This window comes from Magallana gigas, chromosome 5 (genome assembly GCF_963853765.1).
Source record: "Magallana gigas chromosome 5, xbMagGiga1.1, whole genome shotgun sequence".
Classification (NCBI taxonomy): domain Eukaryota; kingdom Metazoa; phylum Mollusca; class Bivalvia; order Ostreida; family Ostreidae; genus Magallana; species Magallana gigas.
Genome location: NC_088857.1, coordinates 32,499,355 through 32,571,443, shown reverse-complemented (window position 1 = coordinate 32,571,443; position 72,089 = coordinate 32,499,355). Strand labels below are relative to the sequence as shown.

At 33.3% G+C, this 72,089-nt stretch overlaps 3 long non-coding RNA genes and 2 other non-coding genes across 5 annotated transcripts in view; 3 read left to right on the top strand and 2 right to left on the bottom strand.

Annotated features, from left to right (window-relative positions):
• The first annotated feature begins 24,719 nt into the window (after positions 1–24,719).
• On the top strand, positions 24,720–26,016 carry LOC109617439 (uncharacterized). Its single transcript, XR_010714341.1, has 4 exons — positions 24,720–24,774; positions 24,951–25,160; positions 25,334–25,477; positions 25,573–26,016. It is a non-coding gene; the product is annotated as an uncharacterized lncRNA (long non-coding RNA).
• Positions 26,017–44,365: 18,349 nt separating this feature from the next.
• On the bottom strand, positions 44,366–46,359 carry LOC105326404 (uncharacterized). Its single transcript, XR_010714083.1, has 4 exons — positions 46,308–46,359; positions 45,923–46,137; positions 45,619–45,762; positions 44,366–44,909 (listed from the first exon to the last, which is right to left on the bottom strand). It is a non-coding gene; the product is annotated as an uncharacterized protein (transcript).
• Positions 46,360–49,290: 2,931 nt separating this feature from the next.
• LOC109618521 (uncharacterized) lies at positions 49,291–50,629 on the top strand. Its single transcript, XR_002199394.3, has 2 exons — positions 49,291–50,379; positions 50,540–50,629. It is a non-coding gene; the product is annotated as an uncharacterized lncRNA (long non-coding RNA).
• Positions 50,630–58,514: 7,885 nt separating this feature from the next.
• On the bottom strand, positions 58,515–59,759 carry LOC105326403 (uncharacterized). Its single transcript, XR_010714290.1, has 4 exons — positions 59,621–59,759; positions 59,200–59,409; positions 58,953–59,096; positions 58,515–58,723 (listed from the first exon to the last, which is right to left on the bottom strand). It is a non-coding gene; the product is annotated as an uncharacterized protein (transcript).
• A 7,196-nt stretch (positions 59,760–66,955) lies between these two features.
• Positions 66,956–72,089, top strand: part of LOC136275505 (uncharacterized) — a 15,926-nt gene continuing 10,792 nt past the window's right edge. The window contains exons 1-2 of the long non-coding RNA XR_010714090.1: positions 66,956–66,979; positions 68,868–68,946. This is a non-coding gene — a long non-coding RNA (uncharacterized lncRNA). The remainder of the gene's footprint in view (positions 66,980–68,867; positions 68,947–72,089) is intronic.

The following is a 72,089-nucleotide window of genomic DNA, read 5'->3' as shown; positions in this document are numbered from 1 at the left end:
GGTAAAATTATTATCATAATTTGCTGGCTGACTTTAATTACTGTATCTATAAACGAACAAGAAGATCGTGATATTGTTTAAGTTAATAAACTGTTTAAATAATCCTGAAATATTCAGGAAATAACGTAAGTATTACTGCTGCCACAGCCGTAATACTTACGTTATTCCCTGAATAAGATTATCAATGAAGAACAAAATTCATTATTTTAGAATAAGGAAATTACAAGTAAATGTAAAATTTCGAAAGATAAAGTTCTGTAAAAAAAACTTACATAATTACCGAACGATGTACTCAGTAATAAAAAAAAAAGAATACTATTGCCAACCACTAAATAGCCTCGTATTTTGTACTAACTCGTAGTTAACTCGTATTTTGTACTAACTTGTAGTTAATTCGCAACGTTCTCGTTTTGCACTCGCCCCTAATCACTTGTTTTCTTATTATATTCGCATCAAATCGAACTTCATTCCCATTCACTCGGAGGAGACATGGGAAAGACTCACGAAACAATCGCATGGACTCGTAGAATGCTCGGGGTTGATCGTAAGATATTTGTAGCATCGAAAGTACAACGAAGTTTCGCAAGTTTCCTACGAATGTCCAAGTGTTATTGCGACTATGTGCTCGAGTGCAGTGCGAAAGTCTACAAATACTTAAAAATTGTACTGTGGACACGATTGTTTTGAACATGATCAAAACAATCGCCGCGTTTGGCGATTTGCTGAGATTAAGGAAGAAAGCCTATGACTATTTCTACGATAAAACCCGAATAAGTGTGATTATTGAATTCGTACAGTATCGTAACTCAAAATCGTGACAGGGGCTTTAGATATATGGTATAAGAGATATCATACACGAAAGCTTTTTATAGACACAACAAACAACAGTTATGTTAGTTAGTCAAAAATATTCACGTTCAATGTCATTTACTTTTGACCGACAAGGAATAACACCGAGAGTAAAATCTAACATTTTTCACCACTTATTAGTTACTTACGAAAATCGTCGAACATTTTGACATCATTATTAGGGAGCAGTTTTGGTCTCTACAAAACGGATGTTAGCAGACTTGTGAACACTGTTTTTTTGCAGGGGAGCTGGCTGTGTTATCGAGCAGAAGAAGTTCTTGAAAAAATGATAAATTTATGCAATTAAAGAAATCAAAATATTTTGGAACATGTGATTTTATATTATTCATGCGAAATCTTAACGTGTGATATTTTTTATCATATATATTGTCAAATGTCCAATAAAGAAACCTATACTTTCTATACTATAAAAACATATTAAATCCAGAATAAACACACAAACATTTTACACAAAGAGATAGTAAAGGTAACTACCACTTTGAGTATATTATCAGATACAGATTCATTCCCATCATTGATGCCATTCAAAATATAGAGTCACACTTCTTGTGAAATATTCTACTGAGAAACATGTTTTGGAAGTCGACCAACATTTTTTTTTACACCAGAAACCCTTCAATAGTTGCGAGGAACTTAAAAAAAATGTTTACTTTCGGACAATGAGGAGGTATTTTAGAAATCAAAAGAATATACATTTTGATAACCTCGTTGAATCTTCTATAAACCGGAAAAGTCTCAAAATTCTTGGTTTTTTTTTCTACTTAAAAAAAGAAATGTCGACTGTGATTTTTAGGTCAGCTTAGTCAAGTGACCTATAACACTAACTTGATTTATATACTGCTATTGGTCTTCGTCTGTCGTCATGCCTCGTCCGTTAACAATTTTACATTTTTAACATCTTGAAATAATACGAATACCTTGGAAATTCTTTCAAAGAATAAATACATTTTGTTTATTGATTGTTGTTTCCTTTATTATATATTACAAACATTTACAACAATTTGTAGCTAATGCATTTAGAAGCAACCTAAATGCGCCGATCGGAAATCAACCGACCGTAACTTTCTCAACCGGAATTTATACCCTAGTGGCAGAAGCTATAGAGAAGCGATCGAAACTAATATGGCGACCAAATGCTTTAATGAATTGATTTACTTATCTGAAGATATTACCCAAATGCACATCAGAAAACTTTAATTAAAGTACTGCGTATTAGATTTTTGTTGTAAATCTGGAAACATACAAAGCAAAAAGAGATACATTACATTATGGATGGTTCATTAATTTTCTAGTTTTGACTGCATTTACACCTATTGTTGCAACGACATCATGTGTCTCGACCGTTAATACGCAGAGATACATGTAATCTTTTGTACCTCCTGCAGAATGTCTGACAAAATTGTACCTTGCACATCTACACGGCTAAAACTGTTATAGGACAACCTATAAATCTTTTTTTTCCAACATCAACATTGCATTAGAGATAATGAAAGAAGTTAATTGTATACATCTTTTTATGTAAAGAGTAGAGGTTCTAAAACACTAAGAATGTAGTGGTGACAGTATGTTCGATTTTGGTTTGAAAGTCTGAGCAAAATATAAAATAATAAAATTTGTTATCTCTTTTACTACAGGAATGTGTGATTTGACAAAGTATAGTTGGCTAACAGGAAATAGTCAAATGAATCCCCTCTTAAAAACGAAGGTTTTAAACCTACTTTACTGATAATCATAAAAAACAAGCCGATACGTAGAACCAGACTCATGGAGTCATAAATGATGAAGTGCATCTAAATGAATCTAACTTGAAATTATAATTTGAAAAGGGCCAATCACTCCATGTTAAAAAAAAGTTAACTCTACGACGTCTAAAGAGAGCATTTTTTGAAAGGGAGAGAGACCACAGAGTGGCAGATAATGAGGAAATCGAAGAAGATAATACATGATTTTTTTTAAACTAATCCACATGTTATTTTACTCAACATAAGTATTGACGAATGTTCATAATGTTGTCGCCGTTATGGAGAATAACATACATCACCCAAGCCTGCGAATGCGTTTGGAATGTTTTTTATACCGTTGCTAATTAAGAGCCATTCTCTGTAAGCATTTAAACACTTGTATTGGAGGTTAGGCACGCATAGTCACCAATTTTTCATAAATTTAAATATAATGCATATTATCAGATACCATTCATAAAACACCAAAAGTTGGTTAGTAGGCATCTCCGTTACATTGGATACACATACCCATCATTCTTAGCACAAAATGGTCTTGATTTTAACTGATGAATACACTTTTTCTGCTTAAATATTTATTTCAACTAGATTTGTTTGTGATAAATTTTTATCAAACTCTCAAAGCATCACATCTTAACTATTGAATGATACATTTAGCAAATCAAAGTACTTATCTTTCTTTATTGTACCAAGGGCTTAAAAGTACTTGGTTAACGACTTTGTAAAAAAACAACCTAGAAATGAGGCATTTTTGGTGATGACCTGTAAATTCTTGCGAACAGGTTGATGCGAACCGACACCAATTCTGAAATGACTGGGCCTTCTGCTATCAGAAACAATCAAAACATGATGGGTAAGTTTCTTCCAAATTGTACTCTTTTCTTCAGTTTGTTAATCTCGCAGCATAATATCAGTGAAGTTTTTTTCATAAGTTGTTTAAATACTCATTTCTATTTTAAACAGACATGCGCAATATACCAGTAAAGCAAGCTAATTAATTTAACTAAATTAATCTAAAACACACTCTTTCGGGATTAGTCGGGCATATCAAAACGGTAAATATGCAATCAGTGTTTCGGAGTAATTTTGCTGGCTTGAAACTGGTGTTTATCAATAATTCCAATTGAATATATCATCAAAACAAAGCAATTATATTGTATAAGCGATTGGAAAAATCGGGCACATGTGTACACCAACGTTGAAATAACACAATAATACGTACATTTATTTGCGTTAGTATTACAAATACACGAGACTTGTTTATTGAAATTGAAACGCGAGGCTATCGTTTCATGAACATTGCTATATTGCTGTATGTACAATAAACCCCTGTCACACTGTTACGATTTATACTACGATTGCCTACGAATTACCAAAAGTTAAAAATCACCATTATTCGCATCGTCAGTCTTGCGATAAATCTACAGACGGTGCTTTTTTAATCTAGTACGACTCGACTACAATGTCTGCTCGAAATTGTACGATGTTTGTGCGAAAACAGGACGAGTTGTGGCGATTCATGTGCGAATTTCGGCGGTTAAGTAAAGAACGCTTTAAGATCTGTCTATTAGCAGGTAAGATGGAAGACGATTTTCATTTATAAAGTGTTTATTAAACAACTTAATGATTTGCATTTTTGCATTAAATACTTACCGGAAAATATTTTTTTTAATTTCAAACATAAGATGCATAATGTAATCAGAGTTATAGTCATATAGATTATAAAAGATTGAAGAAAATACGTACACTTCGAGGTAAATTTATGAGATTACCAACAAAATACATAAAACGACAATGTTTGCAATTGTGGGTAAAATTATTATCATAATTTGCTGGCTGACTTTAATTACTGTATTTATAAACGAACAAGATAATCGTGATATTGTTGAAGTTAATTAACTCTTTAAATAATCATGAAATATTCAGGAAATAACGTAAGGATTACTGCTGCCACAGCCGTAATACTTACGTAATTCCCTGAATAAGATTATCAATGAAGAACAAAATTCATTATTTTAGAATAAGGAAATTACAAGTAAATGTAAAATTTCGAATGATAAAGTTCTGTAATAAACTTACATAATTAACGAACGATGTACTCAGTAATAAAAAAAAAAAAAAGGAGAACTATTGCCAACCACTAAATAGCCTCGTATTTTGTACTAACTCGTAGTTAACTCGTATTTTGTACTAACTCTAGTTAATTCGCAACGTTCTCGTCTTGCACTCGCCCCTAATCACTTGTTTTCTTATTATATTCGCATCAAATCGAACTACATTCCCATTCACTCGGAGGACACATGGGAAAGACTCACGAAACAATCGCATGGACTCGTAGAATGCTCGGGGTTGATCGTAAGATATTTGTAGCATGGAAAGTACTACGAAGTTTCGCAAGTTTCCTACGAATGTCCAAGTGTTATTGCGACTATGTGCACGAGTGCAGTGCAAAAGTCTACGAAAATTAAAAATTGTACTGTGGTCACGATTGTTTTGAACATCATCAAAACAATCGCCGCGTTTGGCGATTTGCTGAGATTAAGGAAGAAAGCCTACGACTATTTCTACGATAAACCCCGAATAAGTGTGATTATTGAATTCGTACAGCATCGTAACTCAAAATCGTGACAGGGGCTTTAGATATAATTGGTATAAGGGATATTATACACGAAAGCTTTTTATAGACACAACAAACAACAGTTATGTTAGTTAGTCAAAAAAATTCACGTTCAATGTCATTTACTTTTGACCGACAAGGAATAACACCGAGAGTAAAATCTAACATTTGCACAATTTATTAGTTACTTACGAAAATCGTCGAACATTTTGACATCATTATTAGGGAGCAGTTTTGGTCTCTACAAAACGGATGTTAGCAGACTTGTGAACACTGTTTTTTTGCAGGGGAGCTGGGTTTTTTTATCGAGCAGAATATTTCTTGAAAAAATGATAAATTTATGCAATTAAAGAAATCAAAATATTTTGGAACATGTGATTTTATATTATTCATGCGAAATCTTAACGTGTGATATTTTTTTATCATATATATTGTCAAATGTCCAATAAAGAAACCTATACTTTCTATACTTTAAAACATATTTAATCAACAGAATAAACACGCAAACATTTTACACAAAAAGATAGTAAAGGTAACTACCACTTTGAGTATATTATCAGATACAGATTCATTACCATCATTGATGCCATTCAAGATATAGAGTCACACTTCTTGTGAATTATTCTACTGAGAAACATGTTTTGGAAGTCGACCAACATTTTTTTTACACCAGAAACCCTTCAATGGTTGCGAGGAACTTAAAAAAAAATGTTTACTTTCTAACAATGAGGAGGTATTTTAGAAATCAAAAGAATATACATTTAGATAACCTCGTTGAATCTTCTATAAACCGGAAAAGAATTGTAATTGTCTTCAAAATTCTTGGGGTTTTTTTTTACTTAAAAAAAGAAATGTCGACTGTGATTTTTAGGTCAGCTTAGTCAGGTGACCTATTACACTAACTAGATTTATATACTGCTATTGATCTTCGTCCGTCGTCATGCCTCGTCCGTTCACAATTTTACATTTTTAAGATCTTGAAATAATACGAATACATTGGAAATTCTTTCAAAGAATAAATACATTTTGTTTATTGATTGTTGTTTCCATGCAACCTAAATGCACCGATCGGAAATCAACCGACCGTAGCTTTCTCAACCGGAATTTATACCCTAGTGGCAGTAGCTATAGAGAAGCGATCGAAACTAATATGGCGACCAAATGCTTTAATGAATTGATTTACTTTTCTGAAGATATTACCCATATGCACATCAGAAAACTTTAATTAAAGTACTGCGTAATAGATTTTTGTTGTAAATCTGGAAACATACAAAGCAAAAAGAGATACATTACATTATGGATGGTTCATTAATTTTCTAGTTTTGACTGCATTTACACCTATTGTTGCAACGACATCATGTGTCTCGACTGTTAATACGCCGAGATACATGTAATCATTTGTACCTCCTGCAGAATGTATGACAAAATTGTACCTTGCACATCTACACGGCTAAAATTGTTATAGGACAACCTATAAATCTTTTTTTTTTCAACATCAACATTGCATTAGAGATAATGAAAGAAGTTAATTGTATACATCTTTTTATGTAAAGAGTAGAGGTTCTAAAACACTAAGAATGTAGCGGTGACAGTATGTTCGATTTTGGTTTGAAAGTCTGAGCAAAATATAAAATAATAAAATTTGTTATCTCTTTTACTACAGGAATGTGTGATTTGACAAAGTATAGTTGGCTAACAGGAAATAGTCAAATGAATCCCCTCTTAAAAACGAAGGTTTTAAACCTACTTTACTGATAATCATAAAAACACGCCGATACGTAGAACCAGACTCATCGAGTCATAAATGATGAAGTGCATCAAAATGAATCTAAATTGAAATTATAATTTGAAAAGGGCCAATCACTCCATGTTAAAAAAAAGTTAACTCTACGACGTCTAAAGAGAGCATTTTTTGAAAGGGAGAGAGACCACAGAGTGGCAGATAATGAGGAAATCGAAGAAGATAATACATGATTTTTTTGTAAACTAATCCACATGTTATTTTACTCAACATAAGTATTGACGAATGTTCATAATGTTGTCGCCGTTATGGAGAATAACATACATCACCCAAGCCTGCAAATGCGTTTGGAATGTTTTTTATACCGTTGCTAATTAAGAGCCATTCTCTGTAAGCATTTAAACACTTGTATTGGAGGTTCGGCACGCATAGTCACCAATTTTTCATAAATTTAAATATAATGCATATTATCAGATACCATTCATAAAACACCAAAAGTTGGTTAGTAGGCATCTCCGTTACATTGGATACACATACCCATCATTCTTAGCACAAAATGGTCTTGATTTTTAACTGAAGAATACACTTTTTCTGCTTAAATATTTATTTCAACTAGATTTGTTTGTGATAAATTTTTATCAAACTCTCAAAGCATCACATCTTAACTATTGAATGATACATTTAGCAAATCAAAGTACTTATCTTTCTTTATTGTACCAAGGGCTTAAATGTACTTGGTTAACGACTTTGTAAAAAAAACCTAGAAATGAGGCATTTTTGGTGATGACCTGTAAATTCTTGCGAACAGGTTGATGCGAACCGATACCAATTCTGAAATGACTGGGCCTTCTGCTATCAGAAACAATCAAAACATGATGGGTAAGTTTCTTCAAAATTGTACTCTTTTCTTCAGTTTGTTAATCTCGCAGCATAATATCAGTGAAGTTTTTTTCATAAGTTGTTTAAATACTCATTTCTATTTTAAACAAACATGCGCACTATACCAGTAAAGCAAGCTAAGTTAATTTTAAAACACACTCTTTCGGGATTAGTCGGGCATATCAAAACGGTAAATATGCAATCAGTGTTTCGGAGTAATTTTGCTGGCTTGAAACTGGTGTTTATCAATAATTCCAATTGAATATATCATCAAAACAAAGCAATTATATTGAATGAGCGATTGGAAAAATCGGGCACATGTGTACACCAACGTTGAAATAACACATACGTACATTAATTGTCCCCCGCCGCATCGCGGAGCGGGGACATAAAAATGCCGGGCGTCCGTCCATTGGTCCGTGCGTCCGTGTTTCCGTCCGTCACACTTTTTTGTAAGCGCTCTCATGCCTACAAATTTTGACGGAATTTTATTAAATTATACCAAATGTTTATACCACTAATACTTTGGTCAAGTTCGAAAATCAGCCTTGGTCGATACTTTTTGTTGCGGTTATGGGACTTTGACCACAATAATGACTCCGTTTTATCCAAAAATTGTCCTTGTAAGCGCTCTCATGCCTACAAATTTGACGGATTTACATGAAATTTATACCAAATGTTTATACCACTAATACCTTGGTTAAGTTCCTAAATCAGCCTTGGTCGATACTAGTATATTGTTTGACCGGCGGGGGACCCAGGAATTCTATTCTTGTTTGCATTACTATTACAAATACACGAGACTTGTTCATTGATATTGAAACGCGAGACTATAGTTTCATGAACATTGTTATATTGCTGTATGTACATTAAACACCTGTCACACTGTCACGATTTATACTAGGATTGCCTACGAATTACTAAAAGTTAAAAATCACCATTATTCGCATCGTCAGTCTTGCGATAATTCTACAGATGGTGCTTTTTGAATCTAGTACGACTCGACTACAATGTCTGCTCGAAATTGTACGATGTTTGTGCGATAACAGGACGAGTTGTGGCGATTCATGTGCGAATTTCGGCGGTTAAGTAACGAACGCTTTTAAATTAAGATCCTCCTACTAGCAGGTAAGATGGAAGACGACTTTAATTTATAAAGTGATTATAAAACAAATTAATGATTGCAATTTTGCATAAAATACTTACCTGGAAATATTTTTTTAAATTCCAAACATAAGATGCATAATGTAATCAGAGTTATATATTCATATAGATTATAAAAGATTGAAGAAAACACGTACATTTCGTGGTAAATTTGTGAGATTACCAACAAAATACATAAAACGACAATGTTTGCAATTCTGAGTAAAATTATTATCATAATTTGCTGACGAACTTTAATTACTGTATCGATAAACCAACAAGAATATCGTGATATTGTTTAATTTTATGAACTGTTTAAATAATCACAAAATATTCAGGAAATAACGTACGTATTACTGCTGCCACATACTGCTGCCACAGCAGTAACTTTTACGTTATTCCCTGAATAAGATTATCAATGAAGAACAAAATTCATTATTTTAGAATAAGGAAATTACAAGTAAATGTACAATTTCGAATGATAAAGTTCTGTAATAAACTTAAGTAATTACCGAACGATGTACTTAGTAATAAAAAAAGAATACTATTGCCAACGACTAACTAGCCTCGTATTTTGTACTAACTCGTAGTTCACTCAAATGTTCTCGTATTGCACTCGCCCCTAATCGCTTGTTTTTGTATTTTTTTCGCATCAAATCGAAAAACATTCATTTGGAGGACACATGGGGAAGACTCGAGAAACAATCGCATGAACTCGTAGAATGCTCGGAGTAGATCGTAGGATATTTGTAGCATCGAAAGTACTACGAAGTTTCGTGAGTTTCCTACGAATGTCCAAGTGTTATTGCGACTATGTGCACGAGTGCAGTGCGAAAGTCTACGAAAATTAAAAATTGTACTGTGGTCACGATTGTCTTGAACATCATCAAAACAATCGCCGCGTTTGGCGATTTGCTGACATTAAGGAAGAAAGCCTACGACTATTTCTACGATAAACCCCGAATAATTGTGATTATTGAATTCGTACAGTATCGTAACTCAAAATCGTGACAGGGGCTTTAGATATATGGTATAAGGGATATTACATGAAAGCTTTTTATAGACACAACAAACAACAGTTATGTTAGTTAGTCAAAAATATTCACGTTCAATGTCATTTACTTTTGACCGACAAGGAATAATACCGAGAGTAAAATCTAACATTTGCACAACTAATATGTTACTTACGAAAATCATCGAACATTTTGACATCATTATTAGGGAGCAGTTTTGGTCTCTACAAAACGGATGTTAGCAGACTTGTGAACACTGTTTTATTGCAGGGGAGCTGATTTTTTAGCGAGCAGAAGATTTTCTTGAAAAATGATAAAAGTTATGCAATTTAAGAAATCAAAATATTTTGGAACATGTGATTTTTTATTATTCATGCGAAATCTTAACGTGTGATATTTGTTTATCATATATATTGTCAAATGTCCAATAAAGAAACCATATACTTCCTATACTATAAAACATATTTAAACAACAGAATAAACACAAACATTTTACACAAAAAGATAGTAAAGGTAACTACCACTTTGAGTATATTATCAGATACAGATTTATTACCATCATTGATGCCATTCAAAATATAGAGTCACACTTCTTGTGAATTATTCTACTGAGAAACATGTTTTGGAAGTCGACCAACATTTTTTTTTACCCCAGAAACCCTTTAATAGTTGCGAGGAACTTTAAAAATATGTTTACTTTCTAACAATGAGGAGGTATTTTAGAAATCAAAAGAATATACATTTAGATAACCTCGTTGAATCTTCTATAAACCGGAAAAGAATTGTAAATGTCTTCAAAATTCTTGGGGTTTTTTTTCTACTTCAAAAAAGAAACGTCGACTGTGATTAGTCAGGTGACCTATTACACTAACTAGATTTATATACTGCTATTGATCTTCGCCCGTCGTCATGCCTCGTCCGTTAACAATTTTACATTTTTTAGATCTTGAAATAATACGAATACCTTGAAAAAATTTTCAAAGAATAAATACATTTTGTTTATTGATTGTTGTTTCCTTTATTATATATTACAAACATTTACAACAATTTGTAGCTAATGCATTTAGAAGCAACCTAAATGCGCCGATCGGAAATCAACTGACCGTAACTTTCTCAACCGGAATATATACCCTAGTGGCAGTAGCTATAGAGAAGCGATCGAAACTAATATGGCGACCAAATGCTTTAATGAATTGATTTACTTTTCTGAAGATATTACCCAAATGCACATCAGAAAACTTTAATTAAAGTACTGCGTAATAGATTTTTGTTGTAAATCTGGAAACATACAAAGCAAAAAGAGATACATTACATTATGGATGGTTCATTAATTTTTCTAGTTTTGACTGCATTTCCACCTATTGTTGCAACGACATCATATGTCTCGACCGTTACCGCATATTTGTTAATACGCCGAGATACATGTAAACTTTTGTACCTCCTGCAGAATGTCTGACAAAATTGTACCTTTCACATCTACACGGCTAAAACTGTTACAGGACAACCTATAAATCTTTTTTTTTCCAACATGAACATTGCATTAGAGATAATGAAAGAAATTAATTGTATACATCTTTTGATGTAAAGAGTAGAGGTTCTAAAACACTGAGAATGTAGTGGTGACAGTATGTTCGATTTTGGTTTGCAAGTCTGAGCAAAATATAAAATAATAAAATTTGTTATCTCTTTTACTACAGGAATGTGTGATTTGACAAAGTATAGTTGGCTAATGAGGAAATAGTCAAATGAATCCCCTCTTAAAAACGAAGGTTTTAAACCTACTTTACTGATAATCATAAAAACAAGCCGATACATAGAACCAGACTCATGGAGTCATAAATGATGAAGTGCATCTAAATGAATCTAAATTGAAATTATAACTTGAAAAGGGCCAATCACTCCATGTTAAAAAAAAGTTAACTCTATGACGTCTAAAGAGAGCATTCTTTGAAAGGCAGAGAGACCACAGAGTGGCAGATAATGAGGAAATCGAAGAAGATAACAGATGAATTTTTTGTAAAATAGTCCACATGTTATTTTACTCAACATAAGTATTGACGAATGTCAATAATGTTGTCGCCGTTATGGAGAATGACATACGTCACCCTAGCCTGCCAATGCGTTTTGAATGTGTTTTATATCGTTGCTAATTAACTCTTTAATAAATCCAGAGGTGCTTGAATGAAAAATCACTAGACTTGTTTCCAGACGAGTCGAAGATTTCTGCAGTGCCTGTCTAAGGAATGTTCGGATTATATTCTCAAAATATTCATAGATTTTCATGTCATATTTTACTGTTATAATTACGCTAAAACATTAAAACGCATTAGGAAAAGTCTTGATTCAAACGTCAACTAAAGCTGTAACATTCGACACAGGTATCGTTCCTTTTTAACCATTGAGATACAAATAATGAATGACCGGATACAAATTCAATTCACAAATGATATAATAAAGGGACTCCAAAATATCATTAATCAAAGCTTCCCGCAAATACTTAAAAATTATAATTAGTAATATAATATCATTAAATTCGTGTCATGTCAATCCAAAAATGTAATCTATAATATGAATGGAAAGAGGTGCGCAACGCCGGAAAAATGTCCATTCCGAAGTTGTCCGTCCCACTGTTATTAATAAAATTCTACTGGTAGACCATCTTGTCCAGGAGATTTATTTTCTTTCAAATTATTTAGAGCTCTTTGACATTCTTCTATAGACGGAGTTTTATCACAATTTTCCTGTTCTTCGATTGTAAACGTTTGACATTGAATATCTGACAGATTGGTATCAATATCATTATCAGGAATATGTTTACTAGCATATAACGAATTGTAAAAAGTATATAGGCATTTCATTATATTATCATTATCTGTATGAACTATGTCATTCTCATCACGAATCTGATTAATATTATTATTAGACTGATGTTTCTTTTCTAGATTATAAAGTACGATGTGCTTTTTTCGCCCTTTTATATGCCCCATTTTTCTGTATAGTACATATCAATTTCTCTCTCTAAAAGACGTTTATAATTAATATTTATTTCATTGGAAGGTTTTGATTAAATTAACTTAATCTGTGCCTCAATAAAATTTACACATTTTTTTCTAAGCCTAGCAATCTTTTTTGAATAATCTAAGATGAAATCTTTTATCAACATTTTAAGATACTCCCATTTTGTAATTGGGTCTTGCATATCATTCATATTTTGGGGTTCGTCTTTTATGTGTGCAAAAATTATCATCGGTCAGTAAGGAAGTATTAAATTTCCAATATCTACTCCCTCTAGTATTTTCAATTGTATTTAGTTCAAAGATAATTCCTAAATGATCACTAAAACGTATATTGTCTAATTTGGGTGCTTCACGTAGATAAATACTATTTAACGGATAACTTAGATTATCTGCTGTAAAAACAAAGTCAATTCTAGTTTTTGGTATAGTTTCTCTATTACACCAAGTTAGACCATCATTACTAGCTTTTCCATTTTTTAGCCATGCGTCATTCAAAGCAAAATGTTTCAAGAGTTTTCTTTAAAAAGTAACACTCTTATCATTACAATTTTCTACCTGACAGTTAAAGTCACCACATAATATTAATCCATCTGTATTCAAAGTATATTTGTCAATCCAGGCTTGTAAGCGTTTAAAAAATTATATCCTTTCTTTTTCAGAATTAGTTGCATACACATTTACAAGACTTAACACTTTTTGGTTAATTTTAACATTAATCAAAGGCTTTCTACTATTTACGGACTGATGATTGTTAATGATATCAACATTCATTTTTTTTCTAAATAAAATTGACACACCTCTACTGAAGACAGAGTAAGAGAGAGCGTGATATTTTTCACCGAACCACCGTGAGTTATAAATATGTTCATTTTCCTTGAGCGAGTTTCTTGTAAAAATATAATGTCGAACTGTGCATCTTCTATCCAATCAAATAACGTTATACTCTTTTGATAAGTGTTTAAGCCTCTAGCATTTAAAGAAAATAAGAGTCAAATGTTTAGTGTTCATTAGCGTCTATAATGGTTGTTGTTGATTGGATCACTTACTAAGCTATGTTTTAGCGCCTTTCTTGCCCGCATCTTTCCTTGCTTCCCTGATAAACTTATCCAGGTTAGTATGGTTGTCTTCGTTTGGGCTTCCTTTCCTTGGCACTGACTCACTCCGAAGCCTTCTACCACACTTAGCAGTCGCCACCTTTTTCACAGTGAGTCCTAGCTTGATATCTCCAGGCCACTTTGACGGGTTGGTGCCTTTAGTGCCAGTAACATCTAGCCCCGTTCCCCAAAAGGTGTCAAACGTTGCTTCCGCGAAAACAGACTTGGGATCGGCTATCTCCAACTTCGCGCGAAAGCCTTTCACCTGGTCGGCTTTAAGCATAATTATCTCTTCCATGACAGTTTCCCTCTCCTCATTCCACCCCACTGGATCCTTCACTGTGTGACCAATCCGCTTGGCCTCTAGAGCTGTGGAGGACTCCCTGAACTTTTGCACAGCATCCATATCTCCCGATCTTATTGCTTTTGTGAACTGATATGCGTGTTCAGCAGATTAGTGAACTTCGCTGAAGGCTTTGATTTCACAAGGGTAAAAGTTAGATAAAGGATTGTCTCTCCCCTGGAAAGCAACGACCGTTTCTGATAGCTGTACAAAATGCTTGCAATCAGGTGACCCTGGTTCGTGGCCTTCTTTCTGACACACTCTACAGGCTTTCGCCTTTTTGCAGCTGGTTTTTCTATGACCAATTCCCCAACAGTTAAAGCACTGGACTTGGGATGAAGTGGTTTCCTGTCCATGATGGTATAAGCGGCACTTAGGACCGGCGCAATATACAATTCTCGGAAGCGAGTATTTATTCGGAAGCGCGCGCGGTTGGACATATAAAAATCTGTTCCCGTTAAGGACGCTTGTCATACGATGGGTGACGGGATGCCTAATGTTCTCATATTTTATTTCACTTTTCAAAGAAACATTGAGTTTTTCCAGAGACTCTATGACAGCACTATCATCACCGACAGAGGTAGACCACAAATGGTAATGATCTTTAAGACATCTTCATTTGGATCTTTAGCTCCGGTTGAATACGAGTTCGAATTGTACACCTGGACTGAAATGTTCCGTAATTCGAATCCGTGCAAAAGAAGCTCCGAACGGCTCTCCATACTTTTGAGGTATACCCTCCACAAATCTCTGTCTTATTGTATACATAGGATGTTATCCCCTATTTTCCCTTTGATAGCTTCATATAATTTAAATGGCACTTTATTTGAAAGTGTAAATAAGAACAAATTCACAATTGATGAAAAACATTTCATTTAAAGTTTCTATAGCTCACTCTCTATTTATTTTGACTCAATTATTTTACTGGACAGTTGTGATATTTCTTGTGGCATATTCCCAAATCTTACAACTTATATTAATAATATGTCATGTTTATTTGGAAAACAATAAAGAGTACAATATTAAAAACTGTATTGATTCATAAATACGTAGTGACAATTAAAATATATGCATTATCACTAAAGAACATAAACTGACTTGCTTTTGTTATTGAAGATTTATTATTTCTAGTATCTAAATTTACTTAACCCAAACCAAAATTTTCAATGAAAATTGATGCATCCGACGTAACGTACGTTTCGCAGCAAATATTGTTCATCAATACACCTCTTTTTTTTAAATTGATGTAGTTTTTAACTAAAAACTTAAATTTTAAAAAAAATTGGGGAATGCGAACTTGAGATTTTGAATAATTCGAAAATGTTATTAGCGGATGGATAATCAAAGGTCAAATTTTCAAAGAAAATGTATTTTGAATTGGACCATTTTATTGAATTTGGGTGTCAAGCGTGTATAATTGTTGGTAATTTCATAAATGTATTTGTAACTAGTAAAATCATTTTCAATTAAATTCTTGATTTTAAAGTCAACACCGAACACTTTCATTTTCTTGATTTCAAAACCAAGCCTAAGGACGATAACTCTGATGTCAATGCAATTAATTTCAGGCTGAAAGTCATCAATATATAAATGTAAAGACGCAGAGGAAAAAAACGTAAAAGTCTGTTTGGTAACGAAACTGGATACATTGTTCATCCGTGGAGACTACAGTTCTAAATTCCCTTCTCGTAATCACAATGTGTATTCAGAATATGTCTAAAGTTTTAATGTCTGTTTGCCTTTCTAACCCCATCCAATACATGTCGAACATAACTCTTCCTTAAGGAGTAAAAATAGTTATTTATTGAAATCACCAATATCTAAACATGTACAAACGTGATAAAAGTTTTAACTGAATTGTTTGTACAAAACGAAAAAGGGAAAAATCTTTGACATGCCAATTGGTGGGGCAATTGTTACGTAGTTACATTTTTACAATTACTTAAGTCATTAAATAATTAATTATGAAAAACGAGACTTATTTAAATTCTAAAATATGACAATCGTAAAATTCATAAGGTAAATCTAGGATATGAAGAAGCAGTAAATCTTGACTGTTCATTTATTTGGGTAGGTAGCGCTTTTATTTTGTGTATTTATATATGTTAAAAAAAAACAACGCAGGTACTCATTACTTAATAAACATTAGGTTTAAAACTGACAGAGGTTTTGACCTCGCTAGCCTGGGATTCACTCAGAATGACCTTTTATGTGAAAGATGAAAAAATGACAATAATAGTTTACCATCTCAAAAATCCATAAAACGAAATACAAATTCAAAGCAAAGCAACACGGACCTCTAAAAAGATAGAGGTAGGATCAGGTGCCAAGGAGGAGTGAGCATCCTCTGCTGACCGGTCACACCCGCCGTGTGTTCTTTGTCGTAATCGGGGGAAAACGGAAAAGTCCGTAGACAATTAGGTGATTAGTTATGGTCTCATAGTAAGTATAAAATAAGGCAAATTTTTCACTTCCATTTATTAAATGTCCCCAAAAAAGTGTGTATGAAAGGGACGGGGGTGGGACTCCATGACAATTTTTTATGTTATTAAGGTACATTCCTACACCGAGACTCATACTATTTAAGACACTACGTCACAAAATGGCGATTTAAATGCTTTGTTAAGATGTTTGTATCAATCGATATAGATGTATATCGTCATAGCTCAGTGGTTAGAGTATCAGGCTTGTAAACCACAGGTCATGAGTTCGAATCCACCTGGGGCTTTTGTTTACGTTTACTGAATGAATTTTTTTTTTAAAAACCTTTTTTTTAAATCTAAAATTGCACATTTTTTTTGCCTATTTGAAATATATACTTCTTATCCATCGTGCTTTCTATCATAATCAATCAATTTTCTGCAGATTTGAGAAACTATTTCAAGGTGTAGTGATGCACCTTCAAAGAACATGTCGAGGCCCCTGGTGGTACGAGCTTTCTTGCACAGCTTCATGTTTATAGTCAGCTTATTCAGCTTATTTATCAATGAAATAATACCCAAAGGTGATATAATCACAGGATGAATCTCTGCCATTCAGAGAACTGAAATGCACCTGATCGGTAACTGAAAGGCAGAAGTTCATCCTGTGAATTATAATCAGTTAACAGAAATCTAGGCTAAAAATGCAAGGTATTCTTAGTCTTTCATACCAGATAACCCTTGCGATTAAATGCTTTGCGCCACTGCAATCTGGTATACCCGTAAGATGGGATGGAAGTCCACCCTGAAAGGCGCTTGGGAATGACGATCTTCGTGCCCTTTTCCATGCTCAGAAAATTCCACCACTTTCCATCTACACAGCCTCCTGTGATTATATGTACAGTTGAATACAACAGTACCTTTGAACATGTACACATTGACGTACATGTACGACATTGAATCCTTTGAAGGTACACCGTCAGTACAGTATACGTAATGTCGGTCGATGATAGCACCATCTTCCGTCTAAGTGCGATAACACCATTCATCTTACTAATAGAATCATGTATACATTATTTATATGTATATGTGGCGTGTTTGGAGTAAAATTTTTGACATGAGTTTGAGTAAAAATATACATCATGCTTCTTATAATTAGACGTTTCACAAACTCTAGGCCCGTAAACATGTTCTTTCTTTAGTTATTTATCTCTAAACTTTGCTACACGTCTGATGGATATTAATGTAATCGGCCATTTGTAACGCCACTGCGCATGAATGCGGGAAAACATCGTATAGAAAACACGATGGAAGAACTGTTTGTTTACAAATTAGAATAACGTTTTCCATGTCTTAAATTAAATAATTCTAATATCAGATGATACCCGAAGCATTATTATTCCCTTATTCAATAAAGATGAAACACTATTTTAGCACCAACGACACGGTTAAATTAGTGAATACCCCCTCTCCTGAGGGATGCATGTACTGAGAGTGTTTATTTATTATTTATTCAAAAATTTCTCTAAACGAAATTCCATTTGTGGTTCATAACTTCTAAAGTAAAGACTTGGAACACATGGAGCACGTACGAACCTGACTAGCAAAACCCCTACAACTTCATGATAATAACTTCTAAAACTGTGGTTTAATTCGGCTTTAATTCCTATTCCAATAATCTAGATGGTCTCCGATGACAATCTTTCCTTTGATCCTATCCTTGTCAGTCAGTATCTTTTTTCTTTCTTTGCCAAATCGGTCAAACTTAACGGTATTACGGGTATACATATCTTTCTCGTCGTCGCCATTGTTGTTGTGATAGACTGAGCGTGGTATCACGTGGCCGATTTAAGGCGGGGTTTATTCAAATGCCGTATTTATTGTGGACGCGAAAATAATTATGACACCTATTTATTAATTTCTATATCCTTTTAACCCGATTGATATAAACTGCGTAATTTATTGTAAAGATATATCTTTATATATATACATATTTAAATAAATCAATCAATCAAATATTTTTAGCATGGAAAAATACGCCACATATACCTTTAAATATATGAAAGGGTCTAATTTTTAGTTATATAAAGTATACTATTGATACATTTAAAGAATTTAAAGTCTTTACCCTTCAGGGAATATTGTCAAAATTCAACCCACATACAAAGTTCTAAATATCATACTATTAACCCCCGTTCCCCACAGCAATTGTCGATTTTCAGAATGAGAAGAAGACCACTTGTTAATGTTGATATTACAACATATACATTTTGAAGAAAAACAGCGGTTCTTTAGAAAACAAAACTTCTGTAGAAAGGAGACAACAAAATATAGCACGCGCCAATATAGCACGGGCCAGCTCACGTATTCGATATTTAATATTCAACATCAAAAGGATGAAGGAACTTTAACTATCATGGCAGAATGATTTAAACAAGGATGCTATGTTGACTAAGCTATATAAGTTACTGATATCCTAATTTATTTCCTTTATAAAACTTTTTTTGATTTATTTTTGTGGTTTTATAGCAGCCAGGGTTACAAAACGAGATGCAAGAATGTTAGAGGCGTTTAGCGTTAACTTTATTTGTTAAACGGTAAGCGTGTTTTATATGACAGAATGATTTAAACAACTAGGGATGCTATGTTGACCTTACTAAGATTTATAAGTTACCGATATCCTAATTTATTTCCTTTATAAAACTTTTTTGGATTTATTTTTGTTGTTTAATAGCAGCCAGGGTTACAAAATAAGATGCAAATTTATTTCTAAAACTTTTTAGGATTTATTTTTGTGGTTTTATAGCAGCCAGGGTTACAAAATAAGATACAAGTATTTTAGAGGCGTTTAGCGTTAACTTTATTTGTTACACGGTAAGCGTGTTTTAAATTTTTTTTCTAATGCCAAATCAAAAAGAAGAACCTCCGAAAGAAAGAAAAATATCAATTGTATATGATCTGTTATGCCTTGTATATGTTTCACTAACTATTTCGTCCAAGGTTAGAGAACGCATGTAGTAAAGAAGAAGCCCAAAGGCCTTCACGGACACCTGTGTTCCAAAGCCTCAAATGATAGATAGTTCCACGTTGGCATCTGAAGCTCCAATTGGAAGTCTTAAACTTAATCTGACACTCTTCTGACTCTTATCCCGCTTTTAATAGGGCCCGCTCCGCGGGCGCCTTAAAGAGATGAGTACGAGATCTCTTGTCGGGAGCATATCTTATCTCCCCTTGGCCAATTCCCCCACATAGTGCCTTTAAGTAAAGGATGTGCAGAGAACTTTAACCATTTTTTCTAGGTCTAAGGTTAAGATCATGGCAGAATTAATCCTTTACCAGAAAAAATCTTCTCTTACATTGGGTATATCTGGCTCATACTTTACCAAGAGAATGCATATGGTCAGAGGGTGTATAGTGACTTTGAATAAAGTATTTAGATCAAGGTCATATCGATCCACGAAAAATCACTTTTCGTTCAGAGAGCATGTATATCCTTCACTTACGCCTATATATTCATACTTCACATAACCAGAGTTTATTTGGTTGTACAATGGGCTTGGACTAAGTTTCAAGATCAAAGGTAAAGTTCATCGTGGATTTATACAAAAAATATTTGACTGGAGCATTATCTATTTTCTCTTTGGTCCAATCTGGCTCATACTTAACCCACAGGGTCCCTGTGATCAAAATGTTTGCAGATACCTAGCTGGAAATGATGCTTGTCAAGTGTCAAATCGAAACTTACAAAACTCATTTTTTAAGAGCATAATTATATACACTCCACTTAGCCCTATTTGGCTCATTCTTTCCATATACAGATCTTTTGGAATAATGGTTTCCAGTGACATTGAACCAAGTCAATATATATAAGTCACAGTAGATCTCCCTAAAAATAAGTTTAAGATCGTAAATTATTTCCATTTGCTTAATTTTGTTCAGATTAAACGTAATGCCTGTATGACAAGGGTAATGAGATTTAAGGTGCCTCACTACACCTTGAAATATTTTCTCAAATTAGCAGAAAATTAATTTTGTCCATCATTTTAGCTTTAATAAAGTAGAGTTTTTAAAATATAACACATATTAGAACAAATATTTCCGAATTACTATTAAACACTCATGTACTTTATTTAGATGTTAAAATTGTTGAAGAATGACCTACTTCAATTTACCTGAAGTAAAAATACATGTTAAATTATTGTCTATGTTACATGTATCCTTCCTTCCCAAATAAAAAGCCTGAATTTCTGGCCCATAGTCTGGACAAAGAATTTCACAATTAAACATTCGGGCATTTTGAATAAAACAACAATGCATGATTTATCTCCCACGACTGTGCTTGCGCGGGAATTAACACATCAAAATTCTATGTCCAAATATTTTTTTACTTACTTTCTTACACATGTAAAATATTTAAAATAAAGCACACCATGACTGGAATGTTTATAGAAGCGAGCAGGGATGAAAAATTATAAACTGAAATGGATGATGTACATGTATACATTAACATTGACTTAATAGCAAACTTGTTTTATTTTATTTCAAACCAGCGAGTCGGTGCGTCGTAAAGACGAAAATGCCCCCCCCCCCCTCCCCAATTCAACTTTCAATATATTCATTGTTTACTATATAATGTACAAGTGTACTACTAATCTGTCGTGTAAGAAAATGTATGAGAGAAAAAACAAACACTAAGGTTAGGGTATGCATATTTATTTGCATATTTTAAACCACAGTTGTCAGATGTAAAGTATCTGTCCAATGGTTAACTCGCCCTTCATTTTCCGCCATGACGTTAATTAGTCTATCACCCGTTCTCGAAAGTTCTTTCCAGCGAAACTTAAATCGTATCAAACAAACTATCTGTGAGCCAATGCTCACTAGTGATACCCCCGCACTGATGTGAATATGCAAAATAAGCAAAGTCGACATTTAACAGAAAGCTGGCATCCGATTGGTACAGAAATATATCCCACAATATGGCATGCCTAAACAAATAGTGTGTTAAAATTTCAAGCATCTGCGATAAACAGTTGCTGAGAAATCTTTGAGGAAAATTTGTTTGAAAATTTTGGCTAAAATAAACAAAGTACTCATTTAACAGGAAGTTGCAACTGATTGGTACAAAAATATATCCCACAATATGGCATGCCTTAACAAACACTGTGTAAAAATTTCAAGCATCTGCGATAAACAGTTGCTGAGGAATCTTTGACGAAAATTTGTTTGAAAATTTTTGCTAAAAATAAACAAAGTCATTATTTCACAGGAAGTTTACGTCCGATTGATACAAAAAATATCCCACAATATGACATTCCCCTACAAATAGTGTATTAAAATTTCAAGCATCTGCGATAAATAGTTGCTGAGAAATCTTTGACGGAAATTTGTTTTAAAATTTTGGCTAGAAATAAACAAAGTCGTCATTTAACAGGAAGTTGACGCCCGATTGGTACAAAAATATATCCCACGATATGGCATGCCTATACAAATATTGTGTAAAAATTTCAAGCATCTGCAATAAATATTTGCTGAGAAATCTTTGACGAAAATTTGTTTGAAAATTTTGTTAAAAAAATAAGCAAAGTCGTCATTTAACAGGAAGTTGACGTCCGATTGATACAAAAATATATCCCACAATCTGACATGCCTATACAAATAGTTTGTTAAAATTTCAAGCATCTGCGATAAATAGTTGCTGAGAAATCTTTGACGAAAATTTGTTTGAAAATTTTGTTAAAAAAATAAGCAAAGTCGTCATTTAACAGGAAGTTGACGTCCGATTGGTACAAAAATACATCCCACTATATAGCATGCCTATAAAAATACTGTGTAAAAATTTCAAGCATCTGCGATAAACAGTTGCTGAGAAATTCTTTGACAAAAATTTGTTTGAACATTTTTGCTGAAAATAAAGTCGTCATTTAACAGGAAGTTGACGTCCGATTGGTACAAAAATATATCCCACGATATGGCATGCCTATACAAATATTGTGCAAAAATTTCAAGCATCTGCAATAAACAGTTGCTGAGAATTCTTTGACAAAAAATTGTTTGAAAATTTTTGCTAAAGATAAACAAAGTCGTCATGTAACAGGAAGTTGACGTCTGATTGGTACAAAAATATATCCCACGATATGGCATGCCTATACAAACACTGTGTAAAAATTTCAAGCATCTGCGATAAACAGTTGCTGAGAATTCTTTGACGAAAATTTGTTTGAAAATTTTGGTTAAAAAAATAAGCAAAGTCGTTATTTTAACAGGAAGTTGGCGTCCGATTGGTACAAAAATATATCCCACAATATGGCATGCCTATACAAATACTGTGTTAAAATTTCAAGCATCTGCGATAAATAGTTGCTGAGATAAATGCGACAGAAATTTTTGTTACGGACGGACAGACAGACGGACAGACGGACTAATGGACGGACAGACAGACAGACACACAGGGGTAAAACAGTATACCCCCTCTCCTTCCGAGCGGGGGTATAATTAATCCATTTTATTTACGATGGTCTGTTTTAAAATTAACCATAGATTGTCGATTCTAGGTATCAGTCTACGATGAGTGGCCAAATCGTCATGTCAACCCGCGTCCTTGGCCGCTCAGGAAAGTTCTATTCGATTGTATCATCCGCGGTCAAAACTAAGATCGCACATTCAAGATCGAACTGACTGACCTTATTTATTCATCATTTGTCAAATCCTAAATTCTATGTATACCCTAAATAAGTTCCAGGTAATTATATTCACTCTTTACATAATCGTTTATTATACTATTGCAAGCATATATTTTTATGAAAACGTCCACTGACTTTGGCCAGCCAGAGCGTGTCCACCGGCGTACTCTCATTTTTGTAATTTTTTTTTTGCATATTTGACCCCCACCAATAAGGCTTTTGGGCTGTAAAGCCATGAATTAATAATTTATATTTTCTTTACCATGGAGATGGATTACACCAAAATTGTTAAAAATCAAAGTACTGAAGAACTGACGGGAGTTGATTTTGTCGATGTTTATTTATATTAAAATCAATGATACGTTATTTTGTACGACAAGTACATATAGTTTCTAATTTGAATTACGCACATTTTTATAATATGGAGTTTAGGACTTTTTCGACAAGAATGTCGAGAAACCCCCATATGAATCATGTTAGATAATATTTAAAGATAAAATTAATTCAATCAAACTATGTATCAGTGATAGAAATATTTCTCGAAAATTGTATGGATCCAAGCAATATTGAACTCTAGTCTCGTTCAACCAAACGCTCGGCTGACACCGTAAATCTCCGACAAGAATTTACGGAGACAGCCGAGCATCGAGTTGGACGAGACTATATTGAACTCTGGCGTAGGAATACATACGACTAAAAAAATATTCAAATTGTTCGTACTATTTAAAATCTGACTATTTTGAAGGTACTTATAAATAAGTTTCCTTGAAAAACAATGCTTTAGCATACATGACATCGAGTTTATCAATTATTTTCAAGAACTAAGTCTTCTCAGCAGCAATGATTTGTGCTGAGGTCCAAACACTGTTTCACTTTCGGTTTGTCTGCGTGACTGCATAGGAGAGTTGATTAAAATCAACTCCCAAAAATCGGCCGAAATTAACAGAAAAATTCAAGGATAAGGACGTGTTTCAATCCCCCATTTATCCCATGAATTAAAATGTTAAATAACCTACTAGTCCTAACCACTATTTGTGTACTGGCTTCTAATGCTCGACTGTTCTCCTATGGGCGTGTTTTAACCTCATTGTTTTTCTGCGCATGTCTGTTTAAAAATTATTTAAACAACTTCGAAAAAAGTAATTCGTCTTTTCGACTCAGCAAGTTTTAAACTCCACTAATATTTTGCCCAAAGAGTTTAGAGACTGAAGAAAGGTAATGTTATTTAACATTTGAGACATTGTGTTTTACGTTAATTCAATTAAGCTGTCTAATTTTGCGCAGAATATTTTTAACCGTTACAAATACGATATTAGTACTACATGTATGCTCAAATTTGTAAACGGAAATAATTTCTGAAAAAACTCAATATCTATATCTTTTTTCTTCAGTTTTGAAAGATATGGATGCCTACAAGTTATCACTGACTGGTTTAGTGTTGATCATCTGTTCCTTTATTTTTCAACTTATTGGTTTAGCATCTCCGTATTGGATATCTTTTGAATATCAAGGAATAAAAGTACACAGCGGTTTATGGAAAACATGCGCAACAATTAAATTGATTGACAAAGTAGAGTGCTTTGACTTCGAGAGTGTATCGGGTAAAACAGCAGTTTTTATTATTCTTGCAAGCAGTCTTACTTAATCAGTTTTTAGCATTCAGTACTACATGTATGAGATAAATGGACTTCTAAAACATAACTGACTCGCAAAAAATTCTAACGTTCACATTTCTCCAACGTATGTGAGGATGTATTTTTACTCTCTTTGACAGATTGGTTTAAAGCTGTACGGGCTACAAGCATTATAGGATTCATATCACTTTTAGTCGCTCTTGTAATGACAATTTTGAAAATGTTTTTCATGAAAGACAAGAAAACAATCGTTTTGGCAGCAATTGGCACTGCTTTCATTGGAGGTAAGAGTTACATAGATAAAAGAAGTTTTAGAAGTTTTATCTTTTACTACTGTTTTTAGAATATGATTATTAATTTTTATAAATTTTATTTTCAGATCTCTTTATATTGATATCGATTGCTGTTTATTCCTCAAAAGTTGGCGACCTCACCACCTCTCAGATTACGCATGATTACCACTTCGCCTTTCTCTTCTGCATCCTGGCGATGTTAGCAGCGGTTGGTGCTGGATCTGTGATGGTGGTGGATGCAGTGAGAACTAAATCAGTTTGATAAAGAATTTATTTCATATTTTAACGTAATGCACTGTCCCTGTCTTTTATAGTGTTTGTGTGAAATTAACTAGATTTAATGTAGCAAGTGCATGCACAGGTTGGTCGAATTAGCGAACATTATTTTTAAAAAGAGATACTTAAGTCTTGCCTCAACAATGGCCTCTGTATACCAACCTTTCTCATCGACAAGGAGGGTGGTATACTGATTACTGATCTGTCGCATTTTTCTCAGCAGCTTTAACTAGCAGATGCTTTATAATTTATCAATTTTTATCCGGGTTTTCCAACGGAAAAATCCGGTTATTAAAATGGTGAAAATGGCGGGCGGGCGGGCGGGCGGGCGGCTGCCAAAAGGGTACCCTCATTGTACGGATAACTCCTCCTACAGTTTTCAAGATAGGAAGTTGTTCTTTTGCAGATCAATTGTACATATATCAGAGGTGTGCATATTGCTAGGATTTTGATTTCCGATAATTTATCGAAAAAATACCAGCTTTTGAACTTAGTCATTTTTTGGCAAAATATTGCAGATAGGGTACCCTCATTGTACGGATAACTCCTCCTACAGTTTTCAAGATAGGAAGTTGTTCTTTTGCAGATCAATTGTACATATATCAGGGGTGTGCATATTGCTAGGATTTTGATTTCCGATAATTTATCGAAAAAATACCAGCTTTTGAACTTAGTCATATTTTGGCAAAATATTGCAGATAGGGTACCCTCATTGTACGGATAACTCCTCCTGCAATTCTCAAGATAGGAAGTTGTTCTTTTGCAGATTAATTGTTCATATATCAGAGGTGTGCATATTGCTAGGATTTTGATTTCCGATAATTTATCGAAAAAATACCAGCTTTTGAACTTAGTCATTTTTTGGCAAAATATTGCATATAGGGTACCCTCATTGTACGGATAACTCCTCCTACAGTTCTCAAGATAGGAAGTTGTTCTTTTGCAGATCAATTGTACATATATCAGAGGTGTGCATATTGCTAGGATTTTGATTTCTGATAATTTATCGAAAAAATACCAGCTTTTGAACTTAGTCATTTTTTGGCAAAATATTGCATATAGGGTACCCTCATTGTACGGATAACTCTTCCTACAGTTCTCAAGATAGGAAGTTGTTCTTTTGCAGATCAATTGTACATATATCAGAGGTGTGCATATTGCTAGGATTTTGATTTCCAATAATTTATGAAAAAAATACTAGCTTTTGAACTTAGTCATTTTTTGGCAAAATGTTGCATATACATGTAGGGTACTCCATTTCACTGGATAAGGGTTGACATGGATTATGGATACAGTTTACATAAAAGAAAACCCGGTTTGCTGTCACATTGACAGCTTTTCACTTGTTTTTAGATAAACCGCGTGGTAGGATTAATATCTGTACCAATTGTGATCTTCCTGTAAAAAAAAACCCACTGTGGTATCATTTTAGCCTTATTTTCGCAGATGGGTAAATGTTCATCAAACTATTAATCAGACGACGTCAACATCCTGTTTAAAGACGACTGATTATTTTTAGCCTTAGTTCGTCAAAGTTTTTCCAGCAACTATTTATCGCAGTTGCTTGACAATTCCAACACACTCTTTGTGATGTTGTCATGTCATGTATATATATATATATATATATATATATATATATATATATATATATATATATATATATATATATATATATATATATATATATATATATAGAAGGATTTTATATTTTAACAAATTCGGTATCAACTTTCTGTTAAATGCCGACTTCATTCACATCAAAGCGTTGGTATCACTAGTGAGCATTTGCCATTTTTCGTCACATTTCAGGAAGCAATAGTTCATGTTTGGGAAGATGCAATTGCTTATAGTGCTTTAGAAGAAGAATTAAGTAACTTTATGTTTTGAATGATTGTGTATTTAGCTTCTTTAAAATAAACATTTTAAAAAATTACATGTTATGACTCAACCCATCCCTGCCAAACCACGACCCGAAGCTTATACATGATTTTAAACAAATTGCCGTTTCGTATGCGTTGTCTTTACTATTATCTTTGTCTTTGTACGATCTTTTTGTGACCAGCTTCGGCCGATCACATTTGTGTCCATAAAGGGATCCGACAAACTTTACTATTTGTACACACATTACTTTTAGCACTAATTTAACTATGCCGTGACAGTTTCAATTAAATATTTGATTGATAGATTAACAACGAAGAACCACTATTTTTGGCGTGACATGAAAACATGCCATGGTGATAACTGACATCACCTGGCGATCACTTGTTTAAAAGGAATTCAATACTTGTTAATTCTTATATGTTGGTGGACAGCTTGATTACGTAGAGCATGATCATTTAAACAGTTCTTTCTAATCATAAAACGTGGATGAGCTACATTCACTTATGAAATTGAAGCCAAGAACGTTCTTGACGACATTTTTTTGGCTGGAAATTAATAAATTAATTCACGCTTAAAGCAAAAAAGTAGGTCCCTTTTTGCAATATTAACTTTGGTAAAAGCACTGTTTATAAATCTAAAACAATTAACAATACTCAACCGATACAGTAAGGCATGCTCTGCATATGACCAATTTCTAAAACGAGGCACCTAACTGACAAGCAAGTTGTTAAAACATAAATTTCTTAAACAACAGTCCAATTGAAGTTACGTGTATCATTTCGTCAGTTCAATTTAACGATCTTGTCAGATAATAACAATGTTCCACTAGTTCGAATTTCTTTTTATTCTTCCGATTTCGTTTTTCCTTCTTTTTTTTTTTTTTTATCAAAGTTGGAATTTTCACATCCGTCTGTCTAGATTTCTACTATTATTGTATAGTCATTATCGCAATGGCGCTTACTCGTATCTCGTTTTGTTTTAAGAAGGGATTTTTTTGCAATCCCATTCATGTCAAAGTTTTATAGTATACTACCTGCAGACCCGTAGCTCTCTGGTTAAAAAAAATTCGGATAGACAAACCATAGAGCTACAGACCCAAGCGTTTTTATCTTCGAGTTACCTCGCCGTTTATTTTGTCGCTCGCTTCGGGCATTATGTCTGACTTTAAAGTAGTCCGAGTACCGCACTACGTCATAATACGGATTTTATAATATTGGTTCAACTTTTACAAAGCGTTTTAGATACCCGGTATTGATTTTGCTCTACATCGCTGTTGTAAACAATTCTATGAGAGATAGAAATGATTAATGTTGAGAAACTCGATTCTGTTAAATTAAAATGAAAAACGAAGTTTCTGATTAACCAGGATCCTAGGTATGCTTATATCTTCTTTGTTTTGACCCCCCCCCCCCCCCCCCCAATTTTTATTTTTCTTTTACTAAAACCGGTTTAAATTTAGAGACAGAAGCTATTTCGAATTTAACCAATCGTCAAATAATTAATGTTTAAATGATATCTAACATTGTTGACATATCTAGGCAGAAAAATGTAGCAAAATGTGATTTTTACGGATTTTTTCGTCAGGGTTTACTTGGTTTAGAGCTTATAGCGTGAAAAGTAATCCGTCAACATATAATTTATTTCACCAAATCTTTTTTCTAAGATGTCAATTTATAGAATAAACACAATGAATTTAAGTTTGAGTCCATAAAATAGTTTAAAAAATACCAAACGCGATACTAGCATTGCATTTTTTGTATTCTATTTTGATACATCAGGTCCATAAAGCGTACTTACTTACAAACATTTGCGCAAAATTATTGATGAGATATGGCTTAAAAAAATGTTATACCTTAGTTTGTATGTTCAGTTCTAATTTTCCCAAAATTGGTAATTATTTTTAGGAAAACGGACGTCTGGCAAATTTAATAATTGTCAATAATTTTCGCAAGGGGGTACACCCGTCTAAGAGGTGATAACAAACAAACTAGCATGTAAACATACATATTTTCTTTTGTATATGTATTGTTAGAATGTATATTTATTATTTAAAGCTAAGCTTTTAATGATTGAGCCCATTTAGTGCCGAGTATAGGACTACCTTAAAAGCATTCAACCGCCTAAAGAATTGGATTTATTCATTAAACATATATTTTAACCCAACTCTTGTTATTTTGTTTTAAATACTTTTTCAATGGTTTCCAACGGTCATCCTCTGTCTTGGAATGTCATTATTAAAAATTAAATTGCCACCTGACAGCCATGGTTAATTTACCTCGTGGCGTTATCTTATTAATTGGTCACGTGATAAAGGGACATCACATCTTAGCTCGCGTTTAACGTGTTTACCTTCACACCAACTGGCATTTGATTTGATATCGGTCTGTATCTTAACAAATAAACTTAATACTGACGACTATTTTTATGAGTTTACTTATTTAGCTTAGACATTTATCGATGATGCAGGGTTTAAATCATGCATACTTTCTGTCAACTTTGTTCTTTGCTTGTCTGAAAATGTACACGCTATCTTTTGGCAGAGATACGGATGCTCATCATGTGATTAGCATACTCCAATGACGTAATGCACAATATTTGAAAGAGTATGCCGCCATGAGACTAAATAAGTGCTTAAACTGTGAGCAACCATTTCTATTTAAGAAGAAATGTTTTAAGAGAAAATTTCAAAACTGGCCATTCCCTTAATCAGGCTCAATGACATTTTAGACTAAAAATTCATTTTTCCTTTAACACCGACCCAGAAGTTTTTGTGTAATGACTGTACATCATTGACACTTACTTAAAATTTGTAAACATGACACAAAGAATAACTCTAGTTTCAATAAACTAGAATAATTAAGTAAAAAGAAAATTCAGCTTTACTGCTGTGAAACTTTTCCAAAGGAAATGCCTGACATCTACCTCCTGTAAAATCTATTAACTTAAAAACCTTTAAGAAAGAGGGGTTCAAAGACAAAGTGTGTGGGTACATCAGCGATTCACACAATCACTGTGCCTTAAGAATAATGATAAAAAATGCAAGCGCACAAGAGATGCACTGATGAAATTTCTAAGGCGCGTGATTTAGAAGGAGGTCAAAAATGTAAACATTCTATCCCTCAATATTTCATCAAGTGTAAAGTCTTTACAGGAGTTTCAATGTCAACGAGTTATGTGATCAGAAGCAAGTCATAGTATTCCTATCTTGACATGCCTTTTGCAAGGATCATTGTCATCTCGTTGGAACAAAAATGTTGTAAGTTAAATAATGGTACATGTTGCAATAACCAAAATAAAGAAGTACAATATGACTGTTGTTATTTTTGCATTTATCTAAATTGCAATACAAAAAATACAGATGTGCAAGAAAAGCTCAAATAAGAGTTAATGGATTCAGGGTCTTTTGTTAAAACTAAGGACCCTTGTTATTAATTTATTTGGAACATTAAAGTGAGACTTATGACCTGTTGTACTTGCAGGATTTAAAACTGGGAATTTTTTTTACGAAAGCAATAAATTGTGATTATAATTAGTGCATAAAAGATAAAAAGAATGTATTTTATTTTAATGATATAAAAAAATATGGCATTTCCATATTTCTATTCCTTGTGACTTGTGGTGCATTATACAATTCATGCGTGCCTTAAACCTTAAAGGTTATGTTGGTTCACTTTTGCGAGCCCTAGGATTATGGGAACTATATTGCATTTCCACAATCCCAGAAAGTGCAATTTCTCAAGACTATTACATTGTATATCTGTTGAAATGTACATATCTGGATGCAATCAAAAGGTATTTCACTATGGTAATATATACATATAACATCATATGCACTAATACTGCATGATTATGACCCATCCTACGGCCCCAACCCCTTGACCCAGGGGTCATGAATTTAAAAATTTAGGAAGAAGGCTTCATGGACATCATACCAATGCAAAGAGCTTATGAATTTGCTACATATCGGATGGATCGATCTCATGGTCGGCAAGAAAATGATGAAAAAATAGATGATTTCGGATAAATTTCCTATCAATGTCAAATTTGTCGTTGCCTGTCAGAAAAGAGGAAGTGTCATCACTAGTTGATTAGATGAATAGGTTGAATCATAGTTTATACTTAAATTGCCACATCTACTATATACGATATATTAAATTACAAATTTAGTTAATTTATATGTATTTAATTCACTGTCACTTTGACTGGAATGGAAACTTTTACATTTAACTTGAAATCGAGGGACTGAAGAAAATGTTTTTTCTTCTAAGGCCATGAGTGTAAACGAGATTTGACAGCAGTTCGAAAACCATGATGTCGGTATTAGCTATTGACGTGGCTGAGTGTTTAAAGTTCATAAGATTTAAGATTCCCAGCATTATTATAATAATGGACGATGATTTAACAACTATTTCACATATAATAGATAATATTGATCCTAACACAATGAAAATGATTGACAAAAATAACGTTAAAAGGAAATATGTCAACCGCGCTGTGAAAACTTCAGGAACTAATATTTTTCAGGGTTCCGCCTCAACCTCACTTTGATTCTAGATCTCTTGTTGTTTAACCTCTTTTTAATCAGCAAATTTATAACTCAATAACATCAACTTCATGATAGATCATTTGACTGAACTATCTCAGTTGACTACATTCTGACTTGCTGACACATTCTAAATCACTAACACCATATGACTGATGGACTTTTCCTTTCTTTTAGATGGTCTTTGAGTAACCTTCAGGTTTACAGCATTCTTTGGTTCAACTGTACACATAGGTTTGGAAAAATATTTAACTGCAAGCACATCGTCAAGTAACCTATCCTATTCTGTTTCTCAAATTTGATTTCACAGTTTCAGTCTGCTTGGGCACTAGATTGAGACATACATAGAATAGGGTTCACAAGGGTCAATATGTTTGGGAATTGGCTCCTTTATTTTCTGTTTATGTCCCCCCAGTTTGGATCACTTTTCAAATCACTGCAAACTGATTCAAATACATGTTATTCTTTAAACGTATAAATGAAATAAAAAATAGCTACTTATACCGAGAAAATGTATTATCTTTCAAGAACCATTCTTTTCAAAGTAGTCTTCTCTATCTCTGCCTCCACTATTTTAATGCCAGCCGCAACAATGTAGTTTTTAAGTGGTTAAAAAGAAGCTGAAGATCCTTGTCTCCAAAATCTGAATATTATCTTTCAAGAACCATTCTTTTCAAAGTAGTCTTCTCTATCTCTGCCTCCACTATTTTAATGCCAGCCGCCAACAATGTAGTTTTTAAGTGGTTAAAAAGAAGCTGAAGATCCTTGTCTCCAAAATCTGAATTAAGTTTTCCAAATTTTAATTACTTACTAAAAGTTATTTCCTAATTTTAATATTATTTATAAATTCAATATGGACACTTTGCTCACCATTCCATAAAAATAGCAATATAATCAAAGCTAACAAATATACTTGTAAATACTGTATCTGAAGACACAAATTCAAAGGAAAATAAAAGAAATGACAAACAAAATAATCAGAATTGCGAAATATATTTTAAACACTAAAAATAATGAAAGCAGATTGACTTTTTAGAACACTAACTTAAGTAAATGAATACCTTTCAAAGTGTCCCAAGATATCGGCAAAGCTTTTATATCCACTATCCTAGTTGCGGTCACAACACCTGCTGGCTAATCACAAAATTCCGAGAATCTCTTGGAAATTACTGAAATAAACTCCTGCAATGCTGATGTTTTGGCATATACAAATATTCTTCTTTTTTATAGTTCAACACCTTCATAGTGGTCAACTTCGCGTAGTTTTATCAAGTATGGTTCATCACTACAAAAAAAGAGCATAGCTATTCCACTATGTGACGAATCAGGTTATACCAATCAAAGAAAATAGGGTAGTACAGGGTTTTTCATTTTAATAATCTGTTCCCCTTGGTATTAAAGATGGAGGCTATATAAATAGCGGTAGTAAGCAGAATCGGGGAGTGTGATTGCTGCAGTCGGAAAGAGAACAATGTAAGCCAAGGTTTAGGCTCAAATTAGGCTGAATAAGCCTTCTTTTCATTAAAGCCTACGAAGGCAGAACAAGCCTTAGTTCGATAAAGGCTACGAAGGCTGAAGAAGCCTTTTAGAAATTTTAAAGGTTGCGCCAGTTGTTCAACCACACTAGCTTTGATACTTGGCAATAAAGGCTAAATAAGCCTGTCCACCAGTGTCTAAGTGAGCTGGGAATATCAACTACTCGGAGACCTTAAAGTTGAACACCGTTCGCAGATAGGCACTGTCCAATGTCCGCCATATTTCTCTTTCATCACTGCGGTCCCTACAACTCCTATATAGGCGAGGACCTCCAAACAGTTCAAAGTACTTTTCTGTAGAGTTCTCGCCTGTGTAGACGTACATCTTGCCTCGCCGTATTACTCGGCCGCGATGAAATTATTCAATTTCACACACTTTTTTCAGGCCAGGAGAACACATATCAAATTAATTGGTCAATGCATTTTTTACAAACAGAATATGCACAAAAATTAAGAACTAAATGCTTAAAATCCAAAGACCACGAAAGGAAATCTACACGTCGGCCACGAGTTTCAGGTGTGCAATCGGGTGTAACGAACTCGAATGGTTTATATACCTGGTACCTGTATGACGGTGCCTATTTACGAGCGGTGTTCATCTTTAAGAGCATTGGTTTAAGCTAGGTAAGGGGGACTTGTGGTTGATTATTATAATGTTTGCGCATGGGTAAATCCTTCTGAAATATATATTTGGTGTATGTTCCAATCATCATGAATATCTTGATTAAGTAAATTTATTATATCCACGCTCCGAAGTAGAAGGGGGTATACTGTTTTACCCTTGTGTCTGTCTGCCTGTCCGTAACAAAATTTTCTGTCGCTGTTTTCTCTGCAACTATTTATTTTAGATGCTTGAAATTTTCACAAACTATTTCAATAGGCATGCTGTATCTTTGGATATATTTTTGTACCAATTCGACGTCGACTTCCAGGTAAACGAGGACTCTATTTATTTTTAGCCTAAGTTTTCAAAGAAAGAACGAGTGCACTGTAGTGAATAGGTCCTTTTTCATTGCCGTTTTTATGTAGAACATATCAACAAATTGTTTTTCCCGTAAATTTTAAGCACAAATTGATACTTCTGATTTGAATGCACGATTAACTTTACCAAAATTGGCATATATTTTAAAAATTTTCAAATGTAACTAAAATCTTAATTTTTTCGTTTATCATAAAATCAAATTCATATAAATGCTATATTGCTGAATTAGTGTCTTAATATTTCAATCAAATTGATTTCCTAGAGAACATGTACGTTTTACTTATTTTTACTTTAATTATAGCGATTTTTTGTCATAAAACACATGGAAAATGTTTTTACTGATAACTCGACCCCCCCCCCCCCCCCCCCGGCCGAAGAAAGGGCAACTTTTAAGGATGTCTGGCCGATTTATTTTTACATATTTATTGCTCGTGCTGATTTTTATTTTTCCACAACCAAATTTTTTTTACCCCTCTTTTACACAAGAGTTACAAAAAAATGTACATGTACAAGTTTTTTAAATTTATGTTTTGACACTGGAAAATTAGCATTGGTCCTCGATTTGCAAAATATTGCATAGAGGGTACCCTCATAGTACGGATAACTCCTCCTACAGTTTTCAAGATAGGAAGCTGTTCTTTTGCAGATCAATTGTACATATATTAGAGGTGTGCATATCGCTAGGATTTTGATTTCCGATAATTTATGAAAAAAAATACCAGCTTTTGAACTTGGTCAAAATTATTTTTTTTGGCAAAATATTGCATAGAGGGTACCCTCATTGTACGGATAACTCTTCTTACAATTCTCAAGATAGGACGTTGTTCTTTTGCAGATCAATTGTACATATATTATGATTTCTGATTATTTATGAAAAAATACCAGCTTTTGAACTTAGTCATTTTTTGGCAAAATATTGCATAGAGGGTACTCCATTTCACTAGATACGGGTCGACATGGAATATGGATACAGTTCACATAAAAGAAAACCAAGTATGCTGTCACATTGACAGCTTTTCACTTGTCTTTCGTTCTATTGAAAACTATTAATCTGTTGATTCACAACAATCAATAACATTATTAGGAATCATTTTGTTTGTTAAGGGTGATTCGTGTCTTTACATACTAATGTATCACAACACGGAAGCGACATGCGCACAGCATCCAACCAACCGCGCACCCGATCTGTGCTGACAATACGTGAATATAACTGGATCTTCTGTATCTGTGGAATCATTGTATCCAGAGATAATAAGACATGGAGGAGATATGCCTAGGCTGGATTTTGGCTTGCAAAATTTCTGAATTATTTTTTCCAACAAATATTTCATATCCACCATCTTCACTTACATGTTCAAAGGATTATGAAAGGGCCTGTTTTAACTGATAAACACCAAAAGTTAGCGAACGTAGATTCTCTTCAGTTAAAACGGGAAAAGCCTCAGCAGCATCTATTTTACACATTTTTACGGCAGTTCTTCTTTCATTATCTTTAAAGAATAAACTTTAAAAATAAATGTTAATGGGTGTTCAACTTTTGATTTTTCCAACACTCTCTTTGCCACAGTAGGATCTGTTGGGTATTTTTCATATAGCGGTGGTCTAAAAGCGTTTATAAGTGAAGCAACAATTCTAACGTAGTCCCCAATAAGGGGAACTTGGTTATTGGTCACTACGTTTGCCAAAAAAAAAAAACCAACGCGTTTTCAGTTTATTATTAGCAAACTCAACCGCCCACCTGATTTTTGTTACTAAACGTGACAAGTTGGTTTCCTATGTTGAATGTTGTTTACTTCCCTTGTGTTAGGAAAAGGACTTTCTAATTTTAATCCAACAGTTATGATCATATCTAAGGAGTCCCTAAACCCACGATCTAAAACTGAAATATCCTTTTCTTCGGCCCATTTCAACAACCCTTCGCCTTCACGCAAATTCTGGTTTAAAATTGCGGCGTCGTTGTTTTTTCCGTCAGTTAGGTAGGGACCTAGAATGTCCCAATATATAGCTATCTGAAGTGACAATTATCATAGACTTACAAATGGACGACCTCTATAGATACTGTATGATTTTCTTTGGAACGTGAACTGTTTCTGAATATATATGTACCATCAATTCACAAAATGGCAGTAATGTTACTTCCGCGTGCTAAATATTCACGTGCAAATGTAGTCATGTGTTTTAAAATTACATCATCTCTGGAAATATGGTCAAAACCGATGTAATTTGGAAACGAAATATTGCAATAATGCTTCTTATGAACAAAATCTCTATTGCAGTTCTATTGGAATGTTTTCTTGAGTTTTTCTCTACCAAAGTGCATATAGTATTTAATTGATCTTATGAAATACCGGTTTTCTTAATGTAATCGGAGTTACCAAAGTCAATACTCTTTCTTAAGCAGTATTTCTCTACATTTTGACAATTGTTGCAAATCCGTAATTTCATATTCCATATGCTTCATTCTTCTATCCATATTTATAATCATAGCACTTATTAGGTAATAAAATTTCTCTACGTAATTATGTGTTTTCTGATTGCACACAGAATAGTTCATCAGTGTTGCTCTCAGATTGTTCAGCGATATATCTTAGGACGCTGATAGCGATGTTTCCGCACCTTCAATCACTGATGTGACCCTCTTTAACTCGCTGGACAGGTTTTAAAGTTAGGTAGCTTCTTACTTATTCCTTGTCCAGTCTTTTGTACATTCATATGGCCGTTTTCTATCGATAACCTTTATCATTTTGTACTACTCGCTTTAGTAAACTATTCTCAGGGCCTTTGTTCCCTGTATTGTTTACCTTACTTCTAGGAATCAAGGGTTTTGATTTTGTTTTTGGGTCCATTTTTGCTTCAAATTCTCAATTAATACGAATATATCTACACAGATAATTCACACAACTCCTGGACAAGACTCTCGTCCGTGACATGAGATTGATATTAATATGCATGAGAGTTCGAGCTGACATTATCAGAATGGTACTACAACTATACTATTTACTATCGTTTCAACAATAAGACCCATGTTAGAACAAAACACTCTAAATCAATGCTTGACAACTTAACGTGTTCGAAAACATTGTCATTACGGGCCGCCAGAAGGCGGTCCGTTATTTGATGTACATTAAGATATTGTAACTGCGTTTCTGCGGGAGAGTTTTATTTTTTATAGAATTAATATTATGTTTATTTTTATGAACTAAAAGTAAATTTGCATGTAGAAATATATTTTATGTCTTTAAAAATATTACATATTTTTTGTCTTACTCGTAGTTAGTAAGTCATAGACTGTGGTGTTAGGCGCGTTTTTATCGAGACTATAATCTATTCGGAAAATTTCGGGAGTATTTCATTCTTTTTTAAACAGTATACGGGCCATACTAATTAAAAACAGTATACGGGCCATACTAATTAAAGACCTGAAACAATACAGACCTGAATGACATGAGATTGTATATAATATAAATGATATATTTGAATTTGTATGTTCTGCGTCAAATAAGATGACTTTTTGTGTGTATTTATTATCAATATTTCCATGTGAAATGTGGTCGAAAAATGTCATGAAATGATCCCTATTAATTATTCACCAAAAAATATATGAAAGACCTAAAATGAAAATTTGAAATTACCTGCAAATTTGAGCTGACTTGATTTATTTTTAATTCTTTTGAGAACCTCATGCAATTAAATAGCCATGATTATCTTCATAATTTGAAGTGTAGATAAGATTTATAACTCCATTTAAAAAAAAATTCCGGTTTATTTTTTACCTTTAAAATTGTGCAGTTTCTACCGGATGAGTATGATCTTACATGTGTACCTTTAATATAATCAATCTCTATTTTATTATGTGGTCCCTTGAAATCATATAAACTAATGCATTAAGTTTTAATTCACTACAATGCAACAAAAAATTAAAATGGTTTGAAATACATAATCTCCAAGAGAATGATGATGAGCTGAACTTTGTATTTGAATAATGTACAAATCAATGTGTTCTCCATTACTTCGATATAGCAATGGTCATACAATTACCGTTAGAAATGCTTACAGTAACGAACTCGATTCTTGATAATAACAGTAAAATGTCAAACTTCAAAACGTGTTGCTGAAAATATATCAAAATTAACCATCAAAATTAGTACAACCAACGCGCTGTTTTCTTTTTTGTGGTGTGTTTTTTATGTAAACAACCAAATTGAGTGATGATTTATACAGCAATCATATTTTTGCGGCCCATTTGACGCTTGCGTCAATTTGTTTTTTTTTTGTAGCTACATGTAGCACATAACATGCTACCTTTCACATCACGTGATAGAATTTTGGATTCACAAAGTTACCCGAGGTGGGAAATCAGGTCGTGAATTATAGTATTCAACATGCATTATCCCTTGGTTTCAACAGGAAAAGCGAAGGTAAGAAGAAGCATTTTTTTCATTAAACCATGAGCGCATGTTTCTATTAATCTCCCTTTGACACAACTTTGTATTCACAAAGTTACCCGAGGTGAGAAATCACGTGGTGAATTATAGTATTCAACATGCATTATCCCTTGGTTTCAACAGGAAAAGCGAAGGTAAGAAGAAGCATTTTTTTCATTAAACCATGAGCGCATGTTTAACTATTAATCTCCCTTTGACACAACTTTGTATTCACAAAGTTACCCGAGGTGAGAAATCACGTGGTGAATTATAGTATTCAACATGCATTATCCCTTGGTTACAACAGGAAAAGCGAAGGTAAGAAGAAGCATTTTTTTCATTAAACCATGAGCGCATGTTTCTATTAATCTCCCTTTGACACAACTTTGTATTCACAAAGTTACCCGAGGTGAGAAATCACGTGGTGAATTATAGTATTCAACATGCATTATCCCTTGGTTTCAACAGGAAAAGCGAAGGTAAGAAGAAGCATTTTTTTCATTAAACCATGAGCGCATGTTTAACTATTAATCTCCCTTTGACACAACTTTGTATTCACAAAGTTACCCGAGGTGAGAAATCACGTGGTGAATTATAGTATTCAACATGCATTATCCCTTGGTTACAACAGGAAAAGCGAAGGTAAGAAGAAGCATTTTTTTCATTAAACCATGAGCGCATGTTTCTATTAATCTCCCTTTGACACAACTTTGTATTCACAAAGTTACCCGAGGTGAGAAATCACGTGGTGAATTATAATATTCAACATGCATCAGCCCTTGGTTACAAAAGCGAAAGTAAGAAGAAGCAGTTTTTTTTCTCATTTAAACCATGAGCGCATGTTTAACTATAAATCTCCCTTTGACGTAACTTTGATAGTGCAATTAAATATACAACTACTGTTAAACGGAGAACAATTGACAAACAAGCGCTGACTATAGTCAGTATAAAAGTGGGCGTCTTCATTATCGTATGGAGATTGAAGAAATCGTGATGACCCCCGCCTATGAAAACAAATTCGTAATTGGTAACAACACACTTTTATTTAACGCAATTAAGTAAAATTGCAGTTAAGATGTTGACCATTTCTGCAATTGAAAGAAAATAATCTTCTTTTAAAAGCTCGCAGATATCGCATGCCCGTAAATGCAGTTATCCTTTAACCTGAATGAATAAGCTGGCACAATGTGGATAAGAAGTTCTTGATGGCTTTAAATCAGCTGAGCAAATAGGTTGACAATGTGCATTGAGATTCCTATGTTTGTAATAAGCCGGATACCCAATCTTTGATTCCTGCCGTTAGGTGATTATGAGTTATGACCAATGACTCACGTAAACGATGTGGCGCCTCGGCCTCTTGAGGTTTTAACCGGGTTTTCCAAAAGAAAAATCCGGCTATTCAAATGATAAAAATATATAATTGCGGGCAGTATAGTGGGCGGTTGCATAAAGGGCACCCCTATTGTACGGATAACTCCTCCTACAGTTTCAAAGATACGAAAATTTTGTTTTGCAGATCAGTTATTCATATATTAGAGATGTGCGTATTACTTGTTAGTTGTTAAACTGAAGTACTTTTTGGCAAAATACTGCATATAGAGTACCAGATTTCTGGATAGGTATTCTTTTAAATTACTAATTCAGGGTTGATCTAGGGATTGTAAAAAATAATGTTCAATTTTAAAAAAAAACCGGTTTGCTGTCACATTCACAGCGATTCCCTTGGTATTTTTCTTTTGTGGTAAAATTTAAGTATCTACCGTGTCGGATTAGACATAAATATATGATTACATGTAACTATTAGTATTTATCACCACAGCAACGGTACTCTTTACCATCTGGTGAAGATAATTTTTGTATTCACTAAAATTTGTTCTTTCTTTAAACGTCTGCCTAAATACTTTTTAAAGGAGTTTGTTCGATCGTTGCTTAGGTAAATCAGTAATAAAGTAATAAATTAAAACTCTGTATTAGATTTGTTTTGTTACTAGAGGCTCAAATATATGGTTTAACCCTGCACACAAGGGAGCCAACATGATTTCGTAAATGATAAAGAACCCGGGTTCCCCTGATATCGACCAGTATTCACGCTAAGAGATATCTTGTACACAGGCACTCCACTGTTCGGGTTAATAACAACTGTTTTCATTTAACTAAGTAGGTCAATGACATATATGTCATTTCATGTCTTTAGTGAATTGGTTTGTTGTTGCAAAACTCGTCCCACGTGGTCTCAATGTGTACTTAGGATTTAGTATATTAAAAGGACGTTTTAAGAAAGATAAACATATGAAAATCTTCTAACAAAAATAACGAAAAACAGAACTCATGTTAAAGAGTAAGATCTTTCTTTCCAACTTCAATTGAAACCGCTGGTTGTTATATTTCAATAAACAATATTATCAAGAATTGATTTAAATGATATTAGTAATCGTTTACTCTTTCACTGCTTTTCTTCTCCAAATCGGTCTAGGGTATCACAAAGTCACGTGACCCCGTCTATTGGTTTACTGTCAGCCGAAGTCTCAAACCGGAAGGCACGCATAGAACACATGAATTGAGTCTACGCGTAAGAAAATAGTGCAGAAAGTTTTCATGCATTTCAGTAAATATGTATTATACTAACACGCATTAAATCTTTTTAAGTCCTCTGTGTATAAACAAAATTCCATTTAGAAGATAAACAAATAGTTTTATTGATCAAAATATTCTTGCTCGGGTTCAAATGTGGAATGAGTTATGTAACTGAATGCACAGCGCCGTTGACGATTCAGTTGGTGTACGAGCTCATTAATCAATAGAAGAGGTTGATGGTGGAATCGAAATTAAAGTTCCCAAACGCAATGTACCATTTCTGAAAAGTTGTGAATTTCATTTTGACAATCTTTCACCATACTACTACCAAACTTCTTGCGCAAACCGAAGTTAAAATCGGGACGGGTTATACACAGATGTTTTACAAATTAAATTTTAAGTTTAAGAATTTAAAGTTTCATTGGCTTCCAGTCTACTTGCGGTATGACTGCTGTTCGTCTCTAAAGGAATTTTGTACAAAGAAAATAAAAACAAGTCTGAATTTGCCTTCTCGTTCGTTGGCTTTTAGTTGATTAAGCTGGATTTAAATTTTAAACAATGCATTGTAAGCAAAATCTATAATAGATTATACAATTTGGAAGACTTATACATCAAATAATATATACAATCTTATCGAATAAAGAACCAAGTTAAATGTTAATGTTCATGTTTTCCGGCTTAGTTGGAATCAGGCTTGGGGTGAATTACATTGTAAAATAATGCATTACATTACCATTACTTCATGAAATAGGGCATTAAATTACCATTACCATTACTTAATTTTCTTGAAGCAATGCATTATATTACCATTACATGAGTAAAATAATGCATTACCATTACTTTGTGAAAAGTCAATAAGTTTTAAAAAAGTAATTTAAAAACTAAATAAATTTTCATAAATAAAACATGCTTAAAATATTTACAGGTTCATGTTCGCTATCAGGTTCAAATTTAATGACTTATACAAGATTGCTGTTGCACTTGTAGTTCTCAAAGTGAGGTTGGTCCCGTAACATTTACACGCTAATGGCGGAGTTGACATTCTCTGTTATTTATGTCTCTGATTTTCGGAGTATGATTTTTAATGAAAAGAACGGTTGTATCGTAATTCGTGTAGGTGATGCACGAGTTTACACAAAAAAGTAGTAAGTGGCGAACGGATTTATTTTTACCTATTAATTTTGCATGAATCGCAAATGAAGAAAATCGTGTCAGATAAGTCGGTCTTAAAAATCAAAATGGCGACCGTGACAAATCTTTTTATTGTCAAAGTTCTTGGAATCTTAATGTAAAAAAAACAAGCATTCTGAGAGTATTGCATAAGCAATAAACGTCCCCTACCGGTTTGTAGAAATTTGTGAAAACAATGCACTGTTATGCAGAATATCATTTCTTACCGTCTCAACAGACCAACCCGATAACGAACCCGATAGTAATAATACAAACAACCCTGTCGATTAAATTTACAACACAATGCTTGACACTATTTTACAGAACTTATTTGTTTGTTAGAAACAATAAAAGGAATGGTCCAATTAATGCACGATATTATTACTGACAACATACTTTCCCCGTTTATTTGATACACACCAAGCCCGATAACGAACCTGAACATTATAAAATTGGAATATAAAAAATTAATTTTCTCGAAAATATGTCAACCAGACGCTACAAAAGTGAAAACATGATCTGTAGTTTGACATTTTGAAGCTGCTCCGCAAGTTTCACATCATTCGTCCAACGCATAAAGAAAAAAAACAGTGGAAAACTGAAGTGGGACAGACAGACGGACGGACAGACAGACTGACGGACGCAGAAGAAAGCTATAGTCCCCTCCGGTAAAAACCGGTAGGGGACTAAAAATATTTCTTACGCCAGGTGCCTGTGTTTGTTATCGGTATACAGATGTTCACTTTGTTTATTCAGCAGTTTTAGAGTTTTCGGGGTTTTCATAAAACTTTTATTACAAATACTGTCCGACTTGTGGATTTTTCCTTGGATCACAAAATTGAATAAATCTAATGATTAAAATTATCTACTTTGATATAGTTGTTTGATTTTCCCGGTGAGTAGAAATTTTTAAAAATTTTCCTTGGGGTCTGATTTTACATAATATACCGTTGTGTCAATTTTCTACTATTATGAAGGCCGGGATTTAGTAAAATTTCGACAAAGTATCAGACAATCGCAAAAAAGCCGAATTAACATAGATTGTAACAACTAATTCAAACTCAATAATTTTAGAAGCGTATTCAAGGAAATCCAGGACAACTACAAATTCAAACTTTCAAGACCCCGTCTTTCAGTACTCTCAGTACTTTGATTATATTTTCTGCTTCAGAAATTAATTTGCTTTCGTAAGAATTATGCAATTAGGAATTTTGCAGTACACATGTAGTTATGATTTTGAGTTATATTACTTTTACCTATGATGAGAATTGTTTTAATTTTTATCAATTCTGTTTATTTTTACCTTACTAAGAAAAATTAAAACCTTATTTCAGATATTTTAAAAAATCTAGAAAGTGGATCGGATTATAAATTCTTCTCTCGTTATCAATATTTAAAGACTTGCCGTGCTTTAAATAATGTTGGTTAATTTTAATTTTCCTAAAATGCCTTTTAAGGTATAATCAAAATGAATACAATTTGTAATTCATAACATATTTTATTTCATATCTTTTTTTGGTTTGCATAAAAGCCAAAACATACATGTTCAAATCAATTCACGAACAGAAACAGAGTACCAGTGTCAATTTTTTTTCATAATTCAATGTAAATTCCAACACATTAATAATTCTGGGGGATAAAATGATTTCTATTGCGAGTTTGTAAGCGTTTACACAAAAGTTAATATTTTGAGAAATGTAAATCCAGTTTTTAAGTATCAGAAGTAACTCGTGTGGTTTTAACGAAATAAATAGTTAGTGTTTGATATTAATCGATTACTCAGTAATTATCATAAATTATAGAAATAAGCAAACACCATGCGGCATAATTATAACAAAGTAAGAAATAATTAATAATTTGATAGTTATACACTTTTAGGCTTTTAACGCCTCCACGATCATAATGACCCCCGCAACAAGTGCTGCCAACATCGAAATTATACAGAAGGCAAAGGCAAAATGATAATCCACTGAGGCCCCTCTGGCCGAATCGTCCGCTTTAGAGGCGTACACAGCAATTGAAATCAATATGAAAAGAGCTGCAATGCAATATGAATATTATTTATTAAATTATAAGTATTTTATTTTACAAGTAACTTTAAAGAGATTTCTAGCTAAATGTGTATTATATAAATAGTGTCTGTTTGGGAGGGTAACAGTTGAAATTGACACCCCGAGAAAACCATTGTCAATCGACGCGAAGCGGAGGTTGACAATGGTTTTCGAGGGGTGTCAATTTCAACTGTTATCCTCCCAAACAGGCACTATTTATTTTGTTATACTGAATGTCTTAATTTTTAAGAAACTTTTACTGCTTTTATATAGGAATAACGTGAATTCTACAGCGAACCGTACGCGCATAATTTTCGCGCATGTAACATTTTTTAATGTTACCCGTTGCTAAGTGCGTTGCTAACGCTGAAGGTAATAGAAAATATTATTAACTGCGTCGTAACCAATCAGATTTCAGTATTTAACATGAAAGTATAACAAAACATATTGTCTAAAAAAGAGTGGATATTTTTTATCCTAAAGATAGCTGTAACAGTTAAATCGAGAATGGCAAAATGATATACACTCTATAATTTTAGCGTATTTTTACATTGCACTCATTATAGGTACATGTAGAGTGAAACTTACTTTATCACTAGTGATTTTATTCACGTATAGTTTTGCTTTTATTTAATCCAATTATATTAGACAATCAACTATAATTATTATACGTAATTATAAACTATATTTTCTTACCACCAACGAAAGCAGCTCCTATTGCCGCAAACAAGACTGGCTTCATGTCTTTCACGACAAACATTTTTAGAAGTATCATTACAATACTAACTAAAAGTGAAATAAATCCCAGTATGCTTGTGGCCCTCACCGCTTTAAACCAATCTGTAAAAAAGAAAATAACAGCTCGAATACAAACAGGTTGAAAAGCTTTCAAAATGCATAATAAATATATATTTGATGAGTACCCAATATTTGTTTTCTCCATAGTGATTTATGTCTAAAATTATTAAAAAATAAAAAAAATTATAACAGTATTGGTCACCCTGTACGCTGGGCAGGTCATTGCATACAGTCGTATCAAGCACTTTAGTATATAAACACGATTTCCATAAGCCACTGTATGCTTTATTTCCTCCGAATTCGGCGAATATCCAATACGGAGATGCTAATCCAATGACTTGAAATATTAATGCGCAGATGGTCAGCACCAAACCAACAAGCATGAATTTAGAAACATCCATTATGTACAACACGGAACTGGAAAAAAAATTGGCATCGTTCATATTCAGTGAATAAAAAATATTTGCCTTTTTTAAAACTCTTTAGAGTTTAAGATTGGATTAAATTAACTCATATCATTTACTGCCCATTCTAATTTAGACTGGTCATCTTTACAATTATTAAAAAAGCTTTAAAAACCATGCTACCTTTTGCTGCGTCGGTTGAATTTTACTGTTATGGCCCATTTATTCTTATCAGTACGTTTTATATGTCGAATGCATGGTAACGGACAAATATTATTTTGATAAGGTATGGTAACATTACTTATTGACATGCGCATAAAACTAGTTGAACAAGTTGAAACAATTTGATTTGTAAATGGGAGGGAGGTGGTGTATTATCTATATAATTTCGGATGAAAATGTCTACGAAAACAAAGAAATTATATTTCTTATGCACATCAAGAAAATATCCAACGAAAATGATTATGAACAAGTTGCTGTCCTTTAAAAAGGGACTACAATACGTGGACCATTTGCATGTGTTTCCAACGAAAACGTGAACGCCTTAAGATTATCAGAGATTCCACCGACTCTAGACCTGTTTTTACCCACTCAATTTGTACGTTGTATTACGTATACATGTATGTATAGCCCTGACTTTTTATCTCAGAATTTAAAGGATTCATACTTCTGAAATAATTATGATCTATCTATGAATGGAGTTTGCATGCATAGTATAAGGCATTCGGTGAATTCTACTATTTGCGCACACATTACGATTCGCAGTACTTTGTTAACTATGCAGTGACAGCTTTGTGTAAATTAAAAATTTCATATTTTGATGCATTTTTCTTGAGATTTAAACTTTTCTAGTGACATAATTATTCAATCATACTTAAATGCTTAAAAAAATTTAATCGGGAAGTTCTCTAGCCTCGCCTACTATAAATGTAAAGTTAAGTTACATGTGTATTCAGAAAACAACAAAACATTGCAAATTATGCTATTTGATGCATGTTGTAGTTTCGGAATAACATTACCTTATTTCATAATACGGATAGTTCATATCCCATGCCAATCGTTTCTTTAAAATGAATACTTTGTTTCTGCACTGTTTACCGACAACTTTACAATTACAGCGCCTTTGAACTTTAATGTGCATATGGCACGTAATCCCGATCCCGATTCAGATAAACGTGTGCTAGCCTGGTTCCCTGAGCTACCCATTACGCACAGGAACCAGGATAGCTCGTGCGCAGGCTGATTTTCCCCATAGCCTCCGGTTTAATCTCGCTTATATATTTTCTGCATGGACCTCAGGGTCCACGCAATAAAAGAAACACTTCTTAACTTTTTCCATTAGGGTAACAACATCCTAACTTGATGCTCCCCTTACCCTGATACAAGTGACATCGTCCACAAAAACCATTCTTGGTAGAAGGGAAAATATATACCCTTTCCGTTCAAATTAGCCAATACTAAAGTTAAGATTCAGTTAAATCATTATCATTACACATACAAAGTATATGGATCTAAAAATGTTAAACTCCAAAAAGCAGTTATCCATGATCTTATTTTAAAATAGTCACAGAAAAAAATGCAAACTTGGAGAAGGAGTGACCAATTTACCTAGAAATACATTCAACAATAACCTTTATTGAAGAACGCTCTATGCTGTTATCAATGAGAAAAAACATCATACAGAAACAGGCGAATTGGAAAAAAATATATTTATACACACTATAATCTTTTCGGTTTTAAGAAGACCACAATTTGATAGGGAGGGCATTCTTTACATGGGTAGTATTGTTTGAGGTACTGAACCTTTAAAAGCGATATTCAAAAAAGCTTATATAAAGGTTTATTAACAACGCCCATATATTCCTAATTTGGGTTAAACAAATATATTTGCCACAAAAAAAACATTTTCTTCTGTCTCAATAATAATCTCAATAATTCAAAAAGTGAATCCATTTCAAATGAGGTGCACATTAAACAGATGAATATAGAAAATAAGGAGGGGAGAAGTCAATAAACCGGGAAAACGGCATGAAAATATACTATTTCATTTTATCACATTTTTTTGTAAGTTTCATTAATTATATATTTTTTTGGTAAAAAGACATTGGTTAAGTTGCTCATAGTTGCTAACTAGGGCAATAAAGATCTCTTGTTGAGAAACTTAGCTAATGTTGCTTGTCTTTTTTGTTATATGTATAGATAGCACAAGTTTTATTAGTTTAAAGGGATGTGATTGTTTAAAGTGTTTGGTTAAAACCCCGGTTTATTACTTTTAACATGTCGAAGCCGAGCCATTGAGATGCCCCGTTTCATCCTTTAATTGCGAAATAAATCATTTTAAAAGACATTTTTCCATCTATCGACACATAAAGCTCCAAACTACATGTATTACACTCTTTTCTCTTAAGGTATCCGATCCATAATAGACCTAGATTCAATGAATCTGGATGTATAAAAGAAATGTATTGGCTTTACACTCATCAAACATCGACATAATCTGTCTTAAGTATTGACTTTTCCTGTTTTTCCAGAGTTGAACCCCCCCCCCCCCCCCACCCCATTCGCTTTTAACTATAAATATCAATTTTAAGTTTAAGAAATCTATCCAGTTTAAATTTATTTTATACAGTTTTTACATTCCTATTGATTAAATACATCTTTTTCCCAAAGCATTTATTGATATTCTTAGTATTTACAATTTTATTTTCAAAAATATGCTTCACTCTATAGGCCATAATGCAATCTTCATTAAGTTTAATAAATTACTGCTTCGGTAATAACATTATTGAAAATTCTCTTAGTTAATCTTTTTTTCTACTCGAAAATGTTCAAATTAATATCAGATTATTTGATATATATTTGGGTATTCAAGGTCCTAATATGGATCGTATACCTTAAAACCAATGCTGATTTTGACGATAACAGATTGATGGCAAAGTTTTCTTCTTAACAGATAAGAAATATCCGTAGTATCTAACAATGTGGCGCATATGGTTCAAGAATTAGTTTTGGTTTTGGGTTTTCATCTTTTAAAAGTATGTTTTAAATGCATTTTTAGTCAATCATTTATTTAAGAACTAAAAGTAGTAAATTAATGCATTTTAAATGTGTTTAATTTTTTTTCTTGTAGAAATGTTCATGCTTCCTAGCTTGATATGACATGAATTGAGCTAAGAATTACTCTTCGTTATAGCGTTTTAAGTGCGTTTTTAAGTTGGAATGTCAGTTGTCAAGTTTATCTAGAAAGAAGCAGAGCTCACAAATAACAATCTCTTATTTTAACACAAGGCTGGTGTCATGTTTTTGCGTACGTTTGATAAAAATACTAGTAAAAGTAATAATCCTAGAGTTTGTCATTCAAATTTTGTTTGGAGCCGTATGCTATGTATTCAGCATTCAAATCACGACCTGACCTTCTCTTACTGTATCCCGCTTATAACCCAACGGCGTACACTTAAATTTGATTATTCAAAATGGCATAAGGAAACATAATTATAACAATCAAAAACTGAAACATGAAAATACTTCGGACTTTATTGGATATAACCACGACCTGACAAAAATTATCATCTCGTTATACTCAAAGAATAATTCCTTATTTCATAAATCTAAGTAAACACTAAAATAAATCATTTTGATATAGAATACATTCTGAATCCATAACATGTGGAACAGGAGACGTGAATGGCGTTAAAAAGAGGCGGGAAGATATCAAGCTAAGGGTAAACAAGAGATGCTTTGAAAACTTATGCCCCTTCCCTTGCATGCAGCGACCTCTGCGAAGAAATGAACGGAAAGTGCAAGTAATTGGATTGTTCTAAGTCCCTAGTGCATAACTCTGTCACAAATTGCTTAATCATACTCAAAATCACACATGACCTAGATATTATTATAATAATCTGTAAACTAAATCACAATCGATTAAGTGCAACTCTTGCAATGAAAGGGAACTGCAAATAAAAGTAGAATATTTTTAAGTCCAAGGGACATAACTCTGTCGAAGACTGCTAATTCAACTTGACCTAACTATCGTTACGATAAATCTGTATACCAAATTTATTTTCAGTATGTGCAACTCTGTGAAGAAAATGAACGGAAACTTAGTGGACCGAGACACAGACGGGCAGCAGCAAAGCAATATGCCCATCTTTCTTTGAAGAAGGCATAAAAGAAGATAGCTGCGAGAAAGCAGCAACAAAGAAAGACGGAAGGGGGTCCTCCAGAAAGTGTACAGTTTATACAATGGGAAATGGAGGTTTGTTGGTTCATAATTTATAATTGTGTAATGGATCATTTTTATGTTATCCGGTAGTAAACGTGGTGCATGTACCTGTTAATATTATTTTTGTTTTTCATTTATTGCTTGTAAAGTTTGTTTATTTAGTGATGTAATGGAAAATAAAATTAATTTACAGGTATGACACTTATTCCTGAGAAGAGCATTGTGGCAGTAGAGCCGTTGACAGAGATCTAGATTTATTAAATAAAGACACATGTAATTTCAATTTTGTTATGTTTTGCATCTAAAATTATATGAATTCAAATTTTAATAATAATGTCCATACATACTCTGTAAATGAAAATTAAATACGTATCAAATCCCTGTAATGCTTAAAAAATCATGCTTTAAAAATGGTTTGCTTGAGTTCTTGGCTCTATTAAGGGTTTTTTAAAATAGTCATTTGTTAAGGTGGCTCTATACACCACTTTTTGATGACGCAGTACGCAAAAAAGTAAATCTGGAAGTGTGAAATTCCGGTACTGGCTGATTCAATCTGAGGCGAATTGTATGGGGACCGCTCTTTTAAAAAATTTGTTACATGAATAGTCTTAGATTTAATTTGTTAATTGGACAAATCATTACTTACGAGTAATGTGATACCTTCACGTTGTGTTGTATTATTTATCGAAATAAACATCTTACAGCGTAGCGCAGTGGGTTCACTACAAACCTGTAGGTAATGAGTTCGAATCCCGTTGAGGACAAACAAAATTTTTAACTTTCCAAAACTTTCTAAAACGTAATTAGCCATTGACTTTACCCTACTTGAGCCAGCATCAGATGGTAGAGAGAACGTTCTCGTCATGACTGATATTTTTTCGAAGTTTACACAGGCTGTTCCAACAAGAGATCAAAAGGCAACAACAGTAGCGAAAGTTTTAACCAAAGAATGGTGTTTCCGTTATGGAATTCCCAGAAGAATCCATAGTGATCAGGGCAGAAATTTCGAAAGTGCCATAATTCAAGAACTCTGTAAAATTTATAACATTTCGAAAAGTCGAACAACACCGTACCACCCAGAGGGAAATGGTCAAGTTGAGCGGTACAACAGAACAATGCACAATTTACTCCGAACTTTAACAGCGGAACAGAAACGAAAATGGCCTGAATATTTACCTGAACTTGTCTATGTTTATAATTCTACAATCCATTCATCAACGGGTTACACCCCATATTTCTTAATGTTTTGTAGAGAGCCAACACTACCAATTGATCATTTCCTTGGCCTTGGTGACGACAACCCTTCTGCAACGGTGGATGAATACATCGAAAAACAAAAACAACGTATGAGTCACGTTATGGAACAAGCAAAGAAAAATTTAGAAGACAATGCGAAACGGAGAAACAAACATTACAATCGTTCTACAAAACAGAGTGAAATTGCCATTGGATCACGTATTCTACTCAGAAAAAGAGTAATCGGTAGAAGCAAAATTCAAGATACGTGGGATTCAACGCCGTATCGAGTTATTGCTGCTCCAAGTGATAACGTGTACACTATTCAACTTGCTGATGGTTCTGGACCAACAAGAAACGTCACACGAAGAGAAATCCTAGACACGGGTGGAATTGTGTTATCAGAAGATGACAGTGATTCAGCTATTTCTGATTCCGATTCTGAAAGTGAAAACCGTGTGTTTATTCTTAAAAATGTGCAAAATTGTGATCCAGCAAGTGATAATGATGTTGAAGAGACCGAATTGTCTTTACCGGATACATCGGTAGCACCCTCAGTACAACCTAGACGTACAACGCGCAGCACTGTTGGAAAACATTCCAATCTTCACCACTAATTACCAACTTCCGCCATCAGATCTCAAACAGTAACAGAAGATGTACACGATTTTCAACAGTTAAGTCAGGCTGTTGCGAATCTCGGTGCTTCTTTGGCTTCTACACTCACCCAAGCGTGGGCTCAGTATAAACACTAGATTGATTTCTTTTATGTAGAGTATAAATGGTAGAGTGACTGTTTATTATTTATTGATATATTTAATTCAGTAATTTATTCATTGCAGTGTAAAGCAATGTTGAACAGGGGGAATATGTAACAAATGTGTTTAAAAAATATTTATTTTTTTGTATCATTTTCAATGTAGAAAGTATCTATACTTATAAATTAAGGCATTTTGCAAATAAACTATAAAACGCCTGCACCAAAGTACTTGCTTACACCTTTGGTATTTCAACACATGCGTGATGCTGTCCGTTAGGTATAATTGAATTTTAACTGATAAGTTATTATTGTGAAATTAATCAAAAACCTACTTTCATTTTCGATAAACAAGCCCGAAATAGCCATTCGCTTGAGAACTTTCCAGAACGGGGTAACCAAGAACGCGAATGGACTAATTGACGAAAAGTGTAGGACGGGTTCATCGTGCATCGCGGGCAGATACCTTGGATCGGACTTCTATTAATACAAAAGTTAATAAATAAAATGGAACAATTAATGCGATTTTAATATTAATGAAAAGAACTTTCCAGAATAGGGTGCCCAGAAACGGGTTGACTAATTGACATCATGGCCCTATATATAGGGCGAGTTAACATGTCGGCCAGATACTTTGAATCTGACAAGTTTGGTTAAAAATATGTATGCAAATGGATAATAATGCATAACCTAACGTGTTTTAATTTAATTTTATACTTTTTTGTATCACGACAGATGTAAACCTTGGTTGTAAACCTAAGACATAAATTTGTTGAAAAGATAATTGTATTCTACGTAAATGTTTAATAGGGATGCCCCGCCCCCCCCCCCCCCCCATGATTGTTTTTTAAAAACAGTCTTTTATCTGAAGTTCTGATTTTTTATCCCCGTCCGTTCCTCTAAATCTGCAATGCAGTTTGGTTTTTTTTTTATTTCAATTTTAAAGAAAAATGGGACAAAGATAATACAAAAAAGGAACAAAAATATGGTTCAACATATTAAGATTATATGATAATAATGTGTAAAGTGTTAAATCCAGCGATTGAGCGGGGTATCATCTAGTTAGATTAATATAAAAAGTCACAGCCGTGACGGGGTGTCGAACCGCGGACCTATCGTGTGTTAATCGGGTGACTTACCCACTAGCCTATGTGTCACGCTGCTTATATGAGTTTTTTAAAGATAGTCCTTTAGTCAATGGATGTTTTCATATAAGTATTATTTCGATATTTTTCACGCTAAACAAATTAAGATAGTTGTTTTATTGGATAAAACTCCGATTACTTATATTTTTCTTTAATATATATAAATCATTTTTAGATTTTTTGGTAATATAAGATTTTCTTTGTTCTAAAACTTCCGGTCGCTAACTTACAGCCATTTGAAAATTGCTCTCGACCGGGACACATCATTTGAATGTAAGTAAGAATACAACTGAAATTTTATGTCTCTATGTATGCATAACATGATTAGTTGTTAGAATAGCTTATACCTTTATATATGAATTATTTAGGAATGAATTTAGAAGATATAGTTATTTTAAATAGTATCACAGAACGTAAACCGGTTTGATCAATTTGTCAGATTTATAGAATAACATAAAAAGGATTATTTAGGATTATTTATTTATTATTAATATGATACTTAAGAGTATATATGCACGTGGATATTGCATTTTATTTTTTAATTTTAGAAATATTTATAGTATTAGTACAAAACGATATTATTTATTAACAGGTGTGTGTAGCCTACATAGTATAGCCTACGTAGTATAACTACCTATAAGGAGTTACTATACGCTCTGTCCCACCCTTACTTAGGGTATGCATATATTATCATTTGTACTAGCATATTATATTTGATAACTACTGTAAACTATGTCCATATTTATTTGATAATTTCAGTAGTTTGGTACATAATACTTGCATGAATAAGTAGAGAGAAAGAATTATATTTAAATGTTTGCATCTATTTAATTCTTGTTTAATACGAATATATTTTAACAGATAATTTAATACTTACCTAAATTTACGTGCTTATAAATGAAATGTTATATTACGACATGTATAATTACAGTTGAGTAATTATTTATATCATGTATTTGTAGGAACGACACATTTATATATAATATACTGGAATAAAGCGGAATCTCAAAAGTCTGGTTGTTGACATACTAAAAATTGGAATAAACTATGGGTGTATAGAGCCACCATTTTAAAATACATGTAGTCATTTGTTTAAGGATGTGCAGCCATCTTGTACAGTTGAGGATACGAATGTAAACATTTCTTGACCTGGCTTGTTTCTGCCCGAAACTGGCGAAAAATGTTGCCAAAAGATATAAATCCAATAAATATGAAGTTCAACATTTCAGTTTGTTTTAAAAGTATGCATACAAGAAGAGGGCAATTATGTCTTTTTAATCACCCAGAACAGCTGTCGAACTTCGCAGCTACAAACTTATTTTAAAGATTTAAAAATCTGAAAAAATATGGAGGGGGTATATTGTTGTCCTCTCTACAAAAATTTGTAGGAATGGTTAATTCTGCTGAGCTAGCGCTGAAAGCTCAATAGTCAATTATAGATCATTTTATATGTAAAATATCAAAAATTACCAAAGTATTACACCCCATTTCTCATAACTTGAACTATTCTGATTTGATTTTAACAATACTATTGTTCTATTCAATTTTTGATATTCCATTTTTAAAGGTAACCTTTTTATTTATATTATATGAAGTGGACATACTATCGGAGTCTTTAATAGAGCCCGGTTCAAGTGAGACCCTCGCCGCGGAGGACACTTCCCTTGCCTTACATGCTCGCGAAAGAGAGATAGCTGCTCCAAGTAAGTAATTATACACTATTTCTATTCATTTCAGATTCAATTCAGAAAACTCGTTCAATTCAGAAAATACAAACAACACACATGTCTATTAAATGTATATATTTGATTTTATATGCACTTTTTAAACAGTCTGTGCGTTTTTGTACGATTTGAATTTATATCTAATAATCGATGATCATTTACGTCTTTAAAACATGTAGATCATATGACTTTTAAAGTATTTTATTTCTTGATTTCATTAGAAGTTTGAAGTTCATAATTCTCAACTCTCAGATTTTGAAAGACGCAAAGGGTGCGTCTCGCCTTTTTACGGGGATATTCCTCGAGCTTGCGGTTAATTAGGAATCTACCGTTTCCATACGACACAATAGGATTGATATACGTCATTATACGGTGGGATAAGATTGTAAAAAATAACGTTCCTGGTACTGCGGTACCAGTCCCTGTAGGGAATAGGTTGTGGCTTATTGATCTTAATACACAACCTTCCTCAACATTGGTTAAGTTGGAAATCGCCCTCAGAATACTAAAGTTTGTCACATGTCAATGCTTCCTTCACTTTTTGATACATTGTTCTTGTAAATATACACGAAAATACATATTCCTGTCTAAGAAATACAATTGAAATTGTGTAAGGGGGGAAATAAAAGATTTCTTCAGTGATACTTCACTGGAGAAATTGACATGACATCTTTTCCCCATTCGGAATTACTATAAAAACCTCGCACAAATATTCAACGTTATCATACGGGTGTTTTAAAGTCTGCTGCAATGCACAAATCCCTAAGACTACCTTTTTATGGTTGTATATTCAAATCTGCAAGGGTAGAGGGGGCGTTTCAAAACAGATAATCTGAATTTCTTTTATTTTAGTGGAAAAAGGTACTTTGGCACAATGGTATTTATGATCATCGAAATCATAACTTACCCAAAAAGTGGTGAAATCAGATACTTGGGACAGAGCAATGAGTCATTGTGGTTGCCAGTACAGGAAAACAAAATAATTAACAACAAACTGTTTCTAATGGTGCAAAACCACTTAGCGCCGTTTAAGAATTTTAAGATTTCTTAAAACATTTTATGTATATTGACCATTTCTGTGAAATTCGCGAGAGTTATCTTTCCGATGGTGTTGTCAAAATTATACAGCATCTTCATATATGAGCACAAAATCAACGTCGCTGGATGTAACCATTATAAGAGCGTTATTTCAATATCGTGGGTTCTCAGTTTCTTTTAGGACACCAATAGCTATGCACTGAAAATTTTCAAAGCGATCTTAAAACAACCTCCACCTTTTCAATGAACATGATTGTATATAAAAGAGAAAACTTGTTCGGTGTTTTTATTTTTTTTTTTAGCATGGCGCTTTCAGACTTCAAGGATTATGTTTTTCATAAATTTTCTTATCAATCACATCATTGAATACATGAAAAATTGGAGTTATTGATTATTATAGTGGTAAAATATTATGGCATAATGAATTAAATATTCATAATTTTACGATTAATTTTATAGAAATTTTGTTATATAATCATCTATGGATATTTTCCTGATTATTTCAAACCAAATTAAGTTAAATGATAAAGTCACAAATTTAAAGTGACAGAGTGCAACATCCCTATTTTGTTTTGTGATGTTTACTTTATAAAGATGAAGGGCTCAGGTGGTACAATTTCGAACGGATGGAGGTTTATTATTTCACAAGTCGTGGAATTATTCAAGAATGGTCTATTTTGAACAATATTAATTATGAATAAAGCGTAATTTAACGGAATAAATTATAATACCTGTTTATCAAAATCACATTCCTTTCTCTTACAATCGACCCGTGACACTGATAAGAAAAATCAATTCGGCCATAATCTGGCCTGTCGCTCTACCCCTAAATCACGTTTATCGGTCCTGTCCCTAGACTTTCGTGTTGCTTCGTGTTACAGCTTAACATGATAAAAAGTTTCTTATCAGCTAACTTTAAGAGATATGACGATCCCAGGTTATTAAAAAATTGAGATAAAAAGAACCCAGCTCTATTCTAAAATCAAATTCCTTTCCATGAAATATGCACCATAGCTACTTCTTTATCTTGAATGAACAAATACAGGTAAGGTACATTTTACCCCCAAACAGACCCCAATTCATAGTGATTTTCAAGTTTCAAATAAATTCATCCAATTTTTGGAATTGAATTGTGTATAACTTCTTCACTGAGATTGAAAATGAGGCAGCAACATATTTTGATTATAACAATTTTAATTCGATTTAAAAGTTTTATTAATTATCATTTTAGAATTTAAAGGATATCATTGTTCAAAACGTTATAATATAGGTTATATCGCCGCGACATAAATTAACGTCTAGTTTAATATCTGAAAGTAAGTCGAGATGTGAATTGAAATTTTCAAGCTATTGTTCAAATCTATATGACGTAAATTCGTCCTATAATTTATTACATGTCAAATGAAAATCAATACTTCGATTTTAAAGGTGTCCGACGGTTGAATTTATATTAATTTTTTACGAAAAAGATAATCAATGAATGCCAGTTTTAACACAGGGTCGGCGAACAAATGAAAATTAAAAAATGATGCTCAAACTTATTAACTACTTAACATATAAAAATGTTATAAAGTTTTATCAGATTTATTAATATCTATATGTAAAAAAGATAATTTTGCGTTCATAAAACAACACGGATATTATAATAATAATAATACTAATGAATAATAAGTATTTTATGACTTAAAACTTAAAATGTGTTTGTTTTCAATCGTTTTTCTTCATAAGGGTTCTTGTATGAAATGACAATATTTGTATAATAGTTTCCGAACGTTTTGCGTTAATTCGCGAAAGTTACACATTTATTCACGAAATTTTCGCGTTAATTCGCGAAAGTTTTGCGTTTATTTGCGAAAGCTTCGCGTTTTTTTGCGAAAGTAACGCGTTATATCGCGAAAGTTTTGCGTTTATTCGCGAAATTTTTTTTTTTACCTACGAAAATGAGCTCGATTGGCTTTCGTGCAAACCACATCAGTTCGTGCAGTTCGTAATTTTGTTAGGTTGCTAATACCTTCGATCGATCGATTAACTGGTTTAAACTGGAATGTGTGGAATTAAGCCGTGTTAGTTTCTACAGAACAATGATTCCAATCGGGTGTTTTAGAAAATAGGGGAGAAAATTCTAAGCGGGTGTAAATATAAAATTATACAATCAGATCTTCACAGTAAGAAGGTACATGTAGTTCACTTGACATGTAGAATTCATCACAGTAATACTGATCACAAAATAAAAAAATATTGTGTAATAAATAAAAGAAACAAAAAAGACAAAATACAATACTTTTTAATCATGTCGATTTTACAATTTTAAGATTTTACTACTTCGATCATCATAATTGCTCCCGCACCAAGCGCTGCTAACATTGCTATTATACTGAAGGCAAAGGCAAAATGGTAATCAGCTATGGTCACCGTTCCCTTGTCAAACTCCTCCTTTTTAGAGGCGTAAACAGCAATTGAAACTAGTATGAAAAGTGCTGCAAAAATGTAAAGAAATCTTTACAAATATGACGAATATATTTTGTAAAACTACCATAATAGAACCTGCTACTTGTGTACTCTATGCACCCTTTACAGTAATGGTATTCTTAATAATTTTTAGTGAAAGAGAAATTTATACCGCTACAACTTTACTTTAAATTTTATTAATTATATTTAACAAAATGAATATTTTTTATCAATACGTGCAATAAATAAAACTCTTACCTCCAACAAAAGTAGTTCCTATTGCCGCAAGCAAGGCAGGCTTCCTATCTTTCATGACAGACATTCTTAGAATTAACATTACAAGAGCAACTAAAACTAATAATAATCCTAGTATACTCGTAGCTCTTACAGCTTTTAACCAATCTGCAAAATAACAAATGATCTTTTGCTTTTTCTGGTCTCATACATGTAAGAAATAGATAGAAATACTGATGAACATATCAAATTAATTAGATTTGTTACGTACCTGGTATCAGTGGCCAATCAAAGCATTGACTTTTATCGAACAATTTGGAATAAACGCAGGTTTTCCATAAGCCACTATATACTTTGTCTCCGTCGGACTCGGCAAATATCCAATACGGGGTCGCTAAACCAATAAGTTGAAATATGAAAGCACCAATGGTCAGCACCAAACCAATTAGGATAAACTTGGAAGCATCCATTTTGTTCAACACTGAAATTTTAGAAAAAAAACTAGCAATTAAAGCTATTTTAAAACTAAATAAATTATTTACAATTTTTATTTTCCATTTTTTTAAAACTAAAAAAAAAATATAATATTATTTTAGTTATAACTACAGCTGAACTGATTGAACGAATTGAATGTACAATTACTAAATGAAGGAAATTTAGCTGAATGTATAAAGAAAAGTAGTGTATAATACCTTTCGCCACTTTAATAAGTATGACCCCGTGTCTTCCTGTCAGTGGATTTAATGTTGGTTGTTTGGACTTGGAGAAGTATTTATTTAATAGGGCGTGCTTTTTTGCGCGCAGGGATGCGCATTTGACTTGTAGAAAAACCCAGATTTATTTCCAAAATTAAATTCCTTTTCCATGAAACCTGCATCTTATTTTCGGTTTCATTTTAAGTAACTAAATGTTTACATTTTCCAGTGTCTTTGTCTACGACCTATGGTGTTCTAATGGAACCACTTCGCACTTTCGCCTTTAGGGCGAAGAAGCGAGAGGGCGAAGAAGGAAAGTGGGACGGCGAAGGCAAGAGTAATACGATGATTTAATTAATGACATGTGCAGCATGCATGCATTGGCATTTTCACACCTCCGAGATCTATGATTGGGGGAACTTTGTACTCTACGATGTACCTATGTTCAGTTCAAAACGTTTTGCTTTCAAATTAAAATAATTGAAAGGAATTTCAAAATACTGAGTCGTAAATTCATATCATTCGGTACATTATATAAACTTTAAGGTCAAATTCTAGTATATCAAATGTGCTTACAGGTTTCTAAAATTCCAATGTTCCATAGCAATTATAGCTTGTTTTAAATATAGGCTGTTCCTGGCCTTAAATTTTTGTCAAACACATTGAAAAAATATGTTTTAAACTGTCATTTTTTATGAAATAAAAAATATAAGTAACCAATTTCGGAGTTTTGTCCATTTGAGAGTAATGAAATTATCTAGAATGCCTACAGTTTGTTAAAAACGGAATTAAACAAGCTCTTGACCTCCTCTTGAAAATTATGCCAGGTTAAAATAGGTATCAGGATTACATTTTTCATGATTTAAAATAAAATGCAAAAAAGTGTTTCATTTTCTACATAATTTCTTTTAAGGGGAAAATTTTCATCAAGACATTTTTTTTCAAATAACCTACTTTCATAAGAAAAGGCTCATTGATACGTTTGTTCCAAACTTTATTTTCATATAAAAAGCGATAAATTAATTGAATTTCTGTGCTACCTACTATACTAAAGATTGATATTACGTAACTTCAACCAAGTAAATATTAAACTCTTCTGACCAAGATCACATTACATGTTTTAGTGATAAATATATTCTTTATCGCTATGCTGTCATACTTCGATTTCCAGATTATTTTTTCTTTGAAGGATTGATGAATTGATTTGAAACTTGCTTGGTAGCTTTATAATGAGGAACTACAGAATAAGTCTGTGTTGACTAAGATTGGTCAACAGATGAAGAAGAAATTACTTTTGATCGACTCAGTTTCTAATAATCGGGGTTGTCCTTAAATAAATATTCACAAAACGCTCTATTAAGCGCATGAAACGACAATTGCCGGTAGGACACATGTATTCAATTTATTGTAATGATAGCTATCTGACATCGACTATGTGTCTTTTACAAAATAACAATTTTTATTTGTCAATGTTCATTAACTTTTACAAATTAACATTTTTTATTTGTCAATGTTTATTAACTTTATCACCAATACAATTTACCTAACATCAATTACAAAAGCAGTAGATGCTAAAATATAAAATACATAGATTTAAGCAACACTGATATTAGAAGGTAACACTACTGAATTCAAAATCCACTGATATTCCCAAATATTGACTGACATTGTCTGACATCCACTGTACATTGACTGTACCTCACTGTACATTTCTCTGACTTCCACTGTACTCCACTAGTACCCCACTGTACATTTCTACTGAACAGCACTGTATCCCACTGTACACCACTGTACAGTCTTACTGACTTTCAATGTACCCCACTGTACGCCACAGTACAGGGCACTGACCAACACTATACCCCACTGTACGCCACTGTATCGGGCACTGACCATCACTGTCCCCCACTGTACTATTAATTTGAAGGGAAAAAAATCAGATTTTTAAATCTTCAGTATATTTTTTTCTTCAGTATTTATTTTAATTATGCTGTATATAGCATTAACATTATGCATAGATACAACTTGACAGAAGAATGCAACAGGTCGTTAAAATTTATTTAGTATGTTTTATTTATTGACGTCTATTGTTATTGAATGTTACGATCACAAAATTATGATAATGTCCCTAGCTATCAGGTGAAAGTTCTGAATTTTACATGTTGAATCTGATTATCAAAAAAGTGCATGTCAATATGTTTATTCTGCAAGTCATTGGAAAATAACCCCCCCCCCCCCAACCAGCAAGGTAAATTATCATTCCTTATTGATGATATACGACAATCCCTCGGTTTAATGATCTGTTTCTCATGAGCTGTCTTTAACCCACTGAAAAACAGTCAAATAAACACTGAATCCACAAAATATATTAATGATTATTCGTGTGCATGTCCATGAATCATGACTGCGCGCTTGACTACTCCGGTACATTTTGAAGAAAGCGTGCGAGTTTCTAGCTCATATGTTGATTTCTTTGAAAATACATTGCAAATATTGGGTTTTAATTTTACAAAATAACATATACTGCAGAATGCATTTTAAATTTTAAACAGAGAGAGAGAGAGAGAGAGAGAGAGAGAGAGAGAGAGAGAGAGAGAGAGAGAGAGAGATTACAAGTATATCACTTTCTGACTGTATTGTATTGGTATCATATGTAGTCGTAGAAAAGTTCATAATAAAATCTATGCTGGAACTGGCTGTTGTGATGCCGTAAGGGGATTTTAACGTGCTTATTCCGTTCTGAGTCCAGGCCTCAATTTTTAGCACTAGAAAATTCATGAGAATGAGAGAGAGAGAGAGAGAGAGAGAGAGATTAACCAGAAATCGATTGGGGTAAAAAAAAATTGATTGTCTATTAATCTGCTTATTTTACATACTGATTATTTTTCTTAAGTCTCAAGTTTATCTCTTTCAACGTACTCCCGGGTTAAAAAAAAATCTGCAAACTTTAAGTCGAAAAATAAAATGTAGTACGGATAATACACCTCCCAGTTTTATTCATCCACTTGCAAATTGATACCCCTTGCAGTACTGTGCTTTGTCGAAACGATTTATGTTAAGCATGAATATTATGTTAATAAAATTAATGCATTTTTGTTTAATTTTGACCTCGGTGTGTAATAACAGTTACTATTAAATAGATATAATAAATCCATCCCACTTTTGTAAGCATTACATGCAAATAGTCCTAATTTTAAGTAAATAAAAATAATCTTTTAAGACAGATTCTAAATGATTATGATCCTAAGGAACCCGGCAACCGTAATGGGTTTTTTTAATCAAAAGTGAAAATTCAAAGTTTTGTTTTAACAGTGTATTTCCCCGACGTTTACATCTGTTTATACCTAGGCTACAACACAGATACACAGGTGGTCAGTTTTCACACCTTGACGTGTGTATAGTCTGCGCCTTTTTCTGTTAGTTTTGAGTTTTCCGTTGTTCTCAGACAGACAAGATTTTTATCGGTAGACATACACAAAGAAGGAGACAGTACATCGTCGATATAAAAAATTACTTTTTAGCGTTGACTTTCATTCATTAAGAATTTTTAAGACATTCCATAGGCGTCGGAACCGGGGGAGGGGGTGGGGGGGGGGGGGCTTGGGGGGCTTAGCCCCCCCCCCCCTACCTTTTTTTGGCAAAGTTAGACCTAACCATTAGGCACATAGCATCATAGAGGGTTCAGCCCCCCACTTTTTCTCGCAGCAAAGATAATTGTTCCTAAATCTATCTCGAAAGAGTGAGAATTAAGTTGGTAGTCATAGGTAAATCTCAGGTGAGGGCGAGGCTTAATTTCTAGAGGTGTGAAAGCCTCCGGGCTGGAAGTCTACCCGCATGCGGTCGTGAACGCTGTTAATCACTATACACAGCAAGCAGATATTACACAACATATAAATGATTAGTCAGAATTGGTCTTTGTTTGAAAATCTTATTGTTCTAAAGACAACACGAAGCGATTTAATGTAGTCCATCCATAACTATCATATTTCATATCTAATAGATTGCAAGTTTGATCACTAAAATCTTAATATGATTTTAAGGAGTTTATTAAATAATAAAGTGTCACCTTTGAAATTTAAAAAAAAAATTAATTTTGAAAAATTTATCATATGTTGAAGTTAACATGGAAGTCTATGGGAAAAATGCATTTTTATACCCCCGCTCCGAAGGAGAGGGGGTATACTGTTTTACCCTTGTGTGTCCGTCTGTCCGTCCGTCTGTCTGTCAGTCTGTCCGTCCGTAACAAAAATTTTTGTCGCATTTATCTCAGCAACTATTTATCGCAGATGCTTGAACTTTTTACACAGTGTTTGTTAAAGCAATATGAGCTGCATTTTTCATGTTGAGCTTTCTTTTTACTAAAATGTTCTTTTCTACTAAAATGACAAAAATATCATGGTTTTTAAATTTCTGTTAGCCATATGTTTGTGGAAAAGGCCGTTAAGAAGCCTTATTTGGAGCAAAATTGAATTATTGTCGTCCTGTACAAAAATTGATTTGCTATATATTCCTTAGAAGAGAAGTATTTCCTTTGACAAAAATTAATGATTTTTTCAAACCTTACTTATCATAAAAGTTTAAGTTATATGCAGACTTATCATACTAGCAGGTTTTTGCAGCAAAATAAAATTCTAAAAAATACAGCTCATATTGCTTTAAGGCATGCCATATCGTGGGAGATATTTTTGTACCAATCGGACGTCAACTTCCTGTTAAATGACGACTTTGCTTATTTTTTAACCAAAATTTTCAAACAAATTTTTGTCAAAGAATTCTCAGCAACTATTTATCGCAGATGCATGAGATTTTTACACAATATTTGTATAGGCATGCCATATCGTGGGATATATTTTTGTACCAATCAGACGTCAACTTCCTGTTAAATGACGACTTTGTTTATTTTTAGCAAAGAATTCTCAGCAACTGTTTATCGCAGATGCTTGAAATTTTTACACAGTATTTGTATAGGCATGCCATATTGTGGGATATATGTTTGTACCAATCAGACGTCAACTTCCTGTTAAATGACGACTTTGTTTATTTTTAGCAAAAAATTTCAAACAAATTTTTGTCAAAGAATTCTCAGCAACTTTTTATCGCAGATGCTTGAAATTTTTACACAGTATTTGTATAGGCATGCTATATCGTTTGATATATTTTTGTACCAATCAAACGTCAACTTCCTGTTAAATGAGTACTTTGTTTATTTTTAGCCAAAATTTTCAAACAAATTTCCGTCAAAGATTTTTCAGCTACTATTTATTGCAGATGCTTGAAATTTTAACACACTATTTGTTTTGGCATGCCATATTGTGGGATATATTTTTGTACCAATCGGACGTCAACTTCCTGTTAAATAATGACTTTGTTTATTTTTAGCCAAAATTTTTAAACAAATTTCCGTCAAAGAATTCTCAGCAACTATTTATCGCACATGCATGAAATTCAAATTGCAATAAATGACTATGGGTATGACCTTTTCTTATAGAGGAAAGCCGGATCTTAAATGTTAACATTAAAGGTCCGGCCGGACCATTTTACGGACCGGACCTTATACGACACCGGACATTTGGGAGGATAGTTACAACATTAGAGAGAGAGAGCGAGGGGATCTCTTTTTTCTTATTAAAAATATGTAACTATATCATATATATCATGGCAACATTCTTAGCTGTGCAAGAGAAGATACAACGAACAGTGTTAGAATTCAAAAGTATTTAATTTAAAGTATCGTAACAGAGTGAAATATTAATTGAACACTGTTCGTTATCACGACATTTCATTTTTAATTTAACACTATACTTATTTTCATATCAGCGACTGCTGAGAGAGGGGGAGGCATTTATAAATATTTAACAGGTTTAATATCCGACTTGATTTAAATAATAAAAAAACGCATCTAAAATGATGAATATAAAGAAAATTTCGTTTATTCATCCATGTTATATTTTTAAAAATATATATTTCAACTGGATTTAATACTCTAAAGACCACAAATACCCCTATAAGGGAATTACATAATATCTTGAACAAGGTGTCAGACTGACAATTTACAAGGTTGAATATTGCGACATTCATACCTTCTGATCTACTGAAAGTATGTATACTATACACAGACACTGACTTACGGATCTTCCTTTGAAGTAAAACTTCAAAGACATTTTAAAGTATAGACCAATTAGTTATGTTCTCTCACTTGAAAAAAAGATCAGTATGTTGAGCAATATGGTGGATTTTTTTTATCTATAAAATGTAATACATAGTTTTAAATTCTCTGAATTTTAAAACTTTAATGTTACATGTAAACTAATATTCATTTGACAATACATATGGATAAAATTAAATTCATTGTAAAAAAAAAAAAAAAACCCCAAAAAAACCAACCAAATATTTAGTTACTAGAAAATTGATATTGAAATATATATAAATACTTTCCCCTTTAAATTGGATAAGTTGCTTTATTTTGTATGATAATTGGATTCTGGGTTTTTAATACATGCACGGATCGGCGGATAGGGGAGGGGGGACAGAGGATAATTTAGTTTTTTTTAAACTTACATTGTACAACTATCCAAAATATGTCTAAGCTCCCCCAGAAATCGATGATATCCTTGCCCTTTCCCTGGAAAAAGATCCTGACCTAGCATGTAAACTAATTATATATGAACTTAAAGAAATAGAAGCCCATTTTCTCTCCTGTAAGCAATAGGAAAGAATCAAAACAAATCCAGATTTTGGTCTCAAATAAAGTAAATATTCAATTCATTGTTCAAACATATAAATAACTTATAAAAAAAATTGGTACAGTGGGTTACAGTGGTGTACAGTGTTTGCCAGTACCCTGTACAGTGGTGTACATATACAGTGGGGTACACTGCTGGTCAGTACCCCGTACAGTGGTGTACAGTGAGGTACAGAGCTGGTCAGTGGGTATGTACGGTGCTGTCCAGTGGCTCTGTACAGTAGGGTACAGTGGGATACAGTGTGGTACAGTAGCTCTGTACAATGGGTGTACAGTGGATATACAGTAGGGTACAGTGAGTATACAGTGGATGTCAGACAATGACCGTCAAATTTTGGGAATATCAGTGGATTTTGAATTCAGTAGTGTATATAACTGACGTAATGTTACATAACACGTACTATAAAAAGTATATTGAAACTTGCCATCAAATTAAAAAAAAAATTGACAGCTTTACGTACATGTTATTAAAAATTTTTTAATTCATAACGATATTCAAAAATATAATAATTTTATTTTAGTTAATTTCAAAACAAGTTTTCCTCACAACATACAGATGTATGTGTTAGATACGTATTCTTGTTTTCTTTGACAGGATGCTCTGATGTATAATATCCGTAAGTACAGATTACAGCAATATTATATAAATCCTATATTTTGTAAAGAAGAAGCTTCAAAACAAAAATGGAGTTTAATTGGTGCTATACCGGTAGAATTTTCATTTAGTTATTTAGTTTCATACATATTGCACTGTTTAGTGATTGATAATTTTTTCTACCAAGAGACCAAAAATCTAAAGTTTGAAAGGGGTTTATCTAGGCTTTTCCTGTGGTTTTTCTTTTAAACTGTCAATAAAATAACCTTAAGATTCTATTTTAGGGTACGGAGGAGTACTGGTTCTGAGAGTGTTGAAAAATTCTTATGTTGCAACATGCCGATTCATATACATGTACCATGCATTATCCATCACTACATTTTTAGTCATACTGTATTTTTAATCTTCTTATAAGTACTCCATTACATTTATTAGTCCCCTACCGGTTTTCACCGGAGGGGACTATAGCTTTCCTCTGCGTCCGTCAGTCTGTCCGTCTGTCTGTCCAACTTCAGTTTTTCCACCTTTTTTTCTTTATGCGTTTGAGGAATAATATGAAATTTGCTGAACAGCTTCAAAATGTCAAACTACAGATCAAGTTTACACTTTTGTAGCGTCTGGTTGACATATTTTCGAGTAAATTAATTTTTTATATTCCAATTTTTTAATGTTCGGGTTCGTTATCGGGTTCGGTGTGTATTGAATAAACGAGGAAAGTATGTAGTCAGTAATACTATCGTGCATTACTTGGAGCATTCCTGTATTGTTTCTAACAAACAAATAAATTCTGTAAAATAGTGTCAAGCATTGTGTTGTAAATTCAATGGACAGGTTTTTTTGTATTATTACAATCGGGTTGACTTCGTTATCGGGTTGGTCTGTTGATTCCGGGTACAGAAGACGGTAAGAAATGATATTCTGCATAACAGTCCATTGTTTTCACAAATTTCTATAAACCGGTAGGGGACGTGTAGTACTTATGCAATACTTTCAGAATGCTTTTTCAGAATTGATGCTGTTTTTTTTTTTTTTTAGAAATAATTCTAGATTTCGAATTAAGCAACTATGAAGTTTTTCAGCCAAAACACTCAAAAATGAAATGTATGTTTGATTTTAAAATGGGACCAGAGATTCCAGGTTTCTAGGTATTAAATTTTCTTGATGGTATTTATAGGTATTAAGATGGTATGTACCGTTTAAATAAACTCAACTTGGCTATACCGTATATCCTGGGGAGAGGGAAGTTCGCGCGTCACAAAATGTGCAAAAATTGGGGGGAAAGTGTATTTGCGTCAGTCACTTTTGCAATTTTAAAAGTTTCTTACAAACGATACCTGATATTATTTCTAAATATATAGCGATGTATAAATAAATGCGAGAAAAGCAAAAATTATATCATCGCGAAAAATACTGAAAAAATGCATACAACAATTAACAGTCCTATAAAACATCATTCTCAAGAAAATTAATGTAAAGAAGTGCCTTGAGTTTTAAGACAATGAACTTTTATCTCGTCATAAATGGAAAATTTCGCCTGACAGTGATATATTGACGTTGCTATTCGATAATCAATTTTCAGTTTTTCAGTCCACACCTCGTTTTTAAATCTCTTTGAAGACTTTTGCGGACAGTTTTATTAAATTGGAAGTGTAAGAACAAGGCCTGATCTTGTAAAAGGTTTAATACCTTTCCGGGAGAACTTCATATAGAATAGATTTTAATCTAGATAATTAAACAAAGTTTTGCATCCGTTCGATTAGTCGCTAAACATACGAGCGCTACACATTTACTTTAAACACACTTGATTAGCATTTATCTCTTGGTGTGATTTCAGAAAATCTTGTTTGCACATACCGGCCGCTTATCACGTAAAAATATAATATGACCTTTCCATTCTTTGTTATTTTCAGAAAACGTCAATTTTTGTTTGTTTCGTTGTTGCGAGTAAACCTTGACTTACATTTTTGGATACCGGCCAGATACCCCAAGGTAAAGATATCATTACCCATTTTGAACATATTTATTGTAAACAACATATTCAAAAGGATTAGAAACAAGTTTGAACACCTTACGAGTATATCCTCAAAATTGTAAATAAATGTAACTATTACACAACTGCATAAAAAATTGTACAAATAAAATTTAAATATACAGAATATTAACAATTTGAAGTAATAAAAAGCTAATTAATGAAGTATAATTTAAAACAATATTTTATCAAGTTTGATTTAAAGGGTGTTGTCATTGACGCCGATTCAGATGTCGCAACAGTTTTTCACCGTAAATTCACGTCAAAACAACGCTGAGGAGAAAGAATTTCCGAATTTTCCTTCCAATTTGGCCCATTTCCGCCTGCGACAAGGGCTAACCTTTTGTGTTTTAAAAAAACATGTGTAAGGTGTCTGACTATCCGTTATTAGCATACCTGAGATCCTGGTTAATCAGAAACTTCGTTTTTAGCTCACCTGAACCGAAGGTTCAAGTGAGCTTTTCTGATCACCCGTTGTCCGTCGTCCGTCCGTCCGTCCGTCCGTCCGTCCGTCTGTCCGTCCGTCTGTAAACTTTTCACATTTTCAACTTCTTCTCAAAAACCACTGGGCCAAATTTAACCAAATTTGGTACAAAGCATCCTTATGGAAAGGGGATTATAAATTGTTAAAATAAAGGGCACAGCCCTTTTCAAAAGGGAGATAATTGCGAAACAGTAAGTATAGGGTGCATGTCTTTAAAAATCTTCTTCTCAAGAACCACTGCACCAGAAATGCCAATATTTACACAAAAGCTTGTATACATAGTGAAGATTCTAAATTGTAAAAATTGTGACCCTCGGACCAAAACTGGGGCCCCAGGCGGGGTTCAAAGTTAAACATAGAAATACATAGGAAAATGTTTAAAAAATCTTCTTCTCAAAAACCACTGCACCAGAAATGCCAATATTTACACAAAAGCTTGTATATATAGTGAAGATTCTAAATTGTTAAAATCGTGACCCTCGGACCAAAACTGGGGCCCCAGGCGGGGTTCAAAGTTTAACATAAAACTACATATGGAAAGTGTTTAAAATATCTTCTTCTCAAGAACCACTACACCAGAAATGCCAATATTTACACAAAACACTTGTATATATAGTGAAGATTCTAAATTGTAAAAATCGTGACCCTCGGACCAAAACTGGGGCCCCAGGCGGGGTTCAAAGTTTAACATAGAAATACATAGGAAAATGTTTAAAAAATCTTCTTCTCAAGAACCACTGCACCAGAAATGCCAATATTTACACAAAAGCTTGTATAGATAGTGAAGATTCTAAATTGTAAAAATCGTGACCCTCGGACCAAAACTGGGGCCCCAGGCGGGGTTCAAAGTTTAACATAGAAATACATAGGAAAATGTTTAAAAAATCTTCTTCTCAAGAACCACTGCACCAGAAATGCCAATATTTACACAAAAGCTTGTATAGATAGTGAAGATTCTAAATTGTAAAAATCGTGACCCTCGGACCAAAACTGGGGCCCCAGGCGGGGTTCAAAGTTTAACATAGAAATACATAGGAAAATGTTTTAAAAATCTTCTTCTCAAGAACCACTTCACCAGAAATGCCAATATTTACACAAAAGCTTGTATATATAGTGAAGATTCTAAATTATAAAAATCGTCACCCTCGGACCAAAACTGGGGCCCCAGGCGGGGTTCAAAGTTTAACATAGAAATACATAGGAAAATGTTTAAAAAATCTTCTTCTCAAGAACCACTGCTCCAGAAATGCCAATATTTACACAAAAGCTTGAATGTGTAATGAAGATTCTAAATTGTAAAAATCGTGACCCTCAGACCAAAACCGGGGCCCCAGGCGGGGTTCAAAGTTTAACATAGAAATAAAAATGTTTAAAAAATCTTCTTCTCAAGAACCACTTCACCAGAAATGCCAATATTTACACAAAAGCTTGTATATATAGTGAAGATTCTAAATTATAAAAATTGTGACCCTCGGACCAAAACTGGGGCCCCAGGTGGGGTTCATAGTTTAACATAGAAATACATAGGAAAATGTTTAAAAAATCTTCTTCTCAAGAACCACTGCTCCAGAAATGCCAATAATTACACAAAAGCTTGAATGTATAATGAAGATTCTAAATTGTAAAAATCATGACCCTCAGACCAAAACTGGGGCCCCAGGCGGGGTTCAAAGTTTAACATAGAACTACATATGAAAAATGTTTAAAAATTTTCTTCTCAAGAACCACTTCACCAAAAATGCCAATACATACACAAAAGGTTGTATATATAGTGAAGATTGTAAAAATCGTGACCCCCGAACAAAAATTGGGGCCCCAGTAGGGGTTTAGATTTTAACATATATAGGAAAATGTTTTAAAATCTTCTTCTCAAGAACTATAGTGCAACTGTTTTGGATAATACTATGCATACATGTACATCCTTAAATAATGTAGATTCAAAAAATTGTAACTCCCGCACAATTGATGGGCACCAAGAGGGGTTCAAAATTTAAACATTTTAAAAAACATAAAGGAAAAGTTTCAAAATTTTCTTCTCAAGAACTACAATGTTTTAGTTTGTGGAATTTCTATGCATGCATCCTTCGCTTATGTAGATTCCTAATTGGTAAAATCGTGACCCCAGACCAATACTGGGGCCCCAAGATGGGGTCAAAGTTTATTATAGAAATATAAAGGTAACATGTTAAAAAATCTTCTTCTCGAGAACTACAATGCTTCAATTTGTGAGATTACTATCATGCATACAACCTTGGATAATGAAGGTTCGACAGTTTTAAAATAGTGACCCTTGGACTAATACTAGGGACCCAAGATGGGTTTAAAGTTAAATGTAGAAGTACCGGTGTATATGGAAAATGTTTAAAAATCTTCTTTTCGAGAACTACAATGCATCAATTTGTCAGATAACTACGTAAGCACCCTCAAATAGTGTAGATTCGAAATTAAAAAAGCCGTGACCTCAATCTAATACTGGGGCCCCAAGAGGTGTTCAAAGTTTAAATTAGCATAGCAATATAGAGGGAAAATGTTGAAAAATCTTTTTCTAGGGAACTATAATGCTTCAGCTTGTGAGATAACTATGCAAGCATCCTTAAATAATGTAGATTCCAAATAATT